Genomic DNA, 72,089 nt, shown 5'->3' with positions numbered 1-72,089 from the left:
TGAGCTCGCTTCGACGAAACGATCAGCATGCTGCAGCAGAAGGGCCCGCGCCACCGCGTTGCCACCGAGCCCGGTTTCTTCGGCCGTTGTCAATTTCGCCACAGCCCTAATTACCTTTTCGAAGAACCAGTCGGCGTGGCGTGCGTCTCTCATTAGCAACATTTCCTTTGTACGCCTGAAATACTGTATAATATATAAGTATTAAATCCAAAGCCCGTCAACATATTCGCAGCTTATACTCGGCACAGCGCTTAACAGTTAGAAGATGCTTCTTTTAACAAAAATAATGAAATATGAAAGCTCTTCCACTTTATCATATTTTAACTCAATATACTTTTTTAATGAAATGAAAAAGCAATTCCAAAATATAAATAATCAGAAACTCTATAGTTTACCTAATGATATATTGAGCGCCGATTTATACCTATGCTCTATTTTTTAGAACCCAAAGGCCCAGATCTAAATTAACGAGCTAATTTCCTCCCATTCATCCTGTTCGTCAAAACCAATATTCTGAATGTTAAAATGTAATAATAATTAATGGTTAACATGAATAATATTTGGTGTGCATGAAATCCAGTAATTTTTAAATCCTGGGTCCAAACTTTTGACAGTCCTCTCGTCAGTTTTAAGGGGTTTAAAAAATAGGTTACTTGTTTTACTTAATGACATTTTGATTTTTTTAATTGACGCAGAAAGCTTGAGCCTTGACTTTTGATCCCTTTCCAATATCGTTGTCCGGTTGATTGTCAATACCCGGAACCAACGCTGTCACGTGGATAAACTTGACGACACAATAATGTGGTTAATATATTTTTTACCCATTTCGTTAGACGGGTGATTGACTCTCTGGACAAAAACCCGGACATGGGCCATGGTGCAGACTCCGGCATTGTTTATGGTACATTATCATTGCAGATTGTGGAGCGTAATTAAAACTTTTTTTACAACTCTTCAGTTCCGAGTACTGGCGAGCGAAGAAACATATTTTAATTTTAAACAACACTCCTTTTTTTGTATGTCGTATTAGGTTATGAGATATCATTATCTCATAATTATCTTTAAGAAACGATACACGAATGTTTTTTTGTTATGAGAACGTTATTCTAGATGCGAATCGCATGAGAAATTAGACAGCCCTAAAAACCTAATTTATATATGCACGCAGCTCAATGGTTATAGGCAAAGCATGATACGTAATATTTGTTTTTATATAACATATTATCGTTTTATAAGTAAAGTTTATGATTTATTCATAAATTTATTTCAATATTTTATCATAACTACGATCTGATCGGCGCGCGTTTGTTTAAAAGGTCAGAATTATCCGGGGTAAAAGGAAATATTGTTCTTAGTAATACATACTTACATTTATATACACAAAATTATTCCAATTTATGTTAACATAAAAGAGACTTTTAGTAAAAAACCTAAAATTGCAATTGTAATGTATTTATACCATATCCGTTAAGCCAGAGTACAAGACTCTTATAATGCAATTTATACGAAGAGAAAAGCATACATGATGTTGGGAAGATACGCGAATGATTTGTTACAGGTCGGGCGAGTGCAACCCGACACGCGGGTCAAAGACCGGTTCGAGTTTCGGAAATATTCGCAGGCTGAGCCAGGAGGGGCTGCGGTGACCTCATCTCGAGCTCTTTTATTTGGACTTCTCACTCTTCACGCTACACTGTTATTCGTCATTAAAAATTAACGTCCATACTTTTCTGTACAACTTTGTGGTTATAAAAGCACAAAGGAAAGGAACCTTTGTCAGAGATTCCAGTTATCAACTCGGATTTCTTTTGCAGCTTCCTGCGTCAAAGGCTTTGTTCACATAGTAATTATAACTCAATGCTGTAGGTTAGCGGATAATATTCCCCTTTGTTATCCTACTCTGTAAGCTAACGTTTCTTTAGTAAATAACATATTCTAGCCTGAATTATCTTATACGAATTCAGATATTTGCAGCTTAACAAGTACCGAGACATGACGAGACGTGCAGTTGCATAAGTGATTCGACAGCTGCATTCCGAGAACTTTGGGAGGGCATCACAAAAAATTGTTAAATGATTTAAAATTATCGAATATGATCGAAAAGGTTTGACAGAGAATAATAAAATGAGCTTAAAAATTTATTTAGAAAAAAATTAACGCATAGTATTAATTAGATAAATTACAAAAAATGGTTCTGTAATATAAATTATAAATAATGGATAGTACTTTAAAATACGTGTAAAAGAAATGAAGATGGATATGGCGATTTACCATTTTATACTATGGAAATTTATAGAAATGGTGAACATTATTTTGTTGATCTCAAATTGATTATTAGAAAACTAAATTGTGGTTACAATATCGGAATTTAGGTTGCTGTGCAAAATTTCTAAGTATCTATTTCAATTTATTGGCTACGTAATAAAAATGTTTAATTTATGTTGTATAAATAACAATAGCGGCACATGTCTGTCGCCAGAGGGCGCAGAGGGCGCGAGGGGAGAGCAACTCACATGCGGCGGGCCCACAAAGTGCACCGCACTCGACGGCGAACTTTTTATTTGCTTTTCCCTTTACTTGTTCGCTTAGTTATGGATTTCCGCCGGCAAAACCGCGTGCGTGCATCGGAACCCGTTTCGAAAAGCTTTCTTTGAATCCTCCTGCCGTAAGAAAATAAACAACTTTTACATAGGCGCGCGGCACGCAGAATGCTGCTTCGCTCGTGTTGCTACACATATTATTTATTATAACACGGAACATGGTGTCGAAGTTCTCCACCCACCATGCGGGCGTCACTGAATCAAAGTGCAAACCAATTCGATTATCATGTACTAAGAAATACACATTTTTTAAGCAAAGAAATACTTATCTTGCTAATTATTGTAGATGCGAAAGGTTAGATGGATGGATGGATGGATGTTTGTTTGAAGTTATCTCAGGAACGGATCGACGGATCTTGCTGAAATTTGGCATAGATATAGAACATAGTTTGGAAGAACTCATACGCTCATTATGAAGGTTTTTTTCAATTCCGCGCGGACGGAGTCGCGGGCGACAGCTAGTATTAGACACGGATTAAAGATACTATTAAGAATCGCTGACATCCGATGTAATTATTTTGATGTATTTAAGAAGTCTAACAAAGAGCCAAGTAAATATGTGCTACAAAATTTCTACGTAGATGCGCCTGTGTGAGTCTGACATACATTGTGTTTGCACTACAACGATCTATTCGCGCATTATAAAATTATTAGCCTATTTAGTTATCTGAGCAGCGTTCATATGGTATGAGTCAATTCTTTAGAAAACGTTAAATATATTAACCCCGATCTCCCAGGGACATGTAGTTGTAAACATACGCCGGCACTTTTAATAATTGTTTCGTAGAATCTGTAACAAGTGTTACATAGGTATTTGCAAATATGTTATGTATACAAATCGTAATGGAGGGGGTAAATGTTATTTGGAGATTGGAAGATCAGATCGGTCTGAAAGCAATATAACAATAGTTATTTATGGGCCGGTTCGACCAAGGCACTCCCACGACTGCAGTCGATGGTGAACTAGATATATATTCTATCTTCAGCGTTTCCTCTGGTAATGGATTAGTATTAGGTCCAATGATTGGATTGCCGAATGTTAATTTCCCTTCTTTTTTCATATTCCTTTTCCGTTCAATGTCAATTCTGCCAAAACATCTGCAACTCATCAAGGTCTTTCTTGTCTATGGATAGGTAGTACGATAATTGAACAGCTTGCACATTGCCTCCAGTATGTAAATGGATAATTATGTATGGTAGAGAGAAAATTGCGTGAATTTGGGCAGGCCAGCGCCGGCGGTGGGGGGAGTGTCTTTCGAGCATTTCGGGGAACCGATCCCGGCGCGGCCTTGCGATCGCATCGCCCGAATGTTTGTTTTACTTTCGAACGATTCAAAAACGGCCACCGCGAAATTTTAGTGTTCGCGGTAAACGCGCGGCCCCGCGGCTCGCAAACCGTTTGTTTGCGCGCTGATTCGCCGAACGGTGCGCAGCTGGCACCGCTCAGCGACCTGCCCGCTCCGCAGCCCGCCAGTAAACATCGCCCGTGGAGTTTTCTCATACATCACAATCAGTTCAAACACTTATGTTTTTAATTCGTTGGTAGCATACTTTATTCGCATAGGATAAATATTCGTGGAAGATTTCATTTCTTTGAACAACTGTTCATCTATTTTCTTAATCTATATTATATTGCAGTATTTTAATCGCATGTGATTTCTCGTTGGACACCCTTTAGTCACAGAGACGTTAGTATAACGTTCCCATGTCTGACGCGAGGAGATTTCCTCATTGTCGATCGTTTGATGCAACACGTTTCGCCGAAATGGCGTATCCCCCGCAGCTGCACCGGAACGGTGCTCCATTAGCCGCTACTGCGAATTGTTGCACTCACCTACCCCGCCACCGCCTCCGTAACTACTATCCCGCTGTAAATCAATTGTATCGCAAAATCACATTACGTAGAAGATATTAACGGAGATGATCCGATCCTGCGCATTCGCTCTTTTGCGCGTGCGCAACCAGTCGTTACAAGCCGTTTATGACATGATGTATGTGTTCTTTTTACCGTTTCGACGAATTATGGTTATTTTAAATGTGATGAGATAACATGTAGTTTCTATTTCACATCGAGTTGACTTTAAATTAGTATTACGTATAATAAATAAATAAAAACCAGGATATGATAAACTGGTATGTTTTAAGGTTTCATGTTTCTTAGATCTACGATTTTACACGACTGACTCAAGATTATGTTCTTCACGCGTTTATATGTCACCTGTATCCTAAACGATTGATAGAATTTTGACAAGTGCCAATGGTCTCATTTATTCTTCCTCTGAGTGTACTTTTTTATTTTTAATTAACAAATTATAAATGTATTGTTTTGTTGTATAGGTTCAAGGACGGCGTTGCGTACCCGTGGTCTGCCGGCGTGTCGAATCTGATTCTGTACCCCGAGGCGGCCAACCAGACGCTGTACACGCGCCGCGCCGCCCGCGCCGACTCCGGCAACTACACTTGCCGCCTCAGCAACGAAACCCACAGCGAGACGCACAACGTACGACTTGACATACTAGGTAATACATAATAAGACCACTGAAACACACCAACTGCCACACAAAAAAAATAAAAACAAAAACATTGCAAAAGGCCATTCAACATTTGGAACAAACTCTGCGTCAATGTGGTTTCAGTTTGTTTAGCTGGCTCCTTTGCACTTGTATGAATTTAATGCACGAGTCGATCTTAGACAGGTTCAGTGAGTGACACAACCTGCCAGTTCACTTTCATATATAAAAATCCTACTGGCTCCCTTCTGTTATAAAAAAACGTGTTAAAGCATCGATTGACAAAATCTATCTTTCTTCATTATTATAAATAAGAATATTTTCATGGATGTATGTTTGAAGGTATTTCCCGAATGGCTACATAACCAGGCATAGATGTAGAATATAGTTTGGAAAACACATTGGCTACTAATTAAGTTTTTTTTTTTAATTCCGCGAGGACAGAGTCGCGGGTAAAGCTAGTATTTTCATAAAATTTAGTTATGAATGTATCAAACGAAGTGTTTGTATCATAAAATGACATCACAGCTTACAGATGGAAATATTATACAAGTGGTTGATATTAAATATACAATGGCAGGCACGGAGCGCTCGGCAGCAACGCTTCAGTAACTCTTTTCACAATTTTTCATTTAAGATTAGATCGATGATATAAAAGCAGAAAATTTGAATGAAGATGTTTGTTGGTTGTTGACTTATTTATTCTACCAGTTTTACCTTTTATTTTTTAAATATTACTTATTTATAATATTAGTAAACTTCCGCAGCATTTGTGTTAATTTACATTTTAAAAAACACTTCATCAAACAAAATGAAGACGGGATAGATGCATTTGTTTTCTACTAGTATGAAATGGTCTATTGACTGTATTTAATCCATAGTAGTAGTATATATATACTCTAGTAATAGTAAATATTTTTGTAATATTAATGTGACAAGACAAGGATAATTTCTAAATCCTGTTCAATATTGGCACGAGTATCGAATTCCACGTAAGAGTTATGCCACATTAGCTATCCGTGTGCTGTAATGTGTAGATATCACGTCCGCCACCAGCCGCCGCGCAGCCGTGTGACTGATCGTAAGGCACGACGCTTCCGAGAACACGGCTTATCGATCGTGATACGAAAATCTATTATCGATCAATACTACAAACGCCATCTGTCTGCTAGCACCTAACAAACATGCTCTTAACTAAAAAGTAATAAAAATTATATTTAGTAGTAATGTTCATAGCTACCTATTTTATATGTATAAAGAGATAACAAACGCCGAAAAACTTAAACGTGCTGGGATGTGAAACCGTTTGCAAATAAATTCATTTACCTATTTATTAATGTGCATCCCGAGAATTTGTAGACAAAATTATGCTTACAATAAAATTCCTAACATGATAACAAATTTTCAGTACTATTTTATTAAAATTACATCCACATATTATGACGTAAAAATATTTAAAGCATAATCAAATAAGCCCACCAGTTTTTTGATTCCCGTTCATAACCACAACGCTGACAGAACGGGCTTTATTTTGCCTCATACACCGTCGCAATCGGGTTTCGTTCGGGGAATTATAACAAAAGCGATGGTCACACGCAACGTTTCGTTTCGCAGAAAAGCCGACAGATGCTCCGCGGACGATGTACATCTCCAAGGACCAGTGGGTGGAGGAAGGCAGCGAGGTGCGGCTCTACTGCGAGGCGCTCGTCGGTAAGTTATAATTTGGGAACATTACATCATGGCAGTGGAGATCCACAGTTACGGGTAATACTGATAACGCGAACAGCTGACCCAATTCCGTGTGCGTTCGCGGAATGAAAGTTTTGTCAACGAGACTTTCCTCTTAAATGTTACGTCGCGTGCGCTTGTGGCACAAACAGTTTGTATGCGCTCGCTGCAATACATTTTACTGTCTGATAAAATGATTTATACATGACTCATTCTCAATATATTTTTTTCTATGTATAACTTAATAGTCTTCTTTTGTTTCGCGATATAAATAATGGATCAATAATGTGTAATTTATATAGTTTGCATACAATATTATATCTTGAACATAGGTATATAAACTTTTAACATTAATATATAGTTAGAACAAAATAACTGAATCATCTTGATTGGTGAATTTATCACAACTTTTCATTCATATTATGTTGACTAATATAGTCGTTAGTATTTAAAGGAAAACGTGACCAATTGTTATACCTATTCTAATTAATTACCCTTTAACAAGAATTTTTAAATTTACGTAACTGCTCATCGTGAAGTTAGTCAACACAAAAAATATTTAAGAGGAAATATTTAAAAATTAAAACAATAATCTATTATTATTGTTTCAACGCTTAGGCCCTTCGTTCATAAGGCAATGTAAATCTTCCAAGCTCGGCGAGTTTGGTCGCAAAGCGACTTACATGATGTCTTGGAGGTACGGGTATACAGCGTCCGTCGCCGATATTTCTGTCATCGCCAAAGACAGTCGCTCGGAATCGCTTCAAGATAGCGGAACAAATCTATACAGTTGAGATGTACTTGCTATACCTGTACTGACCCAATAGACGACTCGATTCGACGATTCAACGTTGTGTGTACGGAGCGCGCGCAACGAGATTTTCGCGACGCAAACATAAGATATAAGTTTCGACGATTTACGTTGCCTTGTGTATGAAGGGCCTTAGCCGTGACAACTTTATCGACATAAATACTGCTACATAAAGAGATAAAGCAAAGCTTTGTTTGATGTTAATTGAAAATCCATAATCTCTACTAAGCTTCTTTAGTTATGAGTCTGAGTGCTTGTCTATTGCACGATTGATATATGGGTAACATTTTCACGTGTATACATATGTCCATTCTATGAGACTTGTAGCTCAAATGGCTTTTTTTTTTAATCTTAAGTTTTATTTAGACCTATATATTATTCTCTGTCAATATCATTATGTGTTAATGTCTCAGGTCGGTCGTATTTAGCGGACGCGCGCAGTGACTTGCGCTGGTGGAAAGTGTGGCCTAACGGCACAGAGGGTGACCTGCTACCCACGCAGCAACAGCACAAGACTGTTCGGTGAGTTATTTATTCTAACAATATTTCATAAATTAATGTTGTCATCTTATATTGGATAAATAACCTCCCAGAATAATGAATGGCCTTGACAAGTTACAGATTCTTTATAACGCCTTTATTAACTAAACTGCAGACATTGGAATGCTATTTTTGAACTATAAATAAAGATAGTGTTTGTGTGATTGCAGTGACGATGTGGAGGACATAATCGGCGCGTACCTGGTGGTGGAGCGCGTGTCGGCGCAGGACTACGGCACCTACGTGTGTCTCGTACAGGCCAACGACTTCGTCTCGCGCAGCTACGTCACGTTGCACTATAAATGTACGGACACAATTATAACAATTTACCTCTTGATACTCCGAGATATCAGCTGCTGCAAGGGTTCTTATCGAAGACCTTTCGCCTCAATTCTTGTGAGACGAATAAGCAAAGTGTGTGCGGTAGCCCTATCCGAACCGGGGATTCCATATACGACGGCCTTGGCAACACTGAACAATGCAAGCAATTTGTGAACTCTTTCTTTTGAATTCAATCTCTTTGATTGGGTAGTTATCATTTTTAAAAGAAGTTTAAGTAATAGAATATTTTGCAGTGTGGTCTGGGGGCGAGTCGGCATGGTGCCGGGGAGGTGGCGCGGTGCCATGGCGTGCGCTGGCGCTGGGCGGGGCTGCGGGCGCGCTGCTGCTGCTCTCCGTCGTCGCGCTGCACCGCCGCTGCACGCCGCGCCTGCTGCTCGCCGCACGACATGCACGAGCACGCGCCGCCACCGCCGCACACCGGGCTAGAGGTAAGTACATACACTTACGTATGCAGATACATGCACATTTACGCGTACTTAAACAATTGATAATGTATATGTTGCAGTACTGGAAAAGGAGTTCGATGTTTTGGTGTGCTGGACGGCGGTGGATGGCGAGCTGGTGCGCGGCGCTCTGCTGCCGACGCTCGCGCTCAAGTACAAGTATCGCGTGCACGCGCTGCCACTCGCCACCCAGCCTGACAACTGTGAGTGTCCACGCTCACGTTTGCGCCAAGCGTCCTCCAGACAACACATAGTCTAATGTGGCGTTTATGTGCAGGGTACAGTGAGATAGTGGGCGAGGCGGCGCGCTGCCGGTCACTAGTGGCGGTGTTGTCGCCGGCGCAGTATTCGCCGCAGCAGCTGCTGACTGCGCTGCGACAGCTGCGCGCGCTCCCGCTGCCGCCCGTCGTCGTACTGCTGCAGGTCTGCTAGCTGTGTACTAGTAGCTCCACTTATGTTTTATGGTCGAATGTAACACTATATTTAATGCTATGTATGTCCCAGGATCTGCCGAAGCTGAAGCGCGAGGCGAAGGAGGGTGGGGAGTGGCTGGTGGGGGCGCTGCGACGCACGCGGCTGGTTGCGTGGCGTCACGTGCACGAGCGCGCGTTCTGGACCGCGCTGCGCCTCGCCCTGCCCCTGCCCCCGCCACCACCACCACAACCCTCGCAGACCACCGCACACCAACAACCTAACACGGTAGGTGTCCTTTAATAATAAACAATAAAATCACGACTTACAAAAACTGTCACACCTAAATTCTGTTTATGAAATACTAGCTTTTGCCCGCGACTCCGTTCGCCCAAAAAAAATTGGTAGGTGGTAATGAGTTGCATATACGTAGTAAAAGATATTCCATCCAAACATACGCATTTATAATGCTAGTAAGAAGTAAATTAATAATAATTTAAATATTACAGGAAAAATCAAACACAGAGACAGAAGAGAGTAAGAACTCCCGCTCGGGGAGTCTGACAGCGCTGGTGTGAACGACGACAACCAGATTGTGAATAAAGTTAACTGAACTGAACTAGTGGTTAGAGCAGTGGCTAAGCCATGGCCCGAGTGCGAGCAACTAATAACATGTGAGGTGAACTCTATATACGACTATGACGTCATGTGTGAAGTACGTAGTGTGTGCGGGCGCAGTGCTCTGTGTCTCCAGTACTAAGACTGTGAATAGATATTACTTTTGTATAACATTAAATGAACATTGTATCACATCCGATGAAAACGTTTAGAATTAGTGTCATTTCGAATTCTGTATACAGTTTTCTTCGATCTCAACATTTCTTTCGGCGATAAATTCATTCACATCCTCTTTCTGGTGCCAAAGGGAATACGTCATGACAATTAATCACTTAAGTTAAAAATATGTTTCGGTTGTCTGTCCTATTTATTTTATTTATCTGTAAACTTTTCGATAGCTGACTTTAGAAATTAATTTATTTCACGCTAACGCGCAAAGTTTGTTGTAAGTTGACTTAATTTTAGTTAAGATTATTTGAAATGTCTGTCCAATGACTGTATTTTATATCGACCAGGGTGTTAAGAACCTCTATTTAATGTAAGTTTCTTCCTTTATTTGTAATTGTGAGATGTGCGCTGACTGAGTGGTAATGTAACGAGCGATGGTTTCAGGACTGTGATAATGAGATGGTAAAATGTAAGTCGCCAGTTTATGTATAGTGAGATACGTCAAAATGAAAAGTTATCTTTGAATTTGAAAGTTTTCAAATTGTATCGCTTAGTTGTGTTGTAACATCAGAACCCAATAATCGATTTTCAAACAATTTTTCGACATCTGAGTTATTTTAATCGATTTAAACTTTAATCTCTGTAAAGATCACGATAGCTATCCAAAAAACCTGATTTATCGTTTAACACGTTAGCTGCCAGAATGATTTTTCGGAAAAAGATTTTTTTTTAATTTTGTCCAAAACCATTTAAATGGACCCTTGCGGGTCACGCTGTATACAACAATTCGATTAAAAGTCACCGCTAGGTGTTGAATGGAAGTATGGCTTGTCGGACACATAGTCCGACACGGCCTGATTGAAATTTTACCTTGTCGGATATATAGTCCGACATAGCAGCTAACGTGTTAAACGATTTTCTTTTCTCCTCTATCAATCGAGAATAAAATCGATTCGAAAATTTTAATTAATCTGTTATAGGGTTTGTTTATTGGGTTCGTCTGTAAATGTGTAAAGAATTTCGATGGGCCTTAACTTTTACATTGTAATGTGTAAATGGAACTTATTCTTCTACGTATTTGATACTGAAACATAATAATAAGAATGTAAATAAACTTGTATACGCAACGAAGTGCTCACTTTGTTGTAAATGATAAACGAATGGTTAATGTTTTTAATATAATTTTTCTAGCATTATAATGTACTCGTCACATTCCGAAGAAAGTTTTCTATAAAATTAGGTCGCTAAGTTTTATTGTGAATGATCTAGAAGAAAAGAAAATAAACGAATTCAATTTATTTTATTGTTTTATTTCCTTTTAAATGTCCATTGATTTTATCCCATCATTTTTATATTTCATTCAATATTTTTAATCGTTTTTTTTTTCTTTTTCGCTTGGCACAGGACAGGAAAGGGTTCGCTGAGCTGACGGCCAACCTCCAGTAACGGAGAGGCATTAGAAGAAATCGTTTTTTTTTCTTTCATGAATCAAATAAAACTAGATAAATTGTAAATATAAAAATGTATTTATGTTGCAATAATCAACAAATAACATATTCTTAGTTAGCACAATATGTAATAATACAAATGTCTCACTAAATTCACATCACACAAAATAATTATACACATTAAAGAGAAAAAAAAATAATTCGATAAATTTCGATAAACGAAATATCCTAAGTACATACAATTAAATAATTAATTTTATATTAAATCATCGTTGTTAACATATTCCAAAATAAGTACACATGTTAAAATAATTTTTAATTAAAAATCATTGGTTTCAAAAATTCTAAAAATCACTGAAAATTGCATACCTTATATTAATACCTCTTATTAAGTACGCAAAAAGCTTTAGCACCGCGGAACTAACACAAGACACAATACAACAGATATTGGACCAGATTCGATCTCGTAATGACATTTATAAATTCAAATTAAATACATATTCGAGATTATTCTTCAAAGTATTCGAAATTTACGCATATTTCGTAGTTACAACAATCATATCTATAAGTTTAACTACAATCTATTCTTACAAATAAACCATGCGTATAAAGTAACTAAAACCGAATTGTAAATTTAAATTATTTGTTGTAAAATAAATTATTTGTTAAAAATAGTTAAAATGGCAGCCGCAGTGATGCAGTCATTACAATGATTTTGTGATTTAAAGCGCATTGAATATAAAAGGGCGATGGCTTTTGAATTTCTATTAAATAAATAATTAATCTAGTTTATTGTAGTTTGTGAAGGCACGTCTTTAGAATTTTTATATCATTTGAGATTTTGCTATCACAGTATTATAGAAAATTTCGTATGAAATGCAACAAAAATATATTTCATTTGCGTTAATGAGATTTTTTTTTTTTTTATTTTGTGCTGTTCAAATGAAACACATCGTTGTTGCATGAAAACTTAGTCAGATCTTTGATTTAGTTTTTAGAAAAAATAATACAGAAAAATTAAGAATCTCATTCTACGGTCGGTAAAAAAAGGTCATAGTTAAATGATTAAGTCGAAGTGACGCCCTGCGCCTTCATTATCCTAATGGTAATGTACAATATTTATAACATTTGTAGATCTCAGGTCAGTTCGTGTGTGTGTGTATGTTTGTATGTGTGTGTGCGAACTGTCACACTGTAGGAACAAATACGCCTCACAATCTTCACATTCATCTATTCAACAGCAGCTCCCGACTGCGGATATTTGCTCTCATACGCCTGTCGAAAAAAAAAATCAAATGATAAATAATAATCGTACAAGCTTGATGGGGGCCCAATGGTACAATTATTCCCATTGGACCGTTTGATCTTATGGATTCGATAGGTCCAATGGGAAAACTCCAATTCCACTTAAAACCTTTGTTGCTGATATCAGAACTGGCCATCTATGATGCCGCAGCTTTTCACTTTCATTACTTATTTAATTTTAAAATATCTAAATCTATAGTTATCCTGAGTTTCCGAGAAACAGGATTACTGAAACTTATCATTACAACATCCTTATAACTCGTGTGTTGTTGTTTCGTTGGTGTAAACGTACCTGTTGCGCGACCCGTGCGAGCGTCTCTGACATGGCGCGGCCTGTCTGGTCGACCATTCCGCGCAGCACACCCTCGCTCTTCTGCAGCAAGATGTGTGGGTGGTCGAACTCCACCAGCTGACCGGCGTCCATCACCAACACCTGGGGGAAATTGCATATTAAATAAAAAAAATATAGATTCATAAGTAAAAGCTTGGCTCGCGAGTTCAAACGGTTCTATAAAAATTTAAAGGTCTACGGTTATAAATTCATTATGTACAATATAGTCGTAGAATGCGTTACCGTAGAATAATAAACCAGGAAGTTTTTTTATTGATGTCATAGGTAAAAGAAGTCCACTGTATGACACAGGATTGCCAGATAGAAACCTCAACCTTCAACTTCCACAAAATCAGTAAAAAACTCACTTTGTCAGAGTCCATGACAGTGTGCAGCCTGTGCGCGATGGTGAGCACCGTGCACTCCGCGAACTTGTTGCGGATCGTCGTCTGGATTAGAGTATCCGTCCTGAAAAACGAAATCAACAGATTTTATTTTTATACTATCAAAGAAGTAAAAGTAACTAACACACGATGTACATATATGCGTAGATATATAAATTATAGAAGCGACATAGGTGCGTCAGGACCACACAAAATGAAGGTCCGTGTTTTCTGCCTACCCCTGTGGATTACAGGCGTGAGGAAAAAGCGTAATAAATACGTAAACTTGTGTATAAGTTGACTTTATGTATAAGATATGTGTACTGACTGTGGGTCGACGTTGGCGGTAGCCTCGTCCAGCACGAGCAGGCGACTGCGACGTACGATGGCGCGCGCCAGACACACCAGCTGCCGCTGACCCACGCTGAAGTTGGTGCCGCCCTCGGACATGCGTGAGTTCAGCCCCGCCGGCAACTCCTGCACCGCCTCCTTCAGCTCCACCTGACACATACATACCACACATTATTACACGACAAATTTAATAAAAATTGAGATTCGAATATTAATTAAAAAACATTCAACACAAAAGGTCTTTTAAGTATAAAACCGATGATATTATTTGTTATCCAATCGTTCCATTTACTAGAGCAGGTCGCCATTAATAAGAGTAACAAGAGCTATGTTACAATAATCAGCTGATTAATAAAAATAAAATTAACAATGTTCAAGTACCTCTTCTAGTGCGCGCCAGAGCACCTGGTCGGGGTACTCGTCGAAGGGGTCGAGGTTGTGGCGCATGGTGCCGGAGAACAGCACCGGCTCCTGCGGGATGATACTGATCTGGCTGCGCAGCTCGTGCAGCCCCAGCGTCGACGTCTCCCGCCCGTCGATTATTATCTCGCCTTCAATCTTAGCCAACCTGTACAAAATACATTAGAATATACTAAAAAATATTTTTTTTATTATTATTATTCTCTTTACGTTTATAAATATAGTAGCTTACGCCTGCTCCTGCGTCCAAGCAGAATTAAAAAACTTAATTAGTAGCCTATGTTTTCTTTCAGGCCACGTTCTACATGTTGGTTAAATTTCAGCGACATCCACGCAGCCGTTTTGGAGATATCTTCTAACAATTATCCCTCCATTTAAACTTACGCATTTATAACATTCATAAGATATTTTTTTATTGATTTTTCAACGTGCACTAGGTGCGTACCTGAAGAGTGCATTGATGAGGGAGGACTTGCCGGCGCCGGTGCGGCCAACGATGCCGACCTTTTCTCGGGGGAGCACCAGGAAGCTAAGGTCACGGAGCACGGCTGGCTCCCCGGGCGCGTAATGCAGCGATACGCGCCGGAACTCCAGCCGGCCTGCCTCCGGCCATGATGCCGGCGGCTTGCGATCCGGCGGTGATTCCAGCGGCGGCTCCGACTCGATCTTGGAATACTCCATTATACGCTCCACGCTCGTCATCTGGTTCTCCAGCTCGGTGGACTGACGCATGCCCCACTGGAACATGCCCGTCAGACCCATCGCTTGCGTTATCGCCAGACCCACGTTGCCGCCGTGCTCCTCTGAGGGCGTCAAATAAAGATTACTCAATTAACTAACCTTAAAATTACAGTAACATTTCTTTATCCAAAGCCTAAAGTAATGTTTAGTTTATATAGTTCACTAAATTATATTTGTAAAGTAGCCTTACGTTGATCAAAGACGAGGAAGCTAAGGGTTACGATTGCAATGTAGACGACGCACACCAGGTCCAACCAGAAGCCGAACGCACGCGAGCTGGCGATAAACAGGTACCTGAAACATATTAAACACATTTTATAATACCAAATACATATTATTCTTAGAAGCCATTATGAATGACAGCTATAACATATACGAACAGCTTTATTTTACAGAAGTCCATATGTCCACGAGACAGAAGACAGTATCAACCTTTTTTTACAACCAGCAATATTTAGTAAGTAATAATTTCACTCACCAAGCTGAGCTATGCAAATCCTGGTGGTTGTCGAACTCCCGGATGAGAGCCTCCTGGGCTCCAAACGCTCGTATCGTGGTGATGCCTTGCAGTGATGCGTTCAGATGCGAGAACACAGGGCTCCGAGCTAAATAAGTAAAGTTAAAAAATTAAAAGACATCGTAAGAATGGTAGTAGCAAGAAAAGTTTCAAAAAAATGTCAAATGTCATTGACAACCATAGATATCAAAACTGTGTCAACCATGGACAAGAGTATGTGTATGGTCACAGAGTTGGTATACATAAAGTGTCGTAATAATGTAACGCATTAGCGAGGAGCGATGATGACTTACTCACACCCTCGAGGCGCTTGATGCTGCGCGAGGAGGAGAGGTAGACGATGCGCAGACCGTAGAAGATAACACCGATGGCCAAAGTCGGCAAAAGCAGCCACCAGTTCACCGTCGCCACCACAACCACGATACCGATCAGCGACAGACCGATCTGAAATCATCAGAATATTTAGGTAAAACCGGTATCAGCACCGTTTGGAATATTTTTTTAAGTAGCTTTTGCCCGCCTTTTCTCTTTCCCTCCGCGCAAAATAAAAAAAAATAGTACGTAGCCTATGTGTTCTTCCAGACTATGTACTATATCTATGCAAAATTTCAAAGAGATCCGTTGGGCAGTTTTGGAGATACCTTCTAGCAAACGTCCATCCATCGTAGTATTCGAATTTATAATATTAGTAAGCGTTTTAGATCACGATAAATAATCGTAGTTTGTAAAGAACAAACATAGAAATAAATTTTTAAATATAGTAATTTAAACCTACTGTCTTCCTCACAATGAATATTAAAATCATTTGGTTACCTGCAGAACATCCAGTAGTGCAGATGGCAGGATTTCATCAACAGCGCCCATATCCTTTGAGAAGCGGTTAAGCACGCGGCCAGATGGGTTGGAGTGGAAGAAGCGCATCGGCGCACGAGTGATGGCCGCGAACATGTTATTGTGCAGTCGAGTTGACGCACTCATCGCCATAGAGAAGAACATGAACGACCGCAGCAGCGACACAGCAACCAGAGACAACACCATAGCTACACAGATAATAAATATATTTTGTTTTTTTATGATAAGGCAAAGGCAACTAACGGATAGGTTAATTAACACGTTTAATGCTACGATTTTTTAATACTAACGTGGCACTGAGCGTGTTGTTTGATAACCCATGATATTTGGTTTAACATAAATGATTTATTAGTGTTATCTTAAATTTAGACTTAATAAAAATAAAATACTTACCGGTGTATATATAAATGCAGTCGTATCTATCTAGTGCAGAGTTGGGGAACTGTGCGTTGTCCACCAGTGGGCTGGTGTCGTTGCTGGTCAGCTGCAGCGTGGGACCTGTCACGTTCTCCGACAGAGTGTTGAGCAGCGCCGGCGGCAATCCCTCCTCTAACGTCACCCTGAACATAACGTATACTTCAAACTATCTTGTTCCGATCAAGGTCAAAATAAACAGAGTTACGTCAAACATGGCCGCCATTGGAATACTTCGTACGTGGCAGCAATTACGATATTTTACTTTATCAGATTATTTGTAAAAATCTTTAATGTGATATTGTATAAAAAGGTCATATAGTTAAATGAGATTTTTCTTACAAGAAATATAATGAATGTTACTTTTAGAAAGACAATAAAATGAATATATCGCGTTTACCAGTAGCTGGTCCACCAGTCGGAGCTGGAGCCGAGCAGCTGTGCGAGCGTGGTGACGAGCAGCATGAGCGCGACCAGCAGCGGGTGTCCGGCGGCGCGCAGGTAGGCGGCGTACACCGCGCCCGCCACCGCGCCCGCAGACCGCAGCTCCGCCGCCTCGCGCCCGCCCTCCGGCATGCCCGCCGCCGTCAGGTTGTCCACTGAGCTCACCTGCAGCACGAACACTTCTCTCAACAACATATCACAACTAACGCATTTGTATTGCCTAAGTCGATTGGAAAAAAAAATCATCTGGTTTTAAAAATTTAGGTTGCCTTGTACACACAAGGGTTCTTATAACATCTAAATATATTTTTGTTATTTTTCTAATATTTCTTGTACCATTCCAAGTAAGCTCTAGGCTATAGGATATGGTTTAAGACGATGGTCAAATGTCGGAATTCGAACTCTCGACCATGAGATCGTAAATCCGTACCTTATACCATTAGGCTATTGGCTATTTTACATAGATTCTTTAAGTTTGGCAACAACAAGCATTTGCAGTGAATAAAAGCCGTATGACATCATTGTTTACATAACTTTCTTTGATGTTTGAAGTAAAATATAAACAAGTATATAAAAATTATAAAAGAAATTTAACAAGTACTTACAGAATGTATACTCATTTGTCGTTTCCGGAAGCTGCCCTGTAGCAGGGAGTCCTCGAGGTCTGCGCTGGCGGGCTCCGGCGCAGGCTTGGGCTTCTCCTCCTCCGCCTCGCCGCGCGCCAGCAGCGTCGCGAAGTCCAGCCCTGACGCGCTCAGAGTCTCGAAGTCTCCCGCCGCAGCTATTGATCCGTTCTTCAATATTATTATCTGTGTATTCATAAAAATCATTACAATTTGTAATAAAAAATAACAAGTGATTCGGTATCCATGAGTCATCAACATCAGCTCACTATAAGTCCCCACTAGGCTCGGAGCCTACCCTAAGTTAGGGGAGTCTAGGCTATAGTCAACCACGCTGACCCAGTGAGGGATGACTTCACACATATCTTAGAATTTCTTCGCAAATATGTGTAGAATATCTAAAAGATAAATGTCTAAAAGTGACTGCTGAATACTGTTCTATGTTCTGTCAGTTTAAATCCACGGTAAAAAAATCAAGCCGATAAGTTACAATTCAAGTAAAAACTATAATTATACTAGTTCATTCATTTAAACTGTCATGCATTTAAATAATACGTTTCCAACATTATTGCGAGACTAAAGTTTCATGTAATGGAATTGCGAACTAAATCGTGCAACTAATAATGTATTCGCTCATTTTATTATGTAAATCAGCGAAATGGTATAAAAACTTCCATGATCGTTTTTCTATTCACTAAATCCATGCATCGTTACCAACCTTACAAACATCTTGCCCTTTCTGTTAAAAGGTCAAAGAAAAAAGATTTAAATAAAAGGCATATTTTTTTTTAAATAAAGTGATTTTACTGACGAAATATTAGGCCTACCTTTAAACCAAGATGACCTTGAACATCATAGTTTGCGTATTTAAAATTGTATGTTTTTTGCTTTATAATAAACTTTACTAAAAATGTTGACTAGGATTTTTGTCACAATAAATTTAAATCAAGAATTATATGGAATTTCCATTACCGAAACATCTGTTAAAACATTTGCCATCGCTGTATTTTCATACAGGATGAGTGAGATGCCAAGTATGGGAACTGTCAGCATGAGTATACCTGATCGACATCCCTGAGGAACTGCAGCTGGTGTGTGACGAGGATGCGCGTGGTGTTGCGCAAGTAGCCCACCACACAGGACTCGAACAGATGTCTGCCGACATGCGCGTCCACAGCAGACAGCGGGTCGTCCAGCAGGTAGATGTCCGCGCGCTTGTACACCGCACGAGCTAATGATATGCGCGCGCGCTGACCTGATACACGGATATCCTCATATAATACATAGCTTCAGAGCGAGACAGATGTATTGTATTCCCATACGTTTGTCTCGCTCTGAAGCGACAACCCAGCGTTGTTCGTACGATTCGCTCTATGTCTATATGAACCTCAGGACTATCCATCATAAGATTCTCACTACCGCAGTACTCTAAACGAGACAAACAATCAATGGGTGTATGTAAATTTTCTTTAAAATTACTTTATAAGTTAAAATTGAATAAACAATGTTCAATAAACCAACAACTTAATGACCAGTTACTCCTCCAGGTCTTTCAAACAGGTCGGTTTAAGAGTGTACAGCATGATATATAAGAATATAAAAAAAGAATGATAACTGACCTCCACTAAGACTGACGCCTCGTTCACCGACGACAGTCTTGTCGCCCTGCGGGAAGAGCGTGAAGTCCCTGTCGAGTGCACAGCGGCGCACCACCGCGTTGTAGCGCGGCCGGTCCATCGCCTGACCGAATAAAATGTTCTGACGGACGCTGCCTAACACAAACACGTCTCACATTATAACATAACTATAACTTACACTACAACAAAAATAAACACAATCTATTCTTAAAGTATAAAAAAAAAACAAAATTCATCTTTGTACAGACCTTTTAAGAGAAAAGCCCTTACAATTGCATGAAAAAAAAGATAAGAAACAAAGGCCCTTATTTAAAAGAGTAACAGTCTATATTTTTAGTCCTCTACTAAACGTACTTTCATCCTAATAAATAACGTATAATTCAAAGTACTAACCAGCAAATAGCCAGGGCTCCTGACTGGCGTAGGAGACGGTGCCGCCGATGTGCACGGAGCCCGACAGCAGCGGCAGCTCGCGCAGCAGCACGTGCAGCAAGGACGACTTGCCCGCGCCCACCGGACCTATCACTGCTATCAACCTGACACAGTACACGACAACATTATTTTATCAGTTACAGTATAGGTCTGTTCAAATATCTTGGCGGCTCTTAGATCCGCGCGAGTCGCTGCACTGCCCAGCGCTAATGAGCTTGGGCAAGATATTTGAAAAGACTAATACCCCAGGGATTAACTTGGCACGTTCGACAGAAAGAAACAATGAAGAATAGTTTAGCTCAATAATTTCTTACGTTGTTTTAGAAATAAGCTTACTGTCTAAAATTTAAGTAAACTTAGCTATGTGCATCAAAACGCGTTTGAGTTACAGAAAAAAGTTTTTTTTTAAATATATAGTAAGGTTACATGACAGCTCAAGTTGTATGAATAGAAGAGTAGACTCACTTGCCGGGCTTTATAGTGAGCGACATATCAGTAAGCGTGTTCTCGGCGTGCGAGGTAATCCACTTGGCGGTCGCGTGTTTGAGTCGCACGCCGCGCGCGTCCTCCTCCACGCGCATCGCCAACTCCTCGTCGTCTTCCTCACCAGATTCTAGTGGTGCTAGGGTTGCATTTCCTGGGAACCGAACGTTACACAGTTAAATAAATACAAAAAAATGCAATTTTTTTATCAAATCCGTGCTCGAAAAATGATCAACGTTTTAGGAAGGAAAAACATACAAACATATTTCTTTATATCTACACTAATATTATAAAGAGGAATGATTTCATTCAATAGACTCCGAAAGTACGGAACCGATTTGAAAAAATCCCTGTTAGGAAATTGAACTGCATTCGGGTGCTGTAGGCTATATTTTTTACATTTTTTTTAATTCTGCGCGGACGAAGTCGCGGGCAACAGCTAGTTGTAGATAGATATTAAATAAGTGGTTAGCTTACCATTACCCCTAGCTTCATCTCTCTTCTTTTCTGCTTCTGTTGTTTCCAACTTCTCAGGCTGTACCTTCTCTTCAGTGACTAGAGGTTCATCTTTGGTTGAGGGGACAGACTCTCTTATTACTTCTTTTTCTTCCTTGCCTTTCTTCTTGGTGGCAGTCTGTATCTCCGAGAGACCGGGCACTGGTTTACTCGTATCTTCATATAGCATAAAGTTTTGTAGCCGTTTGATTGATATCGTAGCTTCTGCTACTTGAGCAATACCTAAAACCATTTATATAATCGTTATTTATCTAAGTAAATAACTGATATTTACATTTCTAAGAAAATTACAATATTTACATTAAAAACTAACATTATAAATGCAAATGTTTAGATAGATGGATGTTAAACGGTATCTCTGGAAGGGCTCTTGGTAAAATTTGGCACAGATATAGAACATAGTATGGAAGAACTCATGGGCTACTTATTAATTTTTTTTAATTTCACAGGGACGGAGTCACGTACTTTAGATAGTTAAAAATAATGAAGACAAGTAAAAAAAAATTAACATTTTAATAATTATTGTATTACATGGACAAATCAACTAAAACACTAATAAAGATTTTTTTAGAAGCATTAAATTTATTTTTATCCTGTTCTATAATTTGGTAAGCCATTAAACACAAAATGGTAAAATTTGCGCTCAGCTGTGTAAACTAACACCACATCCTTAACGAGCGCCGCGGTAACATTGACTTTTTATATTTTACGTTGAAGAATAAAACATTTGAATAAACATGCGATATATTTGACCTAATTCAATCTTAAAAAACCTTGAAATAAATTACTCAGACTAATCTCCCAAGATGCTTATCGGTCAATATAAAACCTACTTTTTTCTTACAAAAAAATTGGAACAACCGCATTTACTGGCAAAATAGAATAAAAAATTAAGAAAATTTAAAAACATATTTGGTTTTCTTAGCAAATCTTACTAATATTGTAAATGCGAATGTTTGGATGGACCGTATGTTTGTTAGAAGGTATCTCCAGAACTGCGTGGATCTCGCTGAAATTTGACATCGATCTAAAACATAGCCTGGAAAAACATATGGGCTACGTATTTTTTTTTAATTTCGTGCGGGCGAAGTCGCGGGCAGCAGCTAGTACTTAAATAAACCTGGAAGAGATCGCTTCTAGCGATAAGGCCGCCCTTGCTTCATAAATTAGTTAATTGTCATGTTTTTTTTATCTATTACATTAGCATTAAGAGTTAATAAAGAAATAAAATAAACATAAAAAATGCAGTTTGGATATCACTTACCTTGTGGGAAGAACACGGTCATAGTTTGGCGTAGAATATTATAAAAGCTGGTGACAACAAATACTTGTTTTGCAGTAATAATATTGTTCTGCCCAAGAACGTACGCTAATATTGAGATGAACAGACAGATCCGCGTCATGAACATTACAAAGGACGTTAATACACCACGAATATACGATGTCGCGCGGATCTGTTTGATTTCCTGTCTAAAATAAAATCACTTTATTAATTCCAAAGGAATATTTATTTGTAAGTTCTACAGATTACATACATTTTGACATAAATAAGTACTGGAGCTAATATTCCACCCCGTATTAACATAGTAGAGCCAAAAACATATACATATTTTCACCCCGAAATAATTGTAATTTCACGTATCAGTGATCAACAGATTATAACCACCCTCTTATAAGGGTTTGTCAGTTAAACTGTTCGACTTTATAATATACCTACGTAATATACATAGAAAATGTATTTGTTACTATATGTATAAAAAAAAAACTAAATAGCCCTGATTGTAAGGTTGTCTATGGTAGTATACTTACTTTCTAGCCTTAGCGACAAGATCTGCGAAAGGTTTTTCCCATGTGTACATCTTAATGACTTGTATTCCAGACAATATCTCGTTCATTAGACGGACGCGTTCATCTGTCCGTAAAGCTGTTTTCAAACGCAACTCAGATGTCCGTTTGCCAAAGTAAGCTGCAAGAAAAGTATATCATTTAAAAAAAAACTACGTTACAATATCAATACATGAAATTGGAGCAATTTATATTCGTTACTATAGCTTTGAAACCAGAATAACATTCCATACATTTTTCAATAGATGTTCGTAATAGGGAGTTTTTTCATAAAGAAATATTCGTAAAGAGATACATTTCTTTGGGCAAATTGCAACATTACTACCTGAACTTTTACCTGCATTCAATTGCTCAATATACACAAGCATTGTATGAAAATACCAAAGAATGTGGTTCAAATATTTGCTATAATCTGGGCCAAGACGTTTATGTAATAATTTTATACCTGGCCACATAGAATTGGCAGATGTGCTATTATGAGGGTCTTTTAAGAAAAAAAAACTTGTGCAGGCATCTTGAAATGTACAAGCAATTATCTACATTATTGCCAGTAAATAAAGTGCATGGGCTACTAAAGTATGTTTTTTTTATTACCAAGTGCAGTTGTCGTGTAAGGTTAACAAGAAGTCAACTTCATGACTTAAATGGTATCATTTCTACGTTTATAACCTTATATCGAGATATAGTCGGTAACAAATTTAAATTAAATATAGAAGATAAATACAAACTGAAATTAATATCAGGTCGAATATGTTATGTTGCAATCCTTGCTTTTAGCAACTAATCCGGTTTGTTGTTTTAGCAAAAGCCTTGCATTTGAAAGTTATTTACTATATGTTTTGAATGTGCAAAACTAATATTAAACAAAATATGTTATCTAAGAATTTATATAAAGTAAACATTTACATATTAAAAGATTGCAGTATTTTTAGTTTGATATATTTTAACCGACTTTAAAAAGAAGGAGGTTCACAATTTCTCTATATGTCTTTTTGTTGGGAAGATAAACATTAAAAAAATCTCGTCAAAAAAATTAAAGTCAAGAACAAAAAAGGCTGCATTTAAAAAAAATTATATTAAAAGACGTGAGTAAAAATTGTTTTTTTTTGGAATGTGTTTTCTCACGACAGAATCGAATAAAGGATTCAAAGCATCAAATAGCTATCACATACGACGTAGCGACGTCAGGCGTCGATATTATTGTTTTAAGCAAATAAAAAAGTTAATTGCTCCAAAAGATAATAAGGCATATTTTCATATGTGTAACATTCGTATGGCCCGCTTTACTTACCACTGTTTAATTAAGCAGATAATTCCTATTTATTATCTTAAAATATTACAGTGTGATTCGTAAAAATTCAAGAATGTTTAACAGTGATAATCAGCTTATATTTATTGGTGTCTTAATAGTATAAGAAAATTACCTTGTAAAGGAATAAAGGCGAGCATAAAGCCGACACCGACGACAGCAGCCCAGCTGATTTCAAGCCACATGAAGTAAGCGATGATAACAGTCGCTAGAGGCCCGATCCATAGGTAGTGTAGGAATATGATAGCCACATCGAATCTGTTCACATCGTTCGATAGCAAATTCACCACCTGTCCGACCGTTGTTTCTCCTAACGCTGTTTTAGATAGCCTTAAGGACTGGAAAAACAATAATCCTTTATTATTAAGATTTATTAATTCCGTGCAGAAAAAGTCGCGGGTAAAATCTAGTTTAACAATAAATTAGTGTCTGAATTTATTTATAAACTTGAAGCATATAAAATCTATAAAATCATTAAAATCGCCGTAAAAATTTAATAAAAATCCGTAAATTTTATGCAATACTTTAATAAAAAAGATATCGTGAAGTGCTACATTAACTAATTAAAACATCGATGGCTTTTATTAGGGCCAGTTATCTACGTAAAAAAGTATGCAACAGTTGCGATATAAAATTCTTGTTTATTATAATATTTGAGTATTGTAACTTATTACTAGCATATACCAGCTGACATCCGCGATTCCGTAAGCGCGGAATTAAAAAAAATAGTATGTGTTCTTACAGACCATGATCTACATGTGTGCCTAAATTTAAGCGAGATCCGTTCAGAAGTTTCGGAGATACCTTCAAACAAACAAGCATCCGACCATCCGTACGTTTACATTTATAGTATTAGTAAGAAGTAAGATTTACTTGTCCAGTTATGAACCTAAGCGTGGTTTTCAATCTCCACCAAGGTAAAGAAACACCAAAGAAAATATGGGCAGATTTTAAAAGATACGTAATAAGAGAGTAAATTCAGATATGCCGGCTGATAGATATGTATGGAAGAGTAATTGTGCAGATTGATGATGATGGATGAATTTTGTATGATAACAAAGCTTGTTACTATAAAACACAACCAGAAAAAAGTCATGAACTATACAGTCTTGAATAAAATGTATTATTTGCCTAAATAACTTTTGCTTTATAACGATATTGGTAATGAAAATACGCAAATCTTGTACCTTCATGTTTTTAAAATTAAATAGTTTGATATTGACTTTATTCCGACTATACTTTAAAATATAATTCCGTACAACCGTATTCGTGATACCTTGACAAACAATATTGATCGACTTTTTATACTGCAAAACGTCTATCTTACTAATTATACTTCTTACTAATTTTGCGAATGTTAGGATAGATGGATGGATAAATGAATGGATGTTTGAAGGTAGCTCTAGAACAGTTCAATATATCACGAATTTGCCACACATATAGAACATAGTCTGGAAGAACACATCGGCTACATAACGTTTTTTTTAGTACCGCGCGAACGGAGTCGTCGGCGACAGCTAGTAATCTATACTTTTCCACCTACTGGTGATCAGTTTACTATAGTATATACCATTGGATCAGTAAAATTATACATGTATAATAAAGAAATTCTTGAGTTATTTATATCCAATAGAATAACAAAGATAAGTGAAATAACAAGACTAAATTAACATTTAGGTGGAAATTTTGATTGATGATTTCGAAGATACATTTACGCATATCACGCCATCAAAACAAACACATGCGCACCTTTAATTAAATTTAAATTCGTTTATCAAATTAGATTATTATTTACGGCTTGAGTCGACCTTGAAAAGGGGATCATATTCTACAAAGTCGAAAACTTTACTGTTATACATTTACTATATTTTTTTTACAACACAATGGGGCAAACGAGCAGCGGGAACACCGAGGTGTTCAACGACGCCCGTGGACACTATCAATACCAGAGGAACCGCAGATGCGTTGCCGGCCTATAAGATTGTAATACGCTCGCTTCTCGCTTATTTTTATATTGAAATACGTAATAGTAACGTACTGACTTTGTTTCTATAACTCATATTACAAAACTCTTATAATTACTAGACTTATCGTATATTGAGATCCAAACAGATGGCCTGTCAATTACACTATGCTGTGCATTCGAACGTAAATCATTAATGTGAGTTTGTTTTTCTATAGTTATGCAACACGCAATGCTTATTGAGGTTATATAATAAATATGGAGCATATAACATGAGAATAATTACACTGTTGACGTCACAAATAATAATGACAGGCCGGAGATGTAGATAATACCTAAGTTTGCTATCAAAAATTAAAATTGCTTCAAAAAAGAACGTGGAATTACCGTTATTCAATTAATTTATTCTTACTTAATATTATAAATCCGAATGTTTAATTGGATGGATGGATGTTTGAAGATATCTCCAGAACGGCTGCATGGATCTCGCTGGAAGAGAACATAAGCTACTAATTAAGTCTTTTTTTAATTTTGCACGGATGAAGTCGCGGACGACAGCTTGTTTAAAATAAAAGAATTACATGACTCTCAATTTTATTTCTAGTTTAAATAAAAGTGAAGACGAGCGAAAAGAAAATGTAAATTATGTATCGAAGGTCGTATGAAATCGTTAACCTTGACGTATGTACAAAACGTAAGATTTATGCGTAACATTTAGCCGACTGTTGCTTAGCCGTTACTAAATGACTAAGTACAGTTAATCCTATGATCCTACGGCTGCACGTCGCTAAGCCATGTGCTGTGCGAAGTAAGCCAGATAATGAAGATTTTATACGCGTAAATAAAAGTAGCACAAAAATAAAATTGAAAAATATTTAATTTTCTCTTCATTCTATAGACAAATGTGATATCACAGAGTATATAACTTTCTCAAAGTCCCAAGTTAAAGTTCAGAATACAGTCGAACCTTGAAAGTCCGAAAAAAATGCAATATTTTTCTCGCTTATAGATGTTTATCTTGTCTTTCACGGTTTTGGAAGTCCGTCGGAAATGGACAATAATTCTAGCTTATCCAGGTTCGACTGTACAACAATTGTGACAACAAACGTCTGGGCATTTAACTGAATACGTTGCTTTCAATTAGGCTGCGAATACTTAACAATTAAACATTTAATAAACCCCGATCTATTAAACGCCTCAAATACGCCTGACCTGACCGGTAACATTTCAAAATATTAATTAAAAATATAGCATTTTAATATTTGTATATTATAATTTTCAAAGGAAGAACATTTTATTTAGTACGCTCATGAATATCAATCAATAACTATAAAACAGTTGCTATGGTAACGAACATCCACTACAATCAATTCCATAATATATAATAAACCAATGTTATAAAGAAGAAAAAATTATCGAGTATTTCTTATTTTAGACTTTTTCGCACATTACCATGAACTAGGTTCTTACGCCGTGGTTACCGAAGGTTAGTGGCCAGCCAATTACTGATAACGAGGTGTTTCAATTCATACCAAAGACGTAACGAACTGTGTGTTATATATAAATCATTTTACATAGCTGTCATAATTGTATATTTCAATTTACAAATAATTGGTGAAGTAACAATAACGAGAATTGTGAACTTGGACTTCGTTTTGCGAAACTTAATTGTAATTAGCACATAATTTTGACTGTTAAAATCGTGTCCAAGGATAGTTATTGATTTGATACTAGGTAACATTATCGTTTTTAGCCGACTTCAAAAAGAAGGAGGTTATCAATTCGCCTGTATATTTTTCTTAGTGTTTTGGTCAGACAATTTCTATTCGACATGTAAATAGCTGAACACTAAATAACATAGTAATTAATAAGTAAAATTGATAAATCGCGATTCTATATCTAAACCAGGTGGGTTAAACAAAATGCATTCGCTTTGAAGCGATTCCGTAACGAACTTCAAAAATGTATGGAACTGAGGCGCGACAATTACGTGACTTATCGAAAGTTATTGTCTGTTCATACATTTTTGAAGTTCGTTACGGAATCGCTTCGCAGCGAATGCATTTTGCCTAACCTCCCCCGAGCATCCTTTACGAGACTGTAAAGCAAACGACATACAAATATAAAACAGAATATGTTGTCCGTGTAATTCCGGTACCACAGTAAACAATGAAACAAAGCATCAACGCAGGATGTAATCCATTATTTAAGATAAACAGGTTATGTATGAAGAACTCTTGTTTCAGTTTCTTAGAAATTTTCAAGTTTCTCATTACTTAAGCGATAAGATTATTACCTTGCATATGAGATCTAAGGAACTAAGCACGTCCGGTGCAAAATATCAGTAACATTGCAACCTTTGTAATTTTACTAATATTATAAATGCGAAGAGAATTTAGATCGATGGATGTTTGTTTAGAGGAATGTCAAGAATGGCTGCATGGATATCGATGAAATTTGGCTTAACGGTAGAGCATAGTCTGGAAGAACATATAGCCTACTAATTAAATTATTTGTTAATTCTTCGCGAACGAAGTCGCGGGCAATAGCTAGTTAATAAAACAGTAATAGTGCATACAAAATATTGACCTTAAAATGATAAAAAATACACATTTTACTGACCTTTCTATAAATGAGGGAACAGCAAGCCACCCTGAACTTCATACCCATATGTAATATGGCCATCATGTAAGGATGCACCACGAAGACGTTGAGGGCCGAACACAATATGACGGCCCCAGCATATAAATACGCATCCACAGGCTTTATAGCTGTTTGTTCTCGACCGTAGAAATCTATCAGCTTGCCCAAAAACACAGGCTGAGCTATTCTGTTAATACAAAAAAATAAAAATATAATTTATTAACTAAAAGGGTGTACTAGGTGTAGCTACACTTTTTCCTAAATCTACAGCCACGGGCGTCGCTGCCAATGTTGAATGATGGTAGCTAGGTCTGGATGCGAGGGGCAGCAACCATTAATATAGTCTTTTACAGTATTTTACATTTTGTAGTTCTGTCGGGCGGTCAGCTGTCTTTAGTTTGACGTTTGAAAATAAGTTTACATGGACTTTATCAGAGTAGAATAAATTGGTAGGCGCGCAAACATTGCGTGTACCAAAATAAATTGTACCGACTTATCAAGAATCATGAACGCGTGCACAATTCGTAGTTACATAGGGTTGCTGACCCCATTATTAAGGTATCTTATCTATATAAAAATAGGGACTGAAAGTGGTTATAACAAATACACAATATAACAGTTGTATTTGCTGTTAAACGTTTAGGGCGACTAAATCAAAAGGTTCATAACCTTAAAATAAATAAAGTTTATTCATTCCATACTATAGCTGTTTGAAGTTAGGTTAAATTTAGTAGGCTTAAGGTTACTTAATCTTACAAAACTATAATATTTAACTTTACGATACTATTTTATTAAAAGAAAATTTTTGAATGTTGATAAAATTCCATTTTTTGTACGTGACAACCCTAAATCTACGCAATTAATTCGTAGCAGTAGTTAATAATGTTTTTAATCGGATCGACGATAGAGTCGCTTAAATATAACTGCTGCAAAAAGTCAGAAGATATCGGAATAGTTAGATGCCAAAACTTTACGTACGAATAGAAAATAGTAAAATGTAATTATGAACAGTTTTTCTGTTTCTACATAATACATAAACTTTACAACCAGTGTAAATATTTCACCTCTACAGAATTGCTAAATAACCACATCGTAAAACAGCGTAATTAAAAAAAGTTAACAGCCTAATACTACTGGACGACATAGAGTGGGTTCCTGAGACTTAAATTCCCTTTAAAACATATTGTTATCTCTGTTTTATCAAAGATAATGGACAGGAATGACGATATGTTCAGAGATTTTGGTCTTAGATTCCCATGACTAGTTATTTCATGACCAAAGAAGCCAAGAACTGACTCTACCAGCTTTTCCCCACTCTCCGTGAACAAGTCTCTTCAAATTTTAATCCCAACTACGATTATTGCTTACTCTAGATAACGTAATACAAAAGGAAACTAAACTACTTCTAACTACAGTAGATAGTAGCTGACTTCTTATCAGTTCCGTTGTCGAAGCCTTGACGAGTTATATGCGCCTGGTCACGCAGGATCATGACGCGTCTGCGCATAAATCGGCGCTCGATCTGACCGAAGTAGGCAACGAAAAGGCCCAACATACGTGGCTGTTGTATCCTAGAGAAGGCAGATGATAGGAGGTGAGGTTTAAAAGGAAAGTTGGTAAGGTTGTGGTATCATTGGTAACGTGGTGTCAACCTCAAATGTTACTGTGCTGCATTACACATAAATGGCATTTAAAACATCTTATATATAAAATTCTCGTGTCACAATTTTCGTTTCCATACTCCTCCGAAACGGCTTGAACGATTCTCATGAAATTTTGTGAGCATATTGAGTAGGTATGAGAATCAGCCAACATTTATTTTTCATCCCCCTAAATGTTAAGGGTAGTCCACCCCTAAATTTTTATTTTTATTTTTTAGACAAACACGCGGACGGAGTCGCGGGCGACAGCTAGTAATAGATAATTATGACATTTTTTAAGTAATGCTGAAAAAAATATAACAAAATACACTCTAATTATAAAATCAGTCTTAGATAGTTATAAAAAAAACTTCAGTATTAGTGATTATTTAAGGCAAAATGACGATTATTATCTTAGCAATGTTGTCAATAGATAACTAACCGTTGGTTTCCGAGGACAAAATCTCTGTATGAAACACATCATCCCTTTCATTACCTTTGATAAAATAGAGATAACAATATGTCTTATATTGTGTTTTCGGTCTCAGAAACCCACGGTAAGTATTTCATTAAAGCTTAATTAGTTAATTTTATTTGAAATAAGTTTTTAAACATTTCAACTTTCATTTTGTCTATGAATACAGATAATTGATTATAATTTATGTCGATGGAAAATTCCAAGATACAGATCTAATTATTAGTAGACGTCGGCATTATGGTTTCATAAATTTATTAAATTCCATATAAAAATCATAAAATTCTAATATAATTATTGTCGATGGGCAGTAAGTTGAAGTCTCAACAGGTTGGGGACTTGTTTCTTTATCTTTGGCAATTAAAATTATCATTATGTATTCATAATTTTTTGCAATAATTTTAAATAATTACCTATAGTGAGAATAAACAGCATCGTTTGCAAAAAAACTAAATTTCTTTATTTTTCTACACAAACTAGACGAAGACTAGAAGTGATATGTTTACCGTTATGTCGGATTGATAGAAATTATTGAAATAATTTGTTAGAATCAAGTTTTAAAGAAGACAAAGATATGTTTATTTGGTACATATTTAATAAATGACAACAAAATATAGATTACATTTAAAAAAAAACACCAAAATGCTGTCCACTTTGCTTCAAATGTTATCGAAGAAAACATTGATTTAGACACAAAAATTTGAAAGGAGTTTTTAACATATTTTACGAAAAAAGCTTTATTTAATCAAAATGTATTGCATAATACTTTATCCACGTTATTAATATAAAACTTTTGCCCGTGACTTTGGCGCGCAATAACTTACACATTCAATAAAGCAATAAAAAGTTTGATTGCTAAACTCATACCTAAAGAATTCGATCTAACCCTCTTACCTAATGAAAGTATCTATGTATCTGTTGGTAGATTATGTACGTCTATTTTTTTTTCATGAAGAATTATAATAATCTCGTTACCCTAACCTTAATACGTTTTAAACGACCATAAAGTTTTTAAGCTCATCCTAAGTAATATAATTATTTTTAAAGTCATAAATTCCTAGAGCTCAGTTTTCCTAAACCAATTATACACATTGTTCAAATACTAAAAAACTTATTGTTATGATCCTAAGCCGAAATAAAATAGACAGAGATAAGTCAAATTAAGTATAATACTGCCAATACGATATTACATTTTTTTTAATTAATTAGCGATATAATTATGGGATAAAATAAAAGGATTAAGTAAAATTAGCTAGATTACTTTGCAAAAAACATGGTTACAGTCTGGATAGTAACAAAGTGGAGTGCTAAGCTTTTTTTTTATCTAATCCGAGCATACCTAGGGATTTTAGTATCCAATGAAGTCATTGTGCGGATTAACTACGCTTTGAATTTCAATATTTCCGCAAACGCTTACGTTTGTTATACTGAAACCACATTAATGCTTTATGACACACGGTCAATATATCACAACATAATACAGATTTTTTGATACCATATGTTGCATATCAATGAAGATGACAAATTTCTTTCGTTACAAAGTCTAGTGTCAGAATGAATCCGAGAGGACAAAAACGTCGACCTTTTAGTAAGGCTAGTCTTGAGTCAATACACTGGCTCATTTCCGGATTTTATTCCTAACAGTATGTATGTATGTATTTTATGACAATATAATGTGTTGAATATCGAAAGGATTTATCAGTAGGGATAGGCCCAAAGCTATAATGAATGAAATAGTACCATCTATAACTTCTTTTGACTGCGTTTTAAACCACTAATAACTAATTTAGAATTTTACTTACTAAGTTCACTACGTGACATCCGGAGAAGGCGAATTAAATGACGCTTACAATTCAAAATCAGTTGAATATTTTAGCCTCTAGGCCTTCACAATGGAACTTATATACGTACAAACCCACTTACAAAATAAAATAACTTAACTTACATACGCTCGATAAACATTACCTACTTCTGGCAAGGGTAAAAAAATGACGATGTTAGATCAATATGAAAAACGAAAGTCATGTTTAAATATCACTTACTACTTATATTGTTAATTCTCGTAATAGTGTACCTATTTAATATTGTTTATTGATTTATAAAAAATGATTTTGCAACATTCTACCTAATGTCAATATTCTGAGAAATAGATTTAACCTGTAGTAGTAAACATGTTGTGTCATAAAATAATTTCCTCATACAAAATTAATTTATAATTACTCGGCATATTAGAGTATGTCATGTTCAAAATAATTTCTCGAAATAAATACTTATAAGTGGATAATCGGATAAAGAGCGTCGGTGACTCAGGACTCAAGCACTTGACTTACAATCTGCAGGTCCTAGGTTCGAATCCCGCCATGTACCAATGTGTTTTTCGATTTCCTATTTACATGTATTAATTTATCCGACGTTCTTACGGTGAAGGAAAACATCGTGATGCAACCTGCATATATCTGAGAGGAATTTCAAAGATATGTGTGAAGTCAACCAACCTGCACCTGCCAGCGTGGTTGACTATGGTCTAGTCACCCTTAACTTAGGGTAGACTCCGAGCCCCTCGGTGGGGACATATAGTGAGTTGATGATGGTGATGATGATGATGAAGTGGATAGTAAAAATATCTGTACTTTACTTTGGTATACCAAGAATTCCATAGAATCAAAATTAACGTATGAAACGGTAATAACTGCGTGCGCAAAGTGATCTAAACGGTAAGAAATTGACACATTTACATCAGAATAGGACAAAAATAGCTCAATACAAAATAATGTTCAATGACATTGACAATTAACATCAATATGTTGCCAGGAATCTCTCAAATGACGAACTGTTGTGACGTTCTTTTAAATAAGGTATAGAAAACTCTATACTGTAAAATGGAAATCCACATTATGTCTGTCTACATATTGAACGTGACCTTGAAGAATCTTAGGATGCTCTGCCGATAAATGAACTAATTTTTTTGGCACCATGATTTTTTAATTATTGAGTCTTTTGTTATTTAAAAGTAATATTTCTTATCATAATATAAATTTGTTATAAGTCGTGACAATATTGCGTCGGTGTTGTGAAATGTTTTTGGTCAAAAACCCTATTACCATATAATTACCGAATAACTTTAAACAAAGCACGATAATAATGTAAAAACATCAGCTTAGTGCATTCATCCGGTGACCGGAGACTCATTGGGGCAGTGGAATGTAAATAATACGTAACAATGTATCTACGTAATTTTATGAATTGTTTATTATAATTATTTACTTGATTATATTTATATCTGTTTTAAATTTATCCTCACTATATAACATTTTCATTAGCATTCGGTATACGAAAATACCATAATTAGTTAGAACGTTAGATTAATTTTAATAGAAAAGAGTTTCTAATGATTTTATTTAAGAAACTCCACACACTGCGTGCATTCACTTTTATTTGTGTTCTCGGCAGATAATTTTCGTTCGTCACCCGCAGAATAAAAGAAAACAAAATTAATAAAAAAAGATAAGAGACCCAGAGAAAAAGTCATATTGTATTGACATCTTTAAATATTTTAAAGTTTCCTGTACAGAAATTCTTATATACTACTTTGAGGCAGGCTATAAATTAAGTGCTAAAAGCTTTAAAATCATTATAATAATTTCACGCCACGTGCGCAGAATGTGCGTTTAATGATTTCTATTGTGATAAAGTACACTGTATAGTAAATAAACTATGTGATTTGAAGTGTTTAGTAAAGTCAGGAGTAATTTTCTATTTACCATGACATAGCGAGGACAGCAAACAATAGCACGTCGCACTTTGTCCCTATTGGGCCGCGGTACATGTTCTAGGATTGCACTGAATCATCCACGTGACGATTCATTCCATACTTAGCGTTTTCCTGTTCAGCTGTTATCTTACTAATATTATAAACGCGAATGTTTAGATGGATGGATGTTTGCTAGAACGGCAGCATGGATCTCGATGCAATATAGCATAGTTACAGAACATAGTCTGGAGGAACACAATTAAGTTTTTTATAATTCGGCGCGGACGACAGTTATAATCGAAACATTATTTTTTATAATTAACGAGTGATTTTTATGGTGATGGCTTTAAAAAGGCGGAGGTTTTAAAAGTGGTAGTGAAAATAGGTATTTGAGAATATTTCATTCAATTGTGAAATATGAATCACGGATGTTGAAGTGATGACAATTATTGTTCAGATATGATTTGCAGAATTATGCAATGTTACGCCATACGAAACTAATGGTTAGTTGCAATAAGTATAGAAATAACATCTGAATCCATATAATAAGAGACTACAGTGCGAGTGATGTGCACTACGATTAAGATAATAACTGTTATAAGAAATAGTCATGGAAGTTTTATACTTTAGAAATAAAAAAAATATGTACCCTCTAAATTGAACTTCCTATCACTCATTTATTGCCAGTTTCATGGGGGTGATGTTTTTTCGTGGATACCTGAATAAGCGAGAAACCTCTATTTGCTAGAAAAATATCTCGGTCCCATGGACTCTCGCTTATCCAAGTTCGACTGTAGATACTATTATATTATTATATACTATTTTTTTATAGGATAAGAGGGCAAATAAGCAACGGATACGTACCCTCTTGTCTGTGAGGTTGTTATCTGTCTCGTTACGTAGCGACTTGCCTATTTTTGATGAGTGATGTGTCATCAAATTCGTATCCCTACTCGAAGTTTTAAGGACAAAATCATTAAGACTTTTTGTTTTTCATTGCATTTACATCAATGTCATAGACACATCTGTCGTAAACATAAACCAAGTTAATATAAAAAAGTAACGATAAATTTACTTTATTAAGAGTATAATAATACGTATGATATTATTAAATTTTCACCTTCTTTATCTGATGAAGCGGTCGTTCACGTCAACAAAAGGGTGCACTAAAAACTTGTTGTGACGCATTCGGACGATTAATTTGCGATGTAAAAATACAAACTTTAGCGACAAATAAGAAAATAAAATTTATACAAGTTTATTATAAACAAACCTTTTTGAATTAACTATTTTTAAACATTAAAAAGATTCGTCGTCGTCCGCTCATATATATCTACGGAAGGGCTTGAAGCTTACCAACATTTGAGTTGTTTTCACACTTATATACTTAATATATTTGTCTCTCTTTCGCATTCACACATATAAAGCACAGATACGAGCTATTGTCCGCGATTTTGTCTGGGTTATCCAGTAAATGTGCTCAGCAAACGACCATATATAGCCTATTATGTTCTTCCCTACTGTGTTCTACATCTATAACAAATTTCATCGAGATGCAACTATTCTGGAGATACATCCTAACATCTATCCATTCAAAGATTCGTAATTATATTACTAAACTGTCTACATTTCAGTTATACTAGTTATATAATAGAAACGTTGATAACGTATACCGTCTTTATCTTAACGTGATATCGAGCGCATCCTCAAAACGTGACTTTTCGAGTGTTTAATGTGCATAGATTATTTATAATATTCGCGTCTTATCGTTTTTCTAAAAAGTATTTTATATGCGCTTCAAATGTAAAATCTATTTTATCATTTAATTCGCTGACAACGTATAAATAGAAGGCTCACATAGACGCTTTTATATGAGATGACATATTTTAACTTAAATAATTTCATTAGGTTTGTGTAAAAAGTAAATTCTTATAACTTGTGTGACTCAAAGAAAGTATATGCAGTCTCAAAAGAAAATATATTCTCAAAAGATGACAGTCCACAAAAATTATTTTAAAAAATTCGAATGTGTAAGTTAATTTATAAAACATATTAAGTTAATATTAAAAAGATAATGCAGCACAAATAAACATTGAGGTTGATATGCTTAAGGATATAGGGAATATTAGGAGAATGTCTACTGAAAAAAAAAACAACACAAAAGTACTCACCTTATTCCGCATTCCATAAATAATAGAACGAATCCATAAAGCATACATCTCGCTGCGTACGCTTTTAATATGACTCTTAAAAGACTGGGCGTGCGCTTGGCTCCAGCACGCGCAACCTCCTCTTCCCATAGACGAGCAAATTTGTCACCCAATGGACCTGAGAAACATTTAAATATTGAAATATAAAGCTACAGAATTAGCTCCGAAGGCAAAAGTATCCTAAAATAGAAAACAATATTTCGCATTTTGTCATGTTCATTTCTTATGTTTATTTGCTGTTAGAATAAGATTAGAAAGAGTTACCGACAGATATTAAAAAGTATATATTTTTTCTCAACGCTACGCCAACCTGCAATTTAAAAGGAAATCAACTAGTGGTCGCTCGCGACTTCTTCTGCGCGAAGTACAGATTTAAAATAAATAGCGTATAATATGCCCACCTTCAGTTACCTTCCCGTCAAAGTTTTGCGGACGGACATGTAGACAAAAAAATTGCTTTTCGTTATCAACGATAATGTGGTGTACGAAATATTTTTTTATATTACATACCTACACTAAAATTATTTTAATATGTATGTAATATGTTCAAATAGAAGATTGAATTGGACGAGTGAAACCTGTTTACTTTTTTCTCTTGGTCTATTAGAGTCGTAAACATAATTGAATTGAGCGATAATTTTATCTTTAATTAATCTGCTACATTTGCGATCGCGAGGCGTAAACACTATGTATAGAAATGTAACATAACTAGCGAGTACTTAAACTCTGTCGATTTTAATACTGCTGACTAATCGAAATTGTATTCGTGTTCTCCATTTTCTGTATAATATATTAAAAAAAAACATTGTGATCATCTGTAGCTTTAAGCTTGATCTAATTCAGAGTTCCTTTAATAGAAATTCGAATTCCTGTTTGGAGTGCCATAGAGACTGGTCTATTTTCATAAATCTTATAAGGCTATGCCAACATTAGTCACCTAGATTATAATTTTTAATTTAAAAATAATAACTTTTTTATAAACAATGTAACAATGCAATTGGAGAGTTTAAATAATGTCTTAAGGTCAATAAATTGGTTTATCTATATGTTAAATTCATATGCACTTAAAACTGTTATGTAGCTATTGATAAAAGTTCAATGGACTCAGATTTTTTTTACTAGCTTGACTCTAATCTTGCGCGACTGCTATTTTCTAGGCGATAATTTCCACTGGCGCGGCTACAAATGCCTTAGATGGTTACGTGTTGCTATTGTAGCTGGCCACCTAGTGGATGTGGGTCCAAACTTATAAATAATATGCCTACTCATAAATACATTTGAAACTTTGTTAAAAACTGTTTTTTCACCTAGTTATAAGTCCTACAATTTTAAAGACACTAATAAGTTAATTACGTTTCATTGAAATTATTGGGAAAGGAATATTCCTCAGTATTATTAAAAATATATATACTACCTACTATGTTTGTAACAAACTTAAAAACTATTAGACTACTTATTTTTTTTTTATTATAAATACCTGAAGCATTCTGTAGATTTACCCCAGTATGCTACAGGTATTTAAAGCTATATCTAATATTGTAAAAAATGTATAAATAAAATAAATATAAGAGAAATATTACTACAATTCTATAAATAAAAAAGTTTGAATGTTTTTTAGAACTTATCTCCAGAATAGCTTAAGGGATCTCACTGAAATTTAACATAGATGTAAAACATAGTCTATAAAAACACATAGGCTACTAATCAAGTTTTACTTGGGGCAAAAGCTAGTAATTATATAATTGCTACTTACTAGATGCATGCTCTTCCAATGGTTCATACAAGTCCCGTTCCTCCATTTCCTTTTTAAGGCCACCCCAGAAAATTGGTAATGTCCATCTAAAATCAAATCCTTTCGTTGTTATTTTCATTCCCCTTGGTTGATTTATGTTATTTTTGTTGATTTGTTTGTGTACAAGTAAATACAGTGATATTTTGGATATGAATATAACAAAAACTTGTTCATTTTTAAGTTTTTAATCATGAATAATAGAAATGTGGTATTAACTTACGCAAAGGTTAAAGCTGAGAAAATATTAGCTTTGGCCCTTGGATTTGGTGGCTTTCCTTTTTTCTTTAAGGACTCCATCTTAAGATCTGAAATAAAATCTACTATATTTTATATGCTACAATAGAAGCTTAGTACAGATTTTGTATCTCTACAAATTTTAAGCTTATTTTCAATTCAATAAAAAAAATATTATAGAAAATGTGTGACAAAATATATGAATGACCTAAAATGGCTCCCCAATGGCTTTTTGCCAAAAAAGTGCAGAAGCTTCCCTTTATCAAAGATCAAAATATATTAAATTATATAAAAAAAAATTCTAAGACAGGGTTTTTTATGTCAAAAAAGCAACATCCAATGTAAAACACTTTCATTCATAAATGTTTGTATAAAAAAACTCACCACTTTAATAATCCACAACGGACACAGTGACTGATCTTCAGAATTTAATTAGCAAATTTTGCATGGCGCGAGTCACTGGTAATTCACCGACAACCATAAAAACAGTGAGAAGTAAGAACTTGAATTATTTTCGAGACCGTCAGGTTACAAGTACCGACATATAAATTTTTTAAATTGTATAGCTAATAAATTTACTTCTGTGAAACAATTTAACCTCTAATCATTAATTTAAATATCACTGAGGATTCTGATCTTGGGTGTTAGAAAACTAACTAAAACATAAAAAAGGCAATGGAAAACAACACATTTAATCGGATTTCGAATTGACCAACCCACATTCAACGATATTGGAGACTGAGCCAGACTGAGCTCTACGTTGAGGACGGAAGAGACAGAAGATAAAATAAAATGTGCAAAATGAAATGCAAGCTGAGCCCGAAAGGGTAGTGGGGAAGCGGAGGAAAATTTTTAATGTCAACTTGACAAGACAGCTGTTTCTAATTTATGGCGAGTTGTATACTCTTTGGTCTATGGTTTATGGTTGGAATATTATAGAAATTGGAATGGAATGTAAAATGATTTTGAAAATTAGGAAACGAAAAAACGAAAATACTTTAATTGCTTATTATAGTGTGTAAAAATTGAGTTGTTATAATTGATCAATAACGCCTAGTTTACATGATGCTCGCAGGGAAGGACAGTAGAACTGGACTGGAATGGTTTATTTTAGATGAAGCATGTAAACCGAAATAGTTTTTTTTTATTATTTCAACTAGTCGAAAAACTTGTTGATTTTGTAAACTAGTTAAACATTCGTTCAATAAGCAAAGATTGGCGGGAAAAAAAATAGTTAAATGATTAACGGTTAATTCAATTATGTGATTCGTTGAGTCCATCCATGCCTATCAGTCATTGTCATGTGTCATCTCAGTACACAACTGTCAAAGAGGATATAACTAATTCGTGTCTCATTGAATTTGGTCCTGCCTGAATAAATTATGCGAGCGATTAATAAATAAAAAATAATAATATGTGAATTGTTAATAATGTTAAGACTCTTTCTCCGAAAATATAGGACTATGATACTGGCTAGTGTATTCTTTTTTTATTTAGGATGTTGTCTTACAATAAATTTTACTCGCATAGAATGTGCATTTAAAACATCAAGCAAAAACGAATTAGAAACTCGAGTGCAGTCTTTATCAAAAGCACAATATGTTGTAATTATACTTAGTAGTCCAAACAATGAGCCTAAGCGCGATGCTATAAGGGCAACGTGGGGAAATTTTGTTAATAACATATTTGTAGAAAATGGTGAAATAATAAACAAATGGAACCACACTAGAATATCAAAACAATCGCAACAAAATGTTGTTAAATTGTTGTTTGTTGTGGGTACGTTAGGTTTAAGTGGAACAAAAGCAGATAAATTGGGAAATGAACAGAAGCGTTATAAAGACTTTTTAATCCTTGAGAATGTTGAGGATAGTTACAAAAATTTATCACTAAAATTATTAAATGCCTTAAGTTGGATAAGTGAAAATTTAAAGGATATGAAATATGTAATAAAATGTGATGATGATTCCTTTGTTAGAATTGATTTAATAGTCAAAGATCTTGATGCTTTTGCACCAAGTATGAATGCACCTAAACTAAACAAATTTGTTACATTTAAGGTATGTTTCACCTATTCTTTAGACCTAAATTAATTATTAATAAAATAATTGACTTAATTGAATTAATAATCCAGTAATAAATATTTTAGGAACATCTGCCTACATACAAAGGGTTATATTGGGGTTATTTTAACGGTCATGCTGAAGTGTTCCTTACTGGCAAGTGGCAAGAAAAGGGTTGGTTCTTGTGCGACAACTACTTGCCTTATGCACTTGGTGGTGGCTATGTGATATCTCGCAGGATTGTGGATTATATAGCCCAGAATATGGATTTTCTAAGGTTTGTTTAAAAATAATTAAGCTTTATGACTTATATGATGCTTACATTAACTTATATTTAATGTGGATGTTTAAGAACAAACATTGTTTTTTTAATTTTTACTTCTTTAGAGATAAATACTATAATGTAATATTAATGTTTGAATAATATTGTCAACTTATACACCACAATCTTAGATGAATAAAAAAATGTTTTAACATAAATATTTCAGTTCTTATAATGCCGAAGATGTATCAATGGGTGTTTGGACAGCTTCATTGAATGCAATAAACAGAGTTCATGATGTCAGGTTTGACACTGAATGGAAATCACGAGGCTGCAAAGACAACATGCTCATAAGACACAAGCAAACAACAAGTGATATGTTCCAAATGTACAAATCTCTTGCACAATCAAATGGAGAAAAGCTCTGCAATACTGAAGAACTTCATAGAAAAACATATTTCTATAGTTGGAATGTACTGCCCAGTAGTTGTTGTAAAAGAAATTAATAGTAATATTATTTATTCCTAGTCTTATCTAAGATGTAATTTATTGTATTAAAAGATTTATTAATTTTTTAATACTTTATTTTCACAAATCAATGAACACAAGAATAGAATTCTTTAAATTATATTTCAACATGGAAACAATCTGAAATAAATGTGCAAGCTTAGACCACTATGCTATTAGCACATGCTAATAGAAATATAATAACAAAGATATAAAAAAAATCATGATCCAAAAGCAGTCTATAACACACACAGTGGTTTATACTTATAGTCTTTACGCAATAAAAAATAACTTAATTTATATTTTTTGTCACTTAGATATATGATTCTTTTGTCAATTACCTACCTATAAGGATATTTTTCTATTACAAAATTTGCCATTGACGTAATATGGAAATAGTCCCAAATTTAGGAAAGTAAACAAAAGGATTAATGCTTTTTATAATTTTCAATTTCTAATGATTACACAGTTTTATCATACTAACTGTCGGTTCCTGAGATCAAAAACTTATAACATATTTTTATCTCTGTCTTGTCAAAGATAACAACAAGGATGGAGATATGTTTTACAGAGAGATTTTGTTCTCAGGAACCAATGGTAAATGTATTTCCAATCTTATATACACCTAATATCACATAAGTAGAGGATTCCAACAAAACATACCTTAGTGAGATGTTTTAACTTTATAATCTATGTATGTTTGATTGTTGTGAAATGTTGTACGGGATAATTCCTCTTTGAAATAGTCTATTGTTCTCTGAAGGCCTTCCTGTAAGGTTACCTGAAACAAAACAATACTATTATATATTTCATCATTGCAACTAACAATTTACAGCACAAAAAATTAAAAAAGTAAGTTTCACTTTCTACATAAGCTAGTTATATGGAATAATTGTGAGTTGAGTGAGGTGAATCTCTAGTATCACAGGGTTTCTGGTAGGTTTCTGAGAGGAAAATCCCTGTTTAACATGTTGTTATCTCTGTTTGGTCAAAGTAAATGATAGGGATGACGATATGTTTTATACAGCGATTTTGTCTCAGAAACCAATGGTTGGTCTTTTAAATACCTTTTACATATTTCATAATTGTGTATGACTGTCGAAGAGACGAATAAGGTGTGGTAGGAGTTTGCCAAATGGAAATTCATAATCTCTGCCTACCTTTGGGTTAAGGGCGTTGTGGTGTTAAATATAGTAAGTACCTTAGGTGACCATTGTAAGTGTTTTTTAGCAAGCGTGATATCGGGACGGCGGCGTTGCGGGTCGTCCTCCACGGCCGCCCCCGTCGCCACAGTACTGCGACAGCCCGGGACTAGATTCTTTATTATTACTGCAAACTCTACACAAACTCACACATTATTATATTGTTATTTTTACACAATATACATCCAATTTGAAGTAGAAGAAGAGCTTCAAATATAGAGTAATATGAAATAATATCTTTAACATAAAATAGTTTTCTCCATTTAATAAGAAAGTAATGAATATTAGACAAATGTATAAAACAATTATTATTTGCATACCTTCTATTGTGTGTTCAACAGGATTGCCAATATTAACAGGCAGGTAATAAGTTGATTCCATCAAGGCCAACAGACCATCCACTAGATCTGACACGTAACAGAATGAACGCGTTTGCTTGCCATTACCATACACCTAGAAAACAAATGTTTTATGACGTCCGCGGGAATCAAAAAACTTTATAAATGGCCTATATGTTCTTCCAGACTATATACTGCACCTGTGCCAAATTTCATCAAGCTCCGTTAAGCTGTTCCGGAGATACCTTCTAACAAACATCTATCTATGTAAACTTTCGCATTTATAATATTAGTAAGGTTTTTAGCGACTTTTAAATAACCAGAACTTCAAAATAACAGAAGTCGAATGATGTACCTGAGATGATAGTTATTAAAAATAAAACTGAAACTTACTGTAATGGTAAGATTCTGCAAGGCTTGCATAACGAAGTTAGACACAACCCGCCCATCTGACACATGCATCCGTGGCCCATATGTGTTGAAGATTCTAGCTACCCTCACCGACACATTTTCTTGTTTGGCATATGAGTAGGCCAATGTCTCAGCAACTCTCTTGCCTTCATCGTAACATGCGCGTGGTCCTGCAAATTTAAAATATTTTAATAAATAAAGAAAAAATATAAGGATATAAAAGACTAATTAGAAATCAATATGAAAATTTACTAACCAATTGGATTAACATGTCCCCAATAGGATTCTGGTTGGGGGTGCACCATTGGATCTCCATACACCTCTGATGTACTGGCAATCAAAATTTTAGCTCCAACGCGTCTCGCCAGACCTGTACAATATGACTAAAATTTATAACTATACTAGCTATCGCCTGTTACTCCGTCCTCGCGGAATTAAAAAAAAAAACCTTATAAGTAGCATATTTGTTATCCATACTATCAGTGCCAAATTTCATCAAAATCCGCTGAGCTATTCCAGAAAATTCAAACATTCACATTTATAATCTTAGTAAGATTTTCTATGGTTAGTCAACACAATTTTGTATTGCAGTAAGTTAATACTGTCTTAAGGACTGATTTAAAAATCAACTAATATTATAAATGTCAATGTTTGGATGGATGGATGTTATCTCCAAAATGGTTACATAGTTATTTTTTAATTTTGGTATATGCATATTGCATAAGCTATATACATAATACCTATCTAATAGAATACCAAAAGAGCAGCAGGAACACGGAGGGGTACACTTACCCAACATATTAATAGTACCCAATGTATTTGTCTTAATAGTTTTTACAGGATTCTGCATATAGTGAGGTGGGCTCGCAGGACTTGCTAAATGATAAATTTCGTCTGCCTGAAAATATGGAAAAAATTTAAGTTTCAAGATTATTTCATGGATAGTTTTTGTTGAATTCAATGTCATTACAAATAACAAACATGTACACATGTAACAAAACTGTACAGTTTTATCAAAATCGAATATGAAATAGGCTTACAGTAAGCAGTCTTTGACAGCTATATAGCTATAGAGAAAAATATCAATCTTGTGCATAGTTCCATTAACTTTAAGTGTTTATTTCACTCAATAAATTATTGTTTTATAGCATGACTGTAATAGATAAGAATTAAAACAATTATGATATCTACCTCAACATATAATGGATTTACAATATCATGATGTATCATTTCGAAATTACGGTGCCCAAACCAATGTTCCACATTGCGTTTACGTCCAGTGAAAAAATTATCTACAACAATAACTTCATGTCCTTGTATCATCAGAACATCAACAAGGTGCGAACCCACAAAGCCAGCTCCTCCTGTAACCTGAGACATTTTTGTATCAAAAATAAAACAGTCGTTGGTTACAATTCATTATACAAAAGGCATATAAAATAATCAAATGATTTGTCAACCTTCATGTAGATTAACAAAAGCATAAAACAATGCTGCATATTATTTTAGTAATGTGAAAAAAAAGGATAATGTAAGTGATAAAAGTAATAGGCACTTATTAAAATAAGGATGTGCCTTTTAAATAAGTACTTTTATTTAATACTGACACTAATCTAACCAAAGCGAGTGTTTTTAGAATAAAAGTTTTGATTGTATTTTTAAACATGAATATTTGACTAACCAATATTCGTTTTCTTTCTTTATATCCCAAATATTGGACATCTGGATATTTTTGTGGTATTCTTCCTTCCAAAATTGCTATTTTCTTTTCTAACTGTTCAATTTTAGCTTTAGCTTCTTGCAATTCTCTCTTTGTGCTTTCATCAGCAACATATTTCGTTTCCATTTTTAGTTTCTTCTCACCAAGAATGTAAGAATCCTTCTTTGGTATTTCATCAAATTCTCTGTAAGCTACATCCTGGAAATCATCGTCTATTCTTTGGTGATGAGTTTTTTGTTCACTATTGTCAATGTATTTATCTTTTTTAAGAATTAGGATAATAAAGGCCACTGCAAAATAACAGTTAATTTTGAAACATGTTATGGTAAATTAAAAAAATGTACAAGTACTACTTTTTTTAAATTGCTAGAATGCACTTTTCCTTCTAAAGAGGATTAAAACCTTTACTAAATTGAAAAGCTACAAAGAAATAAATGAGGTTTCACTTACGCAAAGACAAAACACATACGATGGTTATAGTCTTCCTAAATTTTAATGATTGCCTTATCATCTCTGAAAATGTTACAGTTGTATTTTACTGTATTTACATTTCTCTACACATATTAATAGATCTGGTGATTTAAAGTCACGAACATTACATTTAAAATTATTAACACAATATTAATGCTTAAACATCTTACTACAAATAAAAATAATACAAAACAAACTGGAATCGAAGCACAACTTCAATTTGACGTCATTGTCATTTGCGAAACATCGACCGGCCGACCGGCGGACAATTAAAATGACAGTTGACAGTTGGAAAAACAGATGGGTGCCTATTCACAAAACTTCTGTAATGCAAAACAAAAATAACATAGTTTGTTAATATTTGCCTTTTGATTTTTATCAGTTTGTAGAGGATTTACAAGGTAGGTATTAGGTACTATCGCAAGTAGTATTTACTATTCGAGTTTATGCTTAAACCTAAAGTGCATGCAGTTGCCCACGACTTCATCAGCTATCAAATAAATCTGATAATAAATATTATAGCCTATGTCACCGGGAATAGTGTAGCTTCGAAAAAGTGAAAGAATTTTTCTAATGAGTTAAGAAGTTTCGGAGTCTATTCGATGGTAACAAACAAACAATCAAATCTTTCCTCTTTAGAATATTATTCTTATAGGATAGATTATACACTAGCCTAAAGAGCGAAAAGTACGTGGTACTGGTATATTACTATATTATCTGTGAAGGTACATCCCTATCCCACCTAGACACCTAGCTTAGATGTAATTTATTTTAGCATAGTTTACTTTATAATTAATGTTAAATATTACTAAATATTAGATAAGAACTTTGAAAACTTACGGTATCCACCTTACTTTCCAGAGGCTCCACCGCACCTGGTGAAGTGACGATGGCTTTTGATCTGAGTTCGTGCTGAATATGTCCGTGTGGCGCAACTATGAGTACAATTTCGTGTGTATGTTTTACATTACTAGGTCTGGCTTGACGTTATCACCATTGTACTATCAGCGCAAACCAAGCAAGACAAATATATACAAAAATGTTAGAAATATGTAGTTACTGGCACGAAGAACGTTAGTTAATTTACTCGTTTAAAGGCATTTACGGGCAACTTACCTATTGTACACTTCCTAATAATTTCTTATTTATGATACCCCAAATTACACTACATATAAAATAAACAAATGTAGTCGATGAGCAAGGTTCCAGTTTTTAGAAATTGAAAAAATAGGTAAATAATATATAATAAGCATGACATTATGTAATTATAATCACGTAAGACGGGGTAATAACTAAAACTGTTCAAGCATTAAATAAAATATATTTAATTCACTTTCTATTTCTCTCTCTCTCTTGAAGTTATTTAAAAATACTGTACAGGGTTAAGTTTAATAAAATTAAAATAAAAATATTTTTATATAATACATTTACAAAAGTTAGGAATGCATGCAGTTTCCTCTTATAGCTACAGCTTTGTCCGGTTGGTCTGAAAAAAGTCCATCAATTCCAGTCGCAATGAAAGCTCTTAGCTCGCCATACAAATCTCCTATAGCAGCCTTCGAAGGATCTTTACTTCTAAACTCTGTGGGTAGGAACGTGTTCTCTGCACGGAATGTGTACGGATGAACTTTTAAGCCTGCCGCGTGGGCATCTTGAACAAAACTCGTAGGTTCGCCTAGAGTGTTGTCTTGATTACGCGGGATAATATAACTTTTATCAGGTCCTACGGCAGCGGCATATTTAGCAACTTCTTTGAGTCCATCAGGCATTGCCATATCTGCGTATGTAAGTCCAGTTTCAGCAACAACTTGGTCAAAAGGCTGGTCGGAAGGATTACTTTCGTAGAGTTGCAACAGTTTAAGATCTGTGATCGTTTTTAAATATTTCAAGTTGTTTACCTCAAAGGATTGTATGTATACGGGTGCTGAAGAACCAATATAACCATTCTTACGGAATGTTTCAACCAAGAGATCTTCCATTGGCAGATTCAAACCTTGGAAATAAGTACTGTGCTTTATTTCGGGGTAGAGACCGATGGGACGCTGTTGGCTGATTTCTAAGCTTTTCACTAGATTGATTATTTCTTGGAAAGTCGGAATTTGGAATATGCCGTTCATACGAGCATTCCCTGGTCTCGTTTCGGGTATACGTTCGATTGCTCGAAGGGTTTTGATCTCAGCAAGAGTAAAGTCTTCGGTGAACCAGCCTGTCATTTCGTGGCCGTCGATGGTTTTAGTTTTAAAGCGATCGGAAAATTCAGGGTGCGTGGCGACATCCGTTGTTAGTCCGAGTTCGTTATCATGTCTTGCAACCAAGTGTCCATCTCGAGTCATTACAAGATCTGGTTCCACGTAATCAGCTCCCATTGTAATAGCAAGAGCGTATGCGCCCAGCGTATGTTCAGGTACGTACCCGCTCGCACCTCTATGAGCTATCACCAGTGGCTTACATTTATCGACACTATTTTTTACTTTGGTAGTGTGTATCGCAGCAGGAGCCGAAGAAACTAATGTTAAGCTCCCAACCGCACTGAGCAGTAACCATGCTCGAAAAGTGGTGGCCATTTTTAGGATTGCTGTAAAAAAAGTAATTTATTATTAATTTAATGTTCAAAATCAAAAAATTCAGATATTTAGTAGAAACGCTCCTTTATATTTGAACATAGGTAGTATTGTCTATGGCAGTTATTGTAATAGTTCAAAGATTTCCCATAGATGTGTACCTAACCTGTATGTAAGTTAAAAGGTCTCTAGAGGCTTTTGTGTGGTTAATTTCACCAGTATTGTCAATTACATTAATAATAAAAAAAAATAAGTCAAATACAAACTCTTTTCTTATGTTTATTAAAGTTTAATAATATTAGTCGTGACATTTTTAAAAAACAAATTAATAATTTTATAGCAAAAATTAAACACTTCATATATGTATGTAATTACCAACTATAATGTTTTACTGGTATTGTTCAAGGAGGCTCGTTCTTCGTCCACGTTATTGACAACCAACCGTCGAAAACCATTTATATAAAATAATGTTCTATCATTTTTTATTATTCGAATAGTGTACATATAAGTGTACAATTTTGAATAATACGACTAAATAGATAACAAGGCAAGGTATTTAAAGAATATCAAATTCTTGCATACATCTTAATTCGAGTTCGTAAACTCGTATTTACCATGACGGATAGCTATAGCCTAAATTATCATTTGCTTTTTTGCATTAACAACTTTTTTATATGCAAAATTAAAAATGCTAAGTAATTAATTAGGAAAATACACGTTTTGAAAATCAGTTAATTACATATTTAAATGCCTAATGAATATCTTAATTAAAAGGTTATGTATACATTATAATAAAAAAAAAACTTACACGTATGTACAAATCGCTCGATGTTCCGTCACTCGATAGCACTACGAAGATACTTGACCAGAATATGATTAGAACTAATGTACACTTAAACACACAAGTGCTTGAAATAAATCACGGTATTTATAACACATTTCTTAGTTAAATAAGTATTATCACTCATATAGTAAATTAAAATATTGCCAGACAACACAACAACGAGACACACTGGAGGAGGAAAACATTTGTATTTAATTCGTGACTTTGTTACGCGCTCTAGTGCTGTCAAGGCTACGTAGAAGAACAATATAAATTCATAAATTAGTATATGTTGTATTTCTAATATACTTTTGATTTGTACTGTTTCTTGATACTTTTATTATTATTGTAACTTTGTAACCTTTTAAATCTATAGCAAGAACAACCATTTATTAAAATTGTTCCATTTTGTATTTCTTCCTTATAAAAATAAAACGGCAATTATTCATCCAGGACTATGGCAAAAAAACAATGTAGATAATTAACGACATCCAATATTTTTACAAAGAATATAATGTTTAAGTTTCAATCAGAACAAGCGAAGTTTCTAGCATGTAGGTATTTAATGTTATATTTTTAAGTTAATAAATAATGATCAACAGAAGTTATTGGCAGTTGTATCCTGGAAATATGATTTTTATCTACTTTTTTTTTACCTCATGCCTAAGTTAATATGTCTTGATTACTATTCGTTGGATCGACAGAAGCACTCAGCACGTCTTCATAAAAGAACTGTGCTGGATAATAGGCGCAATTAGATTGTTTGTATTTAAGTACGCATCCAGCATGAGGGAAAATAGAAGAAAGCGACTTATTTGTTTCTATTAATTTATGAAATTTATAGCATTTAAAATTAAACTTTACAGGTGACGAAAGGATTATTTTTTTAATGTTTGTTGCCTTGAATAAGAACATTTCTAACACTTTATTAAGGCTATGTCTACACCACTCGATAAGAACACTTGAATAAACTAGACAAGAACTTGAAAACAAAGTCTATGTAATACTATTGATGGTTGCTTTTTAAAGGTTAAACAGAATATAATCATAGGATGAACGGACTATTTCTAGAGAACGATATGAGTCCAAGTACAAACTTAAGCCATTTATAATAAATATTATAATTTAACACAAAAAATCCTACTGTAGCTTGTTTTCCAAACAAATATCTCTGACGCGTAAGGGCACATCCGGTTGGTCAACGAACAGTCCATCAATTCCGGTCGCAATAAAAGTTATTAATTCTCCATTAAAATCCCCGATTGCAGCCTCTGAATGGCTTTCGCTGCGATATTCCGCAGGCAAGAAAGAATTCTCAGCACGGAAAGTGTACGGGTGAACCTCCAAACCCGCTGCGTGAGCATCTTTTACAAAGTTAGTGGGTTCGCCCAATGTATTATCCTCTTTACGAGGTATAATATAGTTCTTTTCTGGTCCCACCGCGTGCGCATACTTTGCAATTTCTCTAAGCCCCTCTGGTGTTGCCATTTCGGCGTATGTCAGTTTTGTGCCAGTAACAAACTGATCGAAAGGCTGGTTTGCCGGGTTACCGCCGTACAACTGTATTAAACGAAGATCCGTCAGCTCCTTAAGCTCCTTTAAATTATTTACTTCAAACGACTGAATGTAAGCCGGAGCCAGCGGTCCGATGTATCCATTTCTGTGAAACGTATCAACTAGCGATCGTTCCATTCCCAATCCTAAATGTTGGAAATGGGTACCGTGTTTAATTTCCGGATAAATGCCAATGGTGCGCCCCTCGCTTATCTCCATGCTTTTTACAAGATCTATAATTTCTTGGAATGTAGGAATGTCGAAAGCGCCGTCCATTCTTGCGTTGCCAGGCCTCGAGTTTGGTATGCGTTCAACAGCTCGCAGCGTTTTTATTTCGGCGAGGGTGAAATCTTCGGTGAACCAGCCGGTCATTTGTCGGCCGTCGACAATTTGCGTTCTGAAGCGACCGGCGAATTCGGGGCGCTGTGCGACATCCGTGGTGAGGCCGAGCTCGTTGTCGTGTCGGGCAATGAGGTATCCGTCGGCGGTCATCACAAGGTCGGGCTCGACGTAGTCCGCGCCCATGGTGATAGCGAGGGCGTAGGCACCCAGTGTGTGCTCTGGCACGTAGCCGCTGGCTCCGCGGTGGGCAATCACAAGCGGCTTGCAGCTGTCGGCTCCTCTCCTCGGCATGACTCTGGTGAGAACAGTCGGCGGCGCGCCGTTCACTATATTGCAGCAACCAAGCGAAATTGCCATCAACAACACCGCCATTGCTCTGCCCATCTTGATATACTTCTGGGAGAAATATAGATGTGTATTTGTTAAAGTTGTATGCTAAATTAAAACGTTATAATAAAAAGTGTTCGGTAACGTAAGTATCAAGTTTTAAATATAATTAATACACTTATAAATCAAAAATTGTATTATTTCATCGTATCACATTTTAATATGATATCGATTTATGACAACTGTAATTGTATTTTGTTTTAAAATGATTTCAAAACTGTCCAGCAAGAAAATAAAATAAACATTTACCTGTGTAGTTGTGTATTGTCCTCTATTGAATCATATAATAAATAGGCGAACAAGTCGGACATCAGCTTAACCGCTTTGCTATTAATCCTAACGTACAGATATATAGATAATTATATTTCTTATCTAAATAAGTTTTGCTAATGCGATAAATAGATTTTTTATTCTAGAAAACAAAGAAAATTTTTCAATTGTTCAATTATTAAACGACGCAACGTAAGATTTTACGAACGTTATAATCCTTTAATTAATTGCTATGACCAATTCCTCAGACAATGACTCCCCGTAAGTCTATTTTTTCCGATTTAGATTTGGATTTAGAAGGTAAAATATAAAATAAATAAAAATATACTAATTTAAATAAAGATATTTTAATTTAACGAGTATTTTATTTTATATTTTCATGTCTTCCCATTTACATTTTAGGAAATCAGATGTACAGTTTGCGGGCCTTATCCAAGGAAGGCAACATGACAAGAATGTAATAATAAAATAAAAAATTAGTAATTACATTAGAAATATTCAAAATTTTTAAGATTACGAAATAACAAATATTTTCGTCTGTTTCTATTCAAGCCGTGTCAAAATTGTTAAATTTATTACTGGCGACATGTGGCCAGTCAACAATGAATTAAGGTCGCATAATGCATAATTAACACATTGTATAAACATACAGACACCTGCTAGATGATTGAGCGTTCTTTGATTCAAGCTTTTATAGTAATAAACTTGTAAATATTATACAAATAGATGTAAATCCACTTGCACCTTACCTTTATTAAAAAATCAACGCCCACGTAGCCCACGTTTTGTAGCAGTTAGCAAGTAAATGTTGCTTCCTCGATTTTGCAATATGTGTATTAATTTTTTATATCCATAAATTAAATGATGTCATAAAATATATTACGTATTTCATTTAGAAAAGGTATTTTCGAGACAAAGTAAATCTATAATTATCTTGAATTTTTTCTACATTAAAAACCAAAAATACATGATTTTAGTAGTGTTTTAGATATTTGTTTGCAAAAGGTGACAGCAAGCTGCCAATTAAATTCGCAAAAGTCGCGAAGTGTTGATGCCCATAGATATCTGCATTTGTAGATTTGATGCTTTCATTTACACAGGAGGGAAAAATGACCCGTCTGCGAAACCACCTCCCTTTCCTAGCACTTCCTTATAAGAAAACAGTGGGAAAGGGATATGGACTAAAATTAGGTCTCCGGCACTCACACTCATCAGACGAAACGTGGAAGCACTTCCACTTCACCACATTCACTGGTCAAGTCGGCTCATTCGTGCAGATGGTATAGCGGGCTCTATCACTGTTAAAGAACGTTACATCTCTTAGAATTACGCATTATTGTAGTTAATTCTATAAGGTAAGTTGCTTATGGGGTATGGCATAAGGAAAATTAAGGAAAGTGGAAGACATTATGTTCAGAAGATTGCATTTTGAATGACGACCGATTGCTGATATTTTTATGCACTTAGGACAATGATGAATACAAGCATTTGTATCACCTGCTATATTTAAACCTTGACATAAAATTTTAGTTTAACTATATTGAAATGTTTATTTACTCAAAAGCATTGTGTTTATTACTGTACTTGAAAGATAAGGAGCTGAGTATTCAGTTATCGAATTTGACATTTCAAGAAAGTAAGTGATAACGAGATTACATGTCAACTAAGAGATCATAGCTTATACCACGTGTGGTTAGAAATAATAAAATCATTTTTTTCTGTGGCATAGTTTGGTCGTCTAATAAAAAGCATTCATACATCTTAAAAATCATTTATCCAGCGTATTTTTAAAGACCGAATATTTATTTTTCGTTTCGTATTAAAAATGAATTACAAGTTTTTGACCACAATATTGGATAAAAAATATGGCCAATTACCGTGTTGAATATCTTTGAAGTCATAATCTTCAGAAAAAAAATTCAATTCCTTTATTTACAAAGAAACAACAATAATGTCACAATTATTATGAAACTATCTACATGAAGTAACCACTCTTGACTTCATCTTACATTATTTATTTACTCTGTCAACAATGTAAAAATAGGTTAGAGTTTAATACAGAGAAGCACGCGTTTGCTTATCTGGGGTCAGATTTACACAACATTTACTTTGCAGTCGGTATCTATCCGAATCATGCACGTTTATTACGTATTATTTATCGACGCTTAATATAAGAAAATCAGGTTAAAGAACAACAACAACTAACATAACACCTGTAACCAAAAGATCCAACCAAAGACTACATACGTCATTTGGCGCGCTACTAACACATGTCTCTTGCTTCTTCTACATTCCATCATGTACGTCATAACGAACTTTTTGAGACCATCAAGAAGATCAAAGAAGTATTGGTTTATTTTATTTAAAATTGATTATGTAATTATGTGACAATATTCACACTATTAGAGACATAATGGATGCTTCATTGTTTATGGTTTTAAAAAATACACTTAATATTTTCACGAGCAGTTAACAATTATCTAGTTGATAAAGATGGTGTGCGCAGTAAGTATACGATCAGCTCAGTGACATTATTGTTGAATAAATACTTTTATTAAAACCGAACACATCCCCCGAGGCGTACAACGAAGACCCCTGTATGTTGACACATAGATTTAATGTTAGGGTTGATACAAGAAATTTGTATTCATATGAAAATTTATTTAATATTATTTTCCCCAAAAATTTTCTAATTTGAATTTACGTTTTCATCATCATCAACCTGCCGTTATCCCTATCGAGGGTCGGCACAGTATGTACTACTCCTCCATACATCTCTATCAGCCGTCATATCCGAGTCTACCCCCTTCTTACGCATATCCTCTTTCACACAGTCATTCCATACTTTTTTTTGGTCCAATTTGAATTTACGTTTTCACTCTCAAAATAGATGTATAAAAAGCACTGAAGTTACACTGTTACAGACAACTGTTTAAGACTGAATTACCATGACAAGATGAGATTATTTACCAAATGTATCTTTTCATATTATACAATTTCATTATATATTAAATGTTGCATTTTCTTACAATAGTTAATCTTATATTCTAAAAAAACTATAGATAAGAATATTTTTCTTTTTATTTTAAGTAAAAGATTAATTAACTTATTTTTAATTTGAAACTACATATTTTTATTTCATTTCATTATTACGTTATCAACGTTGACATGGTTTTTTACAACTGGTGTTACTGAGTAATAAATATCCCTTAAGATTAGATAATAAACATCATATTTTTTAATAATTTATTCGACTGATCTTTTTGCATTTTAGTGTATTTCTCTCAGCCTTGTTGCAGTAAGGAAAAAGCTGTTAGTATATTTAGATGAACAATGTATTATATTACGTTATCTATTTTGTTGATTTTTTTCTTTATGTTGGCAGCCCTTAACCATACGCGTTTAAAGGATCCCCCGGCGCGTCATCCCTGGTGAATTTCGTTTGTTTTTTCTCTGTATACCTACCCCTCGCCACTATACGATGCCTCTAATCCTCGCAGATCGAATTAATAAAGTTTGTCGTTAATCATTATCGTAAGCTGCGAATACGAAATTAGACGTTGATTACATTAAGGGTGAATGGTTAAGTCCAGTTTATTAGGAAATGAAGATTTACTGCCGTATAAAGAACTTTATTATTTTTTCGAATCAACGGATTATTTAAGAATCCAATTATGCGTGGCTAGTTTATTTTTGACCAGACTTTCGTGGCATACAACGGTATTGGTTATTACTTATTTTATAGAACTTGTATGTTTATCATCTGAACGAGATTACTGCTTACTAAGTTGTCATGGCAACCAAATTTACATAGCAAACAAAAGATGCAATAGGTCAGTATAAAATGAAATTGAATGCTTATATCTTGAGGTTTGTTTACTAACATTACGAAATATGTTTATTATTATAGCTCAATAAGAAAATTTTATGATAATTTATGTGGCTATCAAGGTTCTAATTTGTCATTTTTTAAAGTTAATATCTGTTACTAGACAAAGTTATATTAATTCGATTATAAATAACAAAACTCTGTGGGCTTCAGCAATATATTGCTGTGATTGTTGGAAATTCAATATTCAACCCTAATTCTCTTGTCGGACGATCTCTCCCAAGGGACAACTTTATATTTGCACCCTTGTAACAAGAGGGTACTAATTGTGTTACATCAAAAACACTAAGCATGCGTAAACAAATATATTGTTTGTTTTATATATCAGACATACCAAACAAATACATCCAACTACATTACACTTTGAAGACAGCATAAAATCAACAATTTATTAAAATAATGCAAGATCCTATGGTGCAAATAGACATATAGAGGCGTACCTTTTTCTAAAAGGCCGTCAACACATGCAGTTCCTCTAGTGTTGTGAAAGTCCAAGGGACAATCACTTCGATAATTCCTCCGCTCCTTACCCCCATCTATTATAAAAAAAAACCAAGTAAACGAAACATAACTAGAATTACAGGACATCATCATCATCACTATCCGCTTGAATTCGTCCACTACTGAACGTTGTCCTGCTCCATCGATTACACAATGCTCGGTCCTGTGCCACCCGCATGCTGTGCACTCCCGTAACCTTGACCAGGTTATCGGTATATCTTGCAAACTAGCAACATCTACTTTAAAATACAGTAAATGTAAACGATTTAATTATAGATCGATGTGAAGACACAAATTCTCTTTATCAAGCAACGTGCAATAAATAAGCCATCATTAATTTTTTTTAAATAATTCTATACTTTAAAATTGAATGTATCTGAACACGATCACAAAAAAAGGATACGACATGTTTGGTGAAGATGAAATATTTTATTCAGAAGTGATTTCGTTAAGTGGATAATGGGTGGGTTGGTCAGACCGGGCGGGGCGGACACGCCTCGCAAACATCAGATATTTTTAATTTTTTTTGGAACTAATTTTTTCAACATTAATACAAATATTTGATTACAGATTAAAATTCTTATACAACTTATCGATTAGTCATTTATATTTTTAAATCGACGACGATTTAATCAACAAGCTCAAGGACTGGTAGCTTACAATTTGAACAGGTATTTAACTTTTTTTATATACTTTATTCAATGGAAACGCAATTTAACGTAATTAAATTACTCAAAATTGTTCACATTAAAACTTTATGTAAGTACAAGATAAGTATTTTTAAAATGAAACACTCATTTCAAGTATCAAGCGATTGCAACTTAACCCGTTACAAGCCGAGAGATCGACACGACCTACAACAATGAAGGCGTCTCTACAACAAATCCTATAAATAGAAAAAAGAAATCGACTTCCCGTAGTGATGTAATACACTTAATTCGATATTTAATTCAACATATAAGTTAGTTAAAGTTAGCACTGTTAAAACACATAGTACACGTAACCATGTTATTTCTCATTATTGTTAAACTTAAGCTTATATTTTTTATTGTTGGCTTGAACTTACTTTATACTCTCTATGTTACTCTAAACCTTAACATCACTAGTTGTCGCCTGTGACTTCGACCGCGCGGAATTATAACAAATTAATTAGTAGTCTATGTGTTCTTCTGGACTATGTTCTCCATCTATGCCAAATTTCAGCAAGATTGATGCAGCCATTCGGAGATACCTTTTTACAAAAATCCATCTATCCATCCATCTAAACTTTCGCATTTATAGTATTAGTAAGATAAGTATAAAAATTAGATTTTATTGGAAAATTATACCCGATATCTAGTTACTTATTTATCACAGCACTATTAGATGCAATGAACTGACGAAGCTAAATTAAAATTACGTATGATATAGGAGTGAATTAATTTGTCCGGCATTGTCCGGCTATCAGCAGTTATTGTGCTGCTACAAAGAGTGATCATATCACTCATGGTCGCGTCTTCTATTTAATTGCACTAATGAGAAAACATCCTCTATATACGTATAGAGCTTCTTTCACTTTCTTACTGTTAAAATTTTTAGATTGATTTTAAAATATGCCTACCGAACAAATACCAATAGATATCGTCATCTAAGAAGTAGGAATAATTGTAGAAAATAAAGTACTCAGTATATACATTATGTTATATTAAACTAACAGGAGAGAAAGCAATTTGACTCGTGGCAAGTATGTGTATATTATTTATTTTATGTATTATATTATATTTACTATGTATGTAAGTATATGTTCTATCGGGGTCTCTTTTATCCTAAAATTCTGATATTATTTTAGCTAGTTAGGTGACACTTCCGAATAAATGCCTTTATCATCATTCGTTCAATTTAGCCGTAGAATACTAGAAGTCATATATACCTATATACAAATGAACTTAGAATCAGTCGGGCAAATAAATCACATGATCACACGCACACAAGCGCGTTCGTTCAATTCTGAAAGCATCTTATGACATATTGTTAATTAAACTTGTACCACATAAATATTCTCGATTATAAAAACGAATCCCTAAAGGCATAAAATTCGAGAATCCTAAAATACTTCATTATCCGTGACAATCGACAATCAATCATCCAAAAGCTCGCAAAACAATAATCACATTATCATTCTCCCATAATAACAAATGTAGTCTCGAAATGCATAAAGAACCCGCTTTGTAAGACTTTTTTGTGTACAAAATAAAGAATATTTCGAGAAATATCGTCTCAAAGTCGAGCCCCGTTCGGAATCGAACAATGTTAACTTATGAGCGAACGTATTATTTATTGAAAGCCAGAAAAAAAATGTATACGAAGCGGTTTGACATATTGTTAAGGGTCCTTATAAAATTATTTGCTATCACGCCATCCGAGACTTCCAAGACTTGTTCCAAAGGCATCGCATCGCAATGGATACAAGCCATGTTACTGTAGCGCTTACAAAACGTTATGTTCCAACGATAAAACAAAACACAAACTGAATATTTGTCCATGTGCCCATATAATTGTTACCTTCTCGTTTTAATTTCCATATAGAGCTATTTGAAGCGCTATTAATAATGCTTAGAAAGAATATTTCGAATTCCCAAATGTCATCTAACTTATTAACCGTGTTCATTTTTTGTCTGGGTTTTGTTTGTTTTTGGATTGAGCGTTTTGGTTTTGGCGCGGTCATTTGGATGTTTCGTTTTTTGTCTCGCATCATGTCATCTCGCAGGATGAAATATTGTTTACAGATAATTAGTTATTTTATAATAAAGTCTTTTGTGTGATATTAATTAACTTTGTGTATGACTAAACATTTCTACTATCGACGACAATGTTTAACATAATAACATTATATAAGTATAAAATTAAAGCACATTATGCTTTTAAAATGAATTAGATGAAATGTATATTTATGAAATGTAGAGCATAAAATTTCCTCAAAATTATATAAACAATGCTTAATTTATAGTCAAATGGAAATTCAACCTAGTCCGCAAAAAGATATTAAATGAATACATTTAGATGTGAGTGATCGATAGATTCGTAGATCGGATCTATAGATCATATCGGGCTCGAAAATGGAATGCGTGAGTAAGACAAAATATAATTAATGGTCGGCGTTCGAAATTCGAATCGGTCTGGTGCAGACATGTTGGCGTCGTCGCAATAAACAAAGGGCAAAAAGTTTTGTTTCGAATATAGAGTTTTTTATTTATGCATGTAAAACATTAGTAGATGCTTACGATTAATCATCTGTGGGTGCATTGTTGCATCTGTTGAGACGTTTTGTTAAACTCGATGGCCATTGTTGGTTTCGGACCTCTGCGCTTTTTGACAATTAATCTTATAAACTTACAATACACCACCTGTGAAATGAAATAACGGTTTATTAACTTTTATAATAGTTTTTTAGTGTAAAATATTAGTATTGAATAGTCTACAGGATAGCTAAACTTACGTCTAGATATTTATCTAATAACTAAAATGTAGAACAATGACAACAAAATCGGTGTAGAAATACATAATGCCTGGTTTACATTATGACAATACAGTAGGACAGCGCTGGTATATAACTGACATAATGTAAACACTAACTGGCGCCAGCGAGCCAAAACAGTCCATGTCAAACCAGCGCTACTGCCCTACTGTACAGGCATAATAAAAACTGGGCATAAATATTAAAAGTATATATAGAGCACACCTTTCTTCCTTTAAATCAGCAACAGAGATAATGAACACTTTTTAAAGTAACATATAAACATTGCCAACTGACACTTAAAATAAAGCGTTTTACATAAGTCATGTTAAACGCTTACCTGCAAACAATCATTTGCAGTAAAGGCGGACCTATGTTTCGTGATCTGTCATAAGGGCAATCCGTCAAAGTCTCGTCCGATGTAGGCGCCGTACCTTATCGACATTGATCGTGGGAACACATAATGTTAAAACTCAAAAAATAAATAAAAATATGTGTTCTAAAGCCATTGCCACGTTTAATGTAAGAAAAAGTTTCAGTCTAGTAACATTTTTTTATGGTTATTATAATTAAAATATGTACTTACATATGTGCATGGTTAAAAGCAGTTAAAAATGTAAAGTTTTCTCGTTAAAACAAACATTTTAAAATGTTATTTAAAATAGCTTCTATACTGCACAAAGTAAATCCTTTTAAAAGATATGATCTTAAAACTGACAACTATTTAAAATATATTATACACCTATCATATTAAAGTTATAACCTATAATTTAATTTTCATAACGGCGCTCAAAAAATATAACTTTGGGTGTTGTCAGGTGAAAAAAAAAATGGTCGCACATTCGTTTGTTTCTTTTTTTATTGTCATAACTTAACCCATGTTACAGTTTAAAAGAATAGTTAAGTAACATTCTAAGAAAATCAATCATAAATTAATTACTTTGATTTTACTCAGTATTTATTTTTGTGCTGACCTTAACCATAAAGAATGTATGTAATGTGAATGTATGTTAATTTTAAACTTTCAGCAAAGGTTTCAAACCTTTGCTGAAAGTTTAAAATTTTGATTTTCATAAGTTTTAAGTTATTTAATAATGTTGTGCATAAATAATTTAACCTCGAAATATGTTTGAGAAACATATGAATACTGAATATTGTCCGCAAAATTCATTTATCAAATGTAAATGGGATTACTTGATGATGATGATAGTCTGTACAGTTTTATAAACCAATACATAACCATGCTCCATTTTATTTGAATCTATAAATATTGCGTAAAAAAGGATAGGAATATTTTTTTAGTCTTTGTTATAAAATATTAAAACAATTTTTGTTTTTAAATTAATCAAATACACGGCAGTTGTCAAAAAACAGAACGACCTTAATATTAAAGGTTTCTCGGGTAGATTCAAACAGTTACAAACCATAAAGATATAATCTACAAAGAAATCAGCGACAAAACTACAGCCGCCAATAGATAATATTAATGACATAGTTTTTACTTTTTTTACCATCACGTAAAAACTGCGGCTACGACAAAAGACGATGGTCGTTTCAGATAAAGGAACCATAAATAACACTTCTGCTTTTTTTTTTCATTTCTTGTTTTTAGTTATCATAATTATAGGTAACATTTTACCTTGACATTTTAGGACAGATTTATACTAACCGTAGACCTACCCTCAATAGATATTTTAACAAACACGAAACGAGAAATGTAAAGTATTTTAAAAGTGAAATTCGTGACCTGTACGACAAAGAAGGCGATGAAAATTATTTTCACATGTTGAAATAGACAATGGAAGAACAAAACGAAATCGTGTAAGTACATTGTTTGTTAGATTTTTAAGTTGAATGTTAGGATTAAATTAAGTTTAGTCTTCATAAAGTTGAAGAAAGTCAGGAAAGTCTTTATATGATTATTGCTTTTTTTCTTTAATTTTTTAAAGACCAGTAGGTAGTTATTTGTGTTAAAATGTTTTGGCATTTAATACCTTTGCCCCTATTTCCGTGTCTTTATTGCAGCGGTTATCGGCGTTACTTTATTAAATCTCCTCCGTAATTCATTACACGAAGCCGGTGAAAATTAAGTTTGAACACAGTTTCGCCCTTCTTAAATTTCATTCAGTAACTTTAGGATTTATAGCGTAAGTTTCTCGGCTCCAACAACGTACATATTAAAAATATTTGGGTACGATATTCGCTTCTGTATTGAATATAAAAATATTTAATTTACTGCTATATATAAATTAAACAGTTGCAACTGTTGCTCTTATTGTTGTAACATAAATTTTAAAGTTTAATCAAGTTGAATTATTTAAGGTGCAATTTCCTTTTACATGGTCCTGGAGAAGACGGCATTGTAAAACTCCATTTGAATTCTAAATTAAGCTTTATAAAGTTACGCTGAAACAAACATCGCAAGACCTACATAATTTTAGCACAATAATATTCTAATCCAAATAGACGATATTGTTGCGTTGTTTCTTAAGACGCTTTCCTTGTAGGAGATGCAGGGCGGGCGGCGGTTGCCTAGCAACGCGCCGCGGGTGGGCGTGGCAATCGATACCACCCCGGCTCACCCGCTCACCTTCCCTTAGGGTTGTTAAATCGTCCCTTTATTGTTTACATTGATAACATAATTTTTCAATGTTGTGAATTGTCTACTCTTGTGTTAGAAATGTAAGTGAAACCAAATTTTTTGACGACCTAATTCTGGTAATCAAGAGATATCAGCTAGAATTAAGCTTAGTTACTGTTTACAAGTTCTAGGCTGGAGCTTTTGCCTGAAATTCCGTCAAATCACGGAAAACCTTGAAATGTTCACTGTTAATTTACCACTTTTTCTATTTTTTAATTCACCTATTCCTAGAACTATCTCTAGAATGATTCACATGTTATATTTAAACATCGGGAAATACGTGGTTGGATCATGTTAATAATGAATAAAACAAATACGATTTTGTTTTTAGAATGTAAATATTATGTTTTGTAATGAACTAACTCACAGCCCTATCCGCAAGGAGTTTGACATCCCTTTCCTTTTCAGCTAAAATATTTAATTTAATTTAATGTAAATCTTGCAAACAATAGGACAGTGCATTGATAATATTACTGTCGATTTTTTTATATAACTCATTGCTTACAAAACAAAATCTTTAATTTCTTTGTAATTTTTTTTTATAAATGAAATGTGTATAAAATGTATAAGTTAATGTTATTTCAAAAATAAAACCATTTAAAAATAAATAGGATTAAAATATTCACCCGTAACTAACAAGTACAAAGAAAGATCAATAAATTATGTAAAATTAATTAACTGTCTATCCTGTAGGTTTAAACCGCTTAAACGGAAAATTTTGAAACTATAATTTTTCTAACATCTAAACATTTCGTCAAGTCTATAATATCGCTGTCAAAAAGAAATTGCGTTTTCCTTCTCATTTTTGTGCGAAGGGTGTGTCGGCGACAGGCGACAGGCGACAGGTTCAGTCGATACTGTACCTACTATTAGTGCACAAAGGTCGGCTGTCACGTGCACACACGCGGGGAGGGCGCGAATTATGACCTGTCGTGAGCAGGCACATCACTACCTGAGACTCATTTCTATATTTCCCTCCTTTGACACGGAGATGGGAAAATTAATACAATTTTAATTAGCTGCTTCATTTTATTCGTATCTTTTTCATATATTTAAGCCGGTAAACAAATAAGCTATACTATAAAGGAAGTCACGTAAAGTCCATGAATATGTTTTTTCCGTTTAATAGTGACGTTCAGTGAATCGATATTAAGAATGGTGTGAAATAATTTTTAATTACATCTGCAGTTCCTCTAGAGCTGTGGATACCATAGGCATTGATGATCATTTCAGTGCCTTTTGCCATCTTCCCTCATAAAATAAAATTAAAGGAAGTAAATATAGTACTTTACAAAATATAGATGTTATTCTCTATTCTTAAGATTTCCCGATAGTCAGTTGTAGATGCAAAAGTCTTTACTTTACAGTTATTAATGATTGCTTTAAAACTTATATTTAAATGAATAAATTTTATAATAAAATAGATTATAGTTTGGTATAACAATATTTTTATTGTAGACATTTTAATAGAAATGTGCTCATTTAGTTCATAATTATGTAAACAAACTAAAATGTAATATCCGTTGTTTGTTTAAGTTATACGGGAACGTTGTCTCGGCTGGTTACGGTTAATTAAAACAAATCGCTTTTCTTTCTCTCCGGCGTCGACCTCCGTAGTCCCGAGTCTCGGGTCCCGGTCGTTCCCGGCCAGCCCGGAATGACGGTCCATCCATCCGAGAAATATATGACCCATAAAACCACAATTACGTTTTATAAACACTACATTTATAACTACTTTATGATTGTATTATTTATTTTATGTAATATATTTTGTTGAGGTGGGGACTTTGATTTTTTTTCTATACTATTTAATGCTTTCAAATGTTTAAAAATTTCTGTCCGAGTACACTCCATTAATTTATTGTATACCTCGAGGTTACAATGCTATGGCAACGGCTTAATCAATATGATAATGTTTTTGTAAGAGCAATCTGAATAGTATCTGCATCTATAGGAGCCAAAAGATACATGTTAATCTAGCTAATTCAGGAGAAATCAGATATAAGATAATGAATTATGTATTTAGAGATTGAATTTATCAATATAGTATTCTTACAAATGTTCTTCTATTTCGCATAACAACAATATTTATTATAGTAGGAATAAAATCTTATTTTTTTTATTCATGAGACTGCGTTAGTGAAAATGTATTCTGAGATCAGCTAGAGAAACTCGCCAGTTTTGTTTTTAAACTAAAGAGAAATAATAGTCCGTCTCCATGCTAACCTGAGAGAGAAGTGCGCCGAGGCGACGCACGGCCGATCGCTGCCCTGCACTAAATTTGAATATTTTAATCCTTAATTTAAATTTTTGACATTTTTATTTTATGTTGGTATTCGTGTAGTTTGGTTTTTGATGTTATTTGTCATATTCGGGATAGGACGCAGCGTTGCTGGCGCCTCGAGCGGTTTGTCCACTTGCGCCTATACATATCCCTTATTTCAACGATTTTTCGTCTGGATAAGATTAATTTTATACGGTTATGCATAATTCTTTGCTGTGGGACTCGTATAATGTTATTTGATGTCTAGTTTGGAAGATTAGAAGGTCATAAAATTGTGTTTTTGATGTAAAGTTTGCTTTTCCCTCGAATAAGTTTTTGAGCTTTGTGATTAGTCAAATATAAGCCTTATTAAACCTACTTAAATACCTACTAAAATACCTAATAAACCCTTACCGGATACATTATTTATGATTTCCTTTGACTTTATAAAGTATTTTATCTGTTTAAGAAAAATCATCAGTTTTTAATATATTTTAAATTATAAAAAATTCTGACGAATTGTTTTTTGACATAAATTTCATTAAATAAACTCAAAAAACATTTTTATCACACTTCATTCACAATTCGTGCGCTAATGGGTTAAGAACATGAACCAAATTATTTAAAAGCTAAATAAAAACGACAAAAATAGTTTTTATCAAGGGATTATTATTTTATTATTCGAGGATTAAAGATTAACATTTTTTATTTAATGTGATTTTATCTTTTTATTGCTATTTATCGTGTTTATCAGTATTATAATCTAATCCATTCTTAACATAGAGAAAAACTTATTAATCACGAGTCTTCAAATCACTAGTGCAAAAATCTATCGTTCCTGTTATTTTCATAGAGAGTAAAAAAGATGACGATATGTTTTGCAATGTTTTATCTGCAGTGAAAACCGTCGTTAATAAATTAAATGAATTTATTGTTAAGATTATCATTTAAATGTCTCTTGATTGTGTTAATTCCATTGTGTGATCAGTAAGTAATAAATGTAATTAAAATGCGTGAAAATTCAGCCAACACGCGTGTGTTCACTATTTGTAGTAACTAGGTTGTTAGTCTGAAGATTTTGATTGTCATACTCGATCAACAAAACAAAACTAGAAGTAAGAAACATCCCTAAGAATTTACAATCTTCGGTGCTCTTACGCAGTGTTTTCGAACTTAAATATATTAATACCGATACATCTAACTAACATTATAAATGCTAAAGTGTAAATTTATGGTTGTTTATTAAAAGGTAACTCCAGAATGACCGAATTTGGCGTAGATGTAGAAATAGTCTGGAAGAACACATAGAGTAATAATCACGTTTATTTTATTCCACTTAAACCGAGTCGCGGGCAACAGCTAGTTAGAAATAAAATAATAAGAATGAAATAGTAATAAAACAGTTTATTTGAAAAAATACTTCTTTTTGCAACTTATATTAATATTTTTTTTACGTTTTTTTAATTATTCGTGAATGTGACGATATTTATTTTTCAATTAAAATTTTGTAACTAACAAAAAAGGATTAAATTTAATATAGCTTGTCTATAGTAATTTCAGAGGCATCAAACATGACGAGGTGGCCGAGTGGTTAAGGCGTTGGACTGCTAATCCAATGTGCTCTGCACGCGTGGGTTCGAATCCCATCCTCGTCGATAATTTTTGTCAAAGTTTTGAATTCAATATTATTAAGGTTTAATTTTTTCCTTTTTTTATTTAGTAAAATATATAATGTGATTTTTTTAATTCGGTATACATATAAAATGTTTAAGGTTATAAAAATAGTTTAAATTGATTTCTATGCTTTATTGTAAATGTTTGAATATGTCTTAAGTCTTTCTTTAATGAGTTCTATATTAAAATATTTTGCTGTATAAAGTGTACAACTCAACTCATCTAGATATAACGCCGTTATATGATAAAGTTGGCCGATGACGTCATGATGAACTCATCAATACCGGTTGAGTACACACTGTCTTGTGGTTATACGTACATATAAAGGTATTTAAGTATTGTTAGTATATTTAGTTAAGTACACACAATGTCATGGATATTTTGGCCAGATGTTATAACTTATTTTTGTAAAATATTACCATATTTTTATTAAATGCGAATGTTTAGATGGACGTATGGATTGATAGATGGATGTATGGATGTTTGTTTGAAGGTGTCTCCAGAGCGGCACAACGGATCTCGTTGAATTTTGGCATGGTTGTAGAACATAGTCTGGAAAAACATATTGGTTACTTGTTTTGGTTTTTTTAATTCCGCGCGGAAGGAGTCGAGGGCGACACCTAGTTTACTTATATTCCTTGTAACTATTCCTAATAATTATTCAATTTATCCATATATCCGTTGGTTGTTAATTCAAACTAGGTCTTCTTTATTTATAAAATCTACTAAAACATACACTTTTGTGACTAGATTGAGGTACAGTATGTAGACAGTAGTCAAAGGGGCGCGTTACCCGGCCGCGCTTCCTTCTCGCGCGACGCGGCCGGAAACGACCTCAAATGATTCACTCACCACTTCCCCTTCGACATATACTGCTATAGACACTATTCAAGATTTTATATGAACAATATTATTATTATAAACTCACCCGTATTGCCTTTTAATTTTTTTGGAAAACTCGCAATTCATATATTTTTTATCATACGGTGGTAAATTCGCAGAAATAGCGAACAATTTCTGCTCGCTGTCCGTTTATGTTGTAAAGTTAACAAAAATTCAATTTTAAATGCATTTACCTTTTTTACATCATCATTTGATTATTAATTCTCGAGTTAACATTATTTTAAGATATAAGTTTGTGTCGGACTGCATATCAAACATGTTTACATAGTTTTAGTTATAATTGAGTTTAATAAACTATAGCGTAAGTAATGGAATTACTTCTTTGAAATTAGGACAGATTTTTACACAATTGTTTTATAAAATAATTATAAAATAGACAAAGTACTTTGCAATGCACAAGCTTTAAATTGCCTAAAGCAGCGGTCATATTTATGAAAGTAATAAACAACCAAATTATAACTTTTTATTGCAAAAATAAATGAGTTATCTGCGTAGGCAAAAGAAGTTAAGTCTTGCGGGAGAGATTTTTTTAATACGTGCAAATAATTAGATGAGGCGTTGCAGCGGCAGTGCACGCGGCGGCCGCGTGGCGTCGCCACCGTCGCATTGTTGTTCAAGTTATTTATGAATATTGTTTCGCGCAGCCGCCGAGTACAAGGAGTAGATCGCCGACACGCGACCACCAGTCCATGATGGATGTCTACATGCACTTATGAACACTTAGTAATCTATATGGTTTTAGGGATTCTTCGAAATCTGTTTGTTACTGAGAAGGGAACTCTGGGTCACTAGATTTGTTTATCTTATTAGACTTTTTTTGCGAGTATTTTATACATCTTACTTCTTACTCTTACTAATATTATAAATGCAAATGTCTAGATGGATATTTGTTTGAAGGTATCTCCAGAGGGGCTGCATGGATCTTGCTGAAATTTGGCACAGATGTAGATCATGGTGTGGAAGAATACAGAGGCTACAAATAAAGTTTTTTTTTTAATTCCGCGCGGACAGAGTCGCAGGCGACAGCTAGTTCTTAGATAAAATTAATAGAAGCGAGCGCATCACCTTTTAAAAGGCCAGCAACGCATCTGCAGTTCCTCTAGTATTGCAGATGTCCATGGGTCGATGATCATTCGGTGTTCCCGCTGTTCGTTTGCCAAGTTTATAAGGTAACTTAAAAGGTCCTTAAAATGTTAGTTAGCTTTAATTTAACTTGCACTTCGGTAATGATTTACGCCGCGGAAATGCAAAATTAAAAATACAAAGTAATGTAAATTGAAATAGTACATATGTACGTGTAATTTATTACCATTATTTTATATATTTAAGAAAGAGTTTACAGTTAAAAGGTTTACGAAACACGATTTAAAATAGCAGGTTTAAATCTGAATAATTATAATATAAGATTTTTTTTATAAGTATTCATAATTTTTTTTTAAATTTGAATGTAATAATAGTAAATGGCTTTAAAAAGATGTTATTTATATTTAGTAACGGTAAGGCAAAGTATCAAAAGAGCAATAAACAACATTTGAGTGATAGTAACTAGTCATAGCGTTTGTATAAATTATAATTTCCGTTTATAAATCGTTTTAGGTTAGTTATTTAAATTGAATTATGATTTACGTTTTTCTATTAGGAAAGTATTATATGATTATTTTTAACATTACTAATTTTATACCTAAACATGTTATTTAAAGATGACTCGAGTATTATATGGAAACTATATTTCATACTATTTATTAATAAATAACTAAGTAAACGAATAAAAGATAATTTCTAACTTCTAACAGATTTACGGTTTAAATTTTGATATAACCCAAAAATTCCCTTGACTGTTATATGAGACAATAGAGTTATATGAGAAATTATTTAAATCTCCTTAAGAATGGCATGTTTGTTTTTTCAATTTTTCATTTAGAGTAATGTAATCTTTTCTATATTTATTCTTCATAACATGTTGAAATCGTATAGTAATAGCTGCCGCCTTTACTCTCTCTTTAAAGGTTAAATGCGTAAGGTTTTTTTTATTTTATAGACGAATCGTAGTTCCCCGATAAATTGGTCAATAAATTATGAAATATAACGTGGGCTTAGGTCGCCGATTGATATCGGAAGTGGGGCCGGCGGGGGCGTGGAGGGGCGACTTCCGTTATGCCTATTGCCCCCGCGCCCCGCATCCTCCGCCCCGCGGTCATAACTCATCATCACCGCGCGGGGAAAACACCCCCAATTCCGCGAGCCCAAACAAAAATAAAGATTTGTGTGAATTATATCCCTTCGTTTTATCAAAAGGGGGAAAACATTTTAAGATACAAAGAAATATAAATCCGAGGACGTTTGTCTTTTGGTTATCTCAAAATCCTGAAGCTTTAAAGTTAGCAGGGTTTTACAAAAATAAACAACGTCAAACGAAGAGACTTTGGTTTATCATCGTTTAGAAATGAAACCATAAAACATACGATAAGTTCTATTTATTCCATACAAAAAGTATTATTATGCAATCTGTGTACATACAAGCGCGATTTCGAGTATCAATTCACGCACATCTTTATCAACAACAAATGCAATGACCATGAATATAGTTGATCAGAATAATGACAATTTCATGGTTAGCGCCTGATAATTTTATCTTTAAAAATACTTACATTTATACTGATTACAAATGTCACAGATAAGAAACGATCAATGAACTATTTGGATATTTTTAATCTAATCTATTGCAGATCTACCAATAGATATTCCTATTAAATTTTATGTGTTTTAGTCAATTAACTGTCAGTGTCTTTGCTGTTTGAAGAACGTAATATAAAACTATTGAAATCATTAGAATTACATTTATTTGTTTATAACTAAACTAGCTGTCGTCCGCACCTCCATCCACAACATTTGCCAAATTTCAGCGAGATCCATGCCGCTATACTGGAGATACCTTCTAACAAACATCTATCTACACACCCAAACATAATACGTATTCTTGGGTCGAAAAGGTAACTTAGTCTGAACGTTCCGCTCAATTAATTGCCTACAAATCGTTCAACTTGTTAGAAATAGATAATTTCAAATGTAGCAGGCGTAACAAATTCCTTAAACCGTTACATGCTAGTATTTAATGCGTTTAGTACTTACTGTATCTAATTAGTAAAACTTGCACGTATTCGTTTAGTACTTTTCCGTGTATCTACACGTGCGGGCTATGTCCTATTAGTAGTATCTTTGGCAGGCAGCCGACCGAAAATTTCTTCGCGATAAGTACAAATGTATGTTTCTATACTCTCGCGCAACTCAACCTTATATTTCGATAATTCGTACGCAATTGAAAACAATTCCAACGTTGAAGAATCTATTTTGCTTTTACCATTTAAAACTTATAAGTTACTAGCTGTCGCCCGCGACTCCGTCCGCGCGGATATATAAAAAATCTTAATTAGTGTATCGCACCCATCCATCAATCCACATCACATCCATCTAAACATTCGCATTTATAGTATTATTAAGTCAATTAGAAAGCAGCTCTTCAAGGCATAAGTTCGAAAAAATAATATATAAAAAATTAATAAATAGTATCCTATGTCTGTCTTCTGGCTCTAAGCTACCTCCTCACCAATTTTCAGCCATATCGGTAAAGCCCTTCTTGAGTTATAAATAGTGTAACTAACACGACTTTCTTTTATATAATATATAGATTTTGATTTTAACTTAAATATGGTGACCGATGATTTAAGTTCATGTCTATCTTAAGTCCGAATGTAATTTTACATTTTCCCTTATGAAAATAAAGTCTTTGTGTATTAAATCTGAAAGCTGTTCACACGATATTTTATAACACAATTTGCGCTACAAATTTTTTCAATGTCAAGATATTTAATATATTATGATCTTTATGGACATAGAAAAAAACATGGTGTGAATTTAAATCAATACATAAATTAATTAAAAACTCTTAATTTTGAAATTATAATAAGCTTGATATTTACGAAAAGTAGATTCATTAACGATTGTAAAAGTTTACTTAATAACGTCCAAATTGAATTGTTTTATTTATAAGAAAGGGATAATTATATTCTACGTTGGATTATTAATAATATGCAGTCGAGATAAAGGAGGCTGTTTTTGTCGGACGTCAAATCACAATACGTCGGACGTAAAACACTCGATTTTAATAATTTACGGATTCTAATAAATAAAGATTTACAGAGGGAGTCCGTTGGAAAAACGACCGCCCGGGTTGCATGCATTAGAATTCTAACTCTATTGTATTTAAGCATACATTCTTTTTTGCACCTCACTCGAATATATTTGCAATTTTAGTTCCATGGATTTATCATGGTAGTTTTTGCGTAACACAACGACTTTCGGCTTTCTTTCGTTGATATAATGAGGTTGTTTATGTGTTTTATCATTGACTATAATTCAAACAGCTCTGTTAGTTGGACATCTTTGACCTGAACTGCTGCAAAATGTAAGAACAAATTTACCTAACATATACCTACCCAAATGACTACGTTAGTATTTAGTTGAATATAGTAAATAAATAGTACATAAAATCACTTTCATATTAGTTAGGTTTACAATTTGCGTTTATTGATAACTAGCTCACGCCTAGCTCAACATTATTAGTAGCCTATGTGTTCTTCCAGACTATGTGATCCCTGCTGCCTTTCTGAAGATACCTTCTAACAAACATTCATCCATCCATCCAAAGATTCTCATTTATAATATTAGTAAGAAATCGCTAGCAAGATTATAAACTAAAGTTCACACAATGTAATGGTGATATTAAATCTTATTCGCCTAGTAAATTTCTAGTGTATTAAAAAAGGTAGAGAAAGCGAGGGTTATGAGGGCGGGGCCAGGTGTCAGTCGCAGGCAGTAGATGCTATC

At 34.4% G+C, this 72,089-nt stretch overlaps 6 protein-coding genes, 1 long non-coding RNA gene and 1 other non-coding gene across 12 annotated transcripts in view; 4 read left to right on the top strand and 4 right to left on the bottom strand.

Annotated features, from left to right (window-relative positions):
• LOC106117394 (uncharacterized) overlaps positions 1-11,469 on the top strand; it is a 40,732-nt gene extending 29,263 nt beyond the window's left edge. Inside the window, exons 3-11 of the mRNA XM_013311696.1 lie at positions 4,938-5,119; positions 6,725-6,820; positions 8,063-8,171; positions 8,360-8,493; positions 8,765-8,959; positions 9,037-9,177; positions 9,252-9,397; positions 9,479-9,673; positions 9,895-11,469. Coding sequence (XP_013167150.1) covers positions 4,938-5,119; positions 6,725-6,820; positions 8,063-8,171; positions 8,360-8,493; positions 8,765-8,959; positions 9,037-9,177; positions 9,252-9,397; positions 9,479-9,673; positions 9,895-9,963 — 1,267 coding nt within the window. The 3' untranslated portion in view covers positions 9,964-11,469. The remainder of the gene's footprint in view (positions 1-4,937; positions 5,120-6,724; positions 6,821-8,062; positions 8,172-8,359; positions 8,494-8,764; positions 8,960-9,036; positions 9,178-9,251; positions 9,398-9,478; positions 9,674-9,894) is intronic.
• Positions 11,470-12,777: 1,308 nt separating this feature from the next.
• Positions 12,778-39,774, bottom strand: LOC106117216 (probable multidrug resistance-associated protein lethal(2)03659). 3 transcript variants are annotated; one of them, XM_013311397.1, is made up of 28 exons: positions 39,651-39,774; positions 39,315-39,389; positions 38,917-39,001; positions 38,658-38,743; positions 36,866-37,022; positions 30,259-30,399; positions 28,808-29,015; positions 24,338-24,560; positions 22,878-23,034; positions 22,333-22,538; positions 21,030-21,290; positions 20,535-20,706; positions 20,031-20,173; positions 19,620-19,772; positions 19,062-19,255; positions 17,983-18,186; positions 17,334-17,542; positions 16,913-17,079; positions 16,481-16,707; positions 15,961-16,111; positions 15,629-15,755; positions 15,341-15,444; positions 14,855-15,212; positions 14,371-14,557; positions 13,967-14,139; positions 13,624-13,723; positions 13,217-13,357; positions 12,778-12,894 (listed from the first exon to the last, which is right to left on the bottom strand). In XM_013311397.1, the coding sequence occupies exons 3-28, from the start codon at positions 38,991-38,993 to the stop codon at positions 12,850-12,852; spliced, it is 4,371 nt and encodes a 1,456-aa protein (XP_013166851.1). In that variant the 5' UTR covers positions 38,994-39,001; positions 39,315-39,389; positions 39,651-39,774; the 3' UTR covers positions 12,778-12,849. The 3 variants fall into 3 exon arrangements, with proteins under 3 accessions (XP_013166851.1, XP_013166850.1, XP_013166852.1); XM_013311396.1 differs by having other exon boundaries at positions 39,315-39,774; XM_013311398.1 differs by lacking the exon at positions 30,259-30,399 and having other exon boundaries at positions 39,315-39,773.
• A 490-nt stretch (positions 39,775-40,264) lies between these two features.
• On the top strand, positions 40,265-41,995 carry beta3GalTII (beta-1,3-galactosyltransferase 6). Its single transcript, XM_013311436.1, has 3 exons — positions 40,265-40,990; positions 41,080-41,270; positions 41,482-41,995. The coding sequence occupies exons 1-3, from the start codon at positions 40,361-40,363 to the stop codon at positions 41,759-41,761; spliced, it is 1,101 nt and encodes a 366-aa protein (XP_013166890.1). The 5' UTR covers positions 40,265-40,360; the 3' UTR covers positions 41,762-41,995.
• A 95-nt stretch (positions 41,996-42,090) lies between these two features.
• Uxs (UDP-xylose synthase) lies at positions 42,091-46,101 on the bottom strand. The gene is made up of 9 exons (XM_013311431.1): positions 45,884-46,101; positions 45,395-45,723; positions 44,905-45,084; positions 44,506-44,611; positions 43,970-44,083; positions 43,696-43,883; positions 43,285-43,417; positions 42,964-43,100; positions 42,091-42,543 (listed from the first exon to the last, which is right to left on the bottom strand). Exons 1-9 carry the CDS (start codon positions 45,942-45,944, stop codon positions 42,427-42,429), a joined length of 1,365 nt encoding a protein of 454 aa, XP_013166885.1. The 5' UTR covers positions 45,945-46,101; the 3' UTR covers positions 42,091-42,426.
• Positions 46,102-46,217: 116 nt separating this feature from the next.
• Positions 46,218-47,236, top strand: LOC106117242 (uncharacterized). The gene is made up of 2 exons (XR_001227871.1): positions 46,218-46,305; positions 46,766-47,236. It is a non-coding gene; the product is annotated as an uncharacterized LOC106117242 (long non-coding RNA).
• Positions 47,237-47,265: 29 nt separating this feature from the next.
• Positions 47,266-49,576, bottom strand: LOC106117240 (glycerophosphodiester phosphodiesterase GDPD6-like). Its single transcript, XM_013311435.1, has 2 exons — positions 49,274-49,576; positions 47,266-48,479 (listed from the first exon to the last, which is right to left on the bottom strand). Exon 2 carries the CDS (start codon positions 48,466-48,468, stop codon positions 47,341-47,343), a length of 1,128 nt encoding a protein of 375 aa, XP_013166889.1. The 5' UTR covers positions 48,469-48,479; positions 49,274-49,576; the 3' UTR covers positions 47,266-47,340.
• An 802-nt stretch (positions 49,577-50,378) lies between these two features.
• On the bottom strand, positions 50,379-51,893 carry LOC106117239 (glycerophosphodiester phosphodiesterase GDPD6-like). Of its 3 annotated transcripts, none has more exons than XM_013311432.1 (2): positions 51,821-51,893; positions 50,379-51,580 (listed from the first exon to the last, which is right to left on the bottom strand). In XM_013311432.1, the coding sequence occupies exon 2, from the start codon at positions 51,566-51,568 to the stop codon at positions 50,429-50,431; it is 1,140 nt and encodes a 379-aa protein (XP_013166886.1). In that variant the 5' UTR covers positions 51,569-51,580; positions 51,821-51,893; the 3' UTR covers positions 50,379-50,428. The 3 variants fall into 3 exon arrangements, with proteins under 3 accessions (XP_013166886.1, XP_013166888.1, XP_013166887.1); XM_013311434.1 differs by having other exon boundaries at positions 50,379-51,577; positions 51,821-51,891; XM_013311433.1 differs by having other exon boundaries at positions 50,379-51,619; positions 51,821-51,884.
• A 14,308-nt stretch (positions 51,894-66,201) lies between these two features.
• TRNAS-GCU (transfer RNA serine (anticodon GCU)) lies at positions 66,202-66,283 on the top strand. Its single transcript has one exon. It is a non-coding gene; the product is annotated as a tRNA-Ser (tRNA).
• The last annotated feature ends 5,806 nt before the right edge of the window (positions 66,284-72,089 follow it).

The sequence above is a fragment of the Papilio xuthus genome, unplaced genomic scaffold, assembly GCF_000836235.2.
Source record: "Papilio xuthus unplaced genomic scaffold, Pxut_1.1 DF827680.1, whole genome shotgun sequence".
NCBI lineage: Eukaryota > Metazoa > Arthropoda > Insecta > Lepidoptera > Papilionidae > Papilio > Papilio xuthus.
This window is presented reverse-complemented; position numbering and strand designations above follow the sequence as displayed.

Bases quoted from the DNA above. Each gene is read 5' to 3' on its own strand.
- LOC106117216 (XM_013311396.1), bottom strand. From the start codon at position 38,993: ATGGAGTCCTTAAAGAAAAAAGGAAAGCCACCAAATCCAAGGGCCAAA. The intron at 38,744-38,916 runs GTAAGTTAATAC...ATTTGATTTTAG, and splicing joins TTCTCAGCTTTAACCTTTGC to ATGGACATTACCAATTTTCT. The intron at 21,291-22,332 runs GTAAGTGATATC...AAATGGTTTTAG, and splicing joins GACCGTGTTCTTCCCACAAG to GTATTGCTCAAGTAGCAGAA.
- beta3GalTII (XM_013311436.1), top strand. From the start codon at position 40,361: ATGTTAAGACTCTTTCTCCGAAAATATAGGACTATGATACTGGCTAGT. The intron at 40,991-41,079 runs GTATGTTTCACC...TAAATATTTTAG, and splicing joins ACAAATTTGTTACATTTAAG to GAACATCTGCCTACATACAA. The intron at 41,271-41,481 runs GTTTGTTTAAAA...TAAATATTTCAG, and splicing joins CAGAATATGGATTTTCTAAG to TTCTTATAATGCCGAAGATG.
- Uxs (XM_013311431.1), bottom strand. From the start codon at position 45,944: ATGATAAGGCAATCATTAAAATTTAGGAAGACTATAACCATCGTATGT. The intron at 43,418-43,695 runs GTAAGTTTCAGT...TTTGTTTTCTAG, and splicing joins TGCAGAATCTTACCATTACA to GTGTATGGTAATGGCAAGCA. The intron at 42,544-42,963 runs GTACTTACTATA...GTTTTGTTTCAG, and splicing joins ACTTACAATGGTCACCTAAG to GTAACCTTACAGGAAGGCCT.
- LOC106117240 (XM_013311435.1), bottom strand. From the start codon at position 48,468: ATGGCCACCACTTTTCGAGCATGGTTACTGCTCAGTGCGGTTGGGAGC.
- LOC106117239 (XM_013311432.1), bottom strand. From the start codon at position 51,568: ATGGGCAGAGCAATGGCGGTGTTGTTGATGGCAATTTCGCTTGGTTGC.